At 33.4% G+C, this 72,089-nt stretch overlaps 4 protein-coding genes and 1 pseudogene across 9 annotated transcripts; 3 read left to right on the top strand and 2 right to left on the bottom strand.

Moving 5' to 3' along the window:
* Window positions 1-867: 867 nt before the first annotated feature.
* On the bottom strand, window positions 868-15,560 carry LOC148617893 (uncharacterized). Its single transcript, XM_088585546.1, has 11 exons — window positions 15,452-15,560; window positions 15,131-15,197; window positions 13,846-14,151; window positions 13,286-13,419; window positions 12,353-12,572; window positions 5,191-5,331; window positions 4,534-4,659; window positions 3,876-3,986; window positions 3,288-3,309; window positions 2,894-2,965; window positions 868-2,305 (listed from the first exon to the last, which is right to left on the bottom strand). Exons 2-11 carry the CDS (start codon window positions 15,192-15,194, stop codon window positions 1,438-1,440), a joined length of 2,064 nt encoding a protein of 687 aa, XP_088441672.1. The 5' UTR covers window positions 15,195-15,197; window positions 15,452-15,560; the 3' UTR covers window positions 868-1,437.
* LOC148617894 (cell adhesion molecule CEACAM2-like) lies at window positions 9,363-29,060 on the top strand. 2 transcript variants are annotated; one of them, XM_088585548.1, is made up of 11 exons: window positions 9,363-9,485; window positions 19,978-20,331; window positions 21,534-21,827; window positions 22,084-22,344; window positions 22,730-22,999; window positions 23,245-23,562; window positions 24,341-24,460; window positions 26,613-26,643; window positions 27,202-27,236; window positions 28,167-28,388; window positions 28,580-29,060. In XM_088585548.1, exons 2-11 carry the CDS (start codon window positions 20,061-20,063, stop codon window positions 28,585-28,587), a joined length of 1,830 nt encoding a protein of 609 aa, XP_088441674.1. In that variant the 5' UTR covers window positions 9,363-9,485; window positions 19,978-20,060; the 3' UTR covers window positions 28,588-29,060. The 2 variants fall into 2 exon arrangements, with proteins under 2 accessions (XP_088441674.1, XP_088441673.1); XM_088585547.1 differs by lacking the exon at window positions 9,363-9,485 and adding an exon at window positions 15,547-15,750.
* A 2,136-nt stretch (window positions 29,061-31,196) lies between these two features.
* Window positions 31,197-46,049, top strand: LOC148617895 (uncharacterized). 4 transcript variants are annotated; one of them, XR_015922561.1, is made up of 6 exons: window positions 31,197-31,849; window positions 38,624-38,855; window positions 40,771-40,939; window positions 42,143-42,910; window positions 44,115-44,200; window positions 45,682-46,049. XR_015922561.1 is itself a non-coding variant. In XM_088585550.1 (4 exons), exons 1-4 carry the CDS (start codon window positions 31,290-31,292, stop codon window positions 43,150-43,152), a joined length of 1,971 nt encoding a protein of 656 aa, XP_088441676.1. In that variant the 5' UTR covers window positions 31,197-31,289; the 3' UTR covers window positions 43,153-43,341. The 4 variants fall into 4 exon arrangements, 2 of the variants coding, with proteins under 2 accessions (XP_088441676.1, XP_088441677.1); XR_015922562.1 differs by having other exon boundaries at window positions 45,770-46,049; XM_088585550.1 differs by lacking the exons at window positions 44,115-44,200; window positions 45,682-46,049 and having other exon boundaries at window positions 42,143-43,341.
* Window positions 46,050-46,177: 128 nt separating this feature from the next.
* On the top strand, window positions 46,178-52,717 carry LOC148617896 (uncharacterized). The gene is made up of 2 exons (XM_088585549.1): window positions 46,178-50,236; window positions 50,818-52,717. Exons 1-2 carry the CDS (start codon window positions 48,056-48,058, stop codon window positions 52,465-52,467), a joined length of 3,831 nt encoding a protein of 1,276 aa, XP_088441675.1. The 5' UTR covers window positions 46,178-48,055; the 3' UTR covers window positions 52,468-52,717.
* Window positions 52,718-58,914: 6,197 nt separating this feature from the next.
* On the bottom strand, window positions 58,915-63,704 carry LOC148617897 (uncharacterized; annotated as a pseudogene). Its single transcript, XR_015922563.1, has 3 exons — window positions 63,611-63,704; window positions 60,731-62,767; window positions 58,915-59,733 (listed from the first exon to the last, which is right to left on the bottom strand). The product of XR_015922563.1 is annotated as an uncharacterized LOC148617897 (transcript).
* Window positions 63,705-72,089: the final 8,385 nt, after the last annotated feature.

A 72,089-nucleotide genomic window follows, 5' to 3' on the forward strand; every position in this document is an offset into this window, starting at 1 on the left:
TCGACCCCTACATGCAGCTCTACGTGAAAACGAAGTCAATGTTTTAGTATCGCACTACATCGAATTCAAACCTGTTTATTACATGACGTTACCACTCTAAATCCATTTCACTGAAGTTGAAGTGACCTAATACTTTCAATGCTGGTAATTTTGATGGTCATTATTTAATATGTTCTGAGCTAGATTTCAGTAACTGCAAGCGTTTTTCAATTTGATATATTGTGTTACAGTATTCCATGAAGAAAATTTAATATATGACTGACTGCATGTTTATGGTGTGTTTAATTATTGTTTCAGTTCATTGGGGGATTACATTTGTAGCAGTAACCCCCCCCCCCAAAAAAAAAAAAAAAAAAAAAAAAATTCTTTTTATTCTGTTGTTTCGTTTTTCTGTTTTTATTGTCCCTGTTTCAGTTCCATTTTTGTTGTGTTTCCTTCGTCCAGTTTCTTGAGGTTTTTATATTTTTTTATTCTATAAATAGGAGTGATTTACCAAATAGTACAAGTACAATTAATTTCGGTAATTCACACTGTGAAATAAATTCTGTAATTTCACTCTCGGACATTCTCCCGCCAAAACTTCACAACTTTGGTATCAATCCGCCAATCACAGGATTTAAAATTTATGTTGAGAATATCCATACATTTTGAAGAAAATATTTATAATAAATAGGATAATCCTTTCGGCATCGTGAAAAACCAAAACATGATCACTAGTGCCAAGACGTTTGAGGATTTAACTCGTGCGCGGAACAAGACCCGTACACTCGTTAAATATACCCGTGATCATATGTTCGTTATTTACTCTTTCCAATTAGTTATCCTATTATTACCCTTCATTGCAACTTCAGTTTACGGATCAGCAAAAACAGTTATCATTACTTTTAATTAAATAAATACATACACATGTATACATAGCATTTAGTACATTATCACAGTGTAAAGGTGCACTTCTAAGATTTTAGCATGACTACAGTGTTCATTTGAACGAGGATTTTCTTAAAATATTTTGAGCACTTTCGTTTCATCTGACTTTCTGAACTCACCGGGAAATAATAATAATCTTGCAACGTTAGAAAAAGTGAATGAAATAACGCGCCGTTGTGCGATTGCCAAATAGTGGGTTGTATGAATAATGCTTGAGAATTTCAAAAGACTTATCTCTAAAAGTTATGTCAAATGCAAAACTTAAAGAGCAAGATTGCATATTGTTTTCATTTTCATGAAAGTTATTTCCCTTTATCTTGCACATTACTAATATTTTTTGTCGTTGACGAGCACTCATGGCTATAATAGACAATTTATCTTAATCTCGAAGATCCGGTAACTTTTATAATTGAGCCTGCTTTAAATATTAACTTATAGCTTTTTATTAATTCTAAAATCTGGACGTTCTACTTTCTCTGAGAAAAACATCATCTCATATAGCATATTCTTCTACACAATGATTTTTGACTTTTTTCCCTTTGTTACTTTTTTCTTCTTCTTTTGTTTAATTTCAGTATTATTGGGTTGCTCTGGGGCGATCGCTTGTTTCTTTTTCTTCCAACCTTTCTTTTTAACACGCTTTTTCTTTGAACCTTTCTTCTTTGATATCTTCCCTCCGATATCAAGAACTACGTCATCATCGGTTGACGACCCTGAACTCTCAAGGTCGTCGTGTCCATCACCTGTCGGAACAGATATTATACATGATAGGTTATCCTCTTGAGTTATTTTTACTTTAGATTTGTCATTACTACTAAATTCATTCACGTGACCATTAGTCATTAGCTCTGGACTTAAAGTCCCATCTCTCTGTCTACCTGCACTCCAAATATGGTCCTTCCTGTAAATATCAGGACTAAGACCACCGTCTTTTATTGATTCGTCACTTGATTCAGAAGAGCAATCAGATTCTGCCTCTTGGGGAGTGGGAGTAGATGCACGTGGCGCTTCACTTTGAGATGTTTTATGCAATGAACTATGTGATACCTTATTTCCATCCTGGTTTGTTGAGTTATACCCACTGTCAGGCACTTGTTGTGTTTTGCTATCCTTTGCTCTTAGTTCATGTTTTGCGTCTTGTTTCCCTGGCTTATTGGCAATAAAAGATCGATCTGAAGTAATATCAATGCTCGCCTCAGACTCGCTCAAATGGTTAATCCTTTTGGAGTTACCTCGAGATTTTTCGGAAAACCCCCTATCCGTCTTAAGACTTATACTGGTTTCTGATTGGATGCTTTCAGTACGCGTCTTTTTATGGTCATGATTGAAGTCATTTTGGAAAAAAGCAGGATTTTTAGAATACGATCCTTGAGTTTCACTACAAAAAATTGATGATAATAATCAAAAGACAACAAGAAAAATAAAAAAAACTGGTAACCAGATGAATCAGGATTGATCTTTATGTTTTATGATGTATTGTTGTTCAGACAAAAAGTACCAATCGCCAAAAATTACACCCGGAATCTTCCAACTCCGGTTGTGATGCTTTATTTTAGCCGGAAAACTTTTGAGTATCCGGTAATATAATTTAACTTTGTTGCAATTTTTCCTTTTGTTACATGTACTCGGTGTAAAAAATATTTAAGTTCAATCCTTAGTTTTAATTCTTTTGATTTATTTAACATATATCGCTTTTTTATTACTACTTACAAGTAACCCTAGTTAGTGCCTTTACCCGGAAGTGTTTAGCGATTGCCTCTAGATATTTTTAACATTTTAAACACTATGTCTTCATCGTATTGATCAAGTGGTCCTGTAAAAATGCTATCTTAACAAGCTTTTACACATCGTCACATCGCATGGGTATCAGTGAATTTAATCAGTTGAGTGCATCACGGAGGTCGTGTGTGCTGCATTTAGAATGTTCCACGTAAAAAGGGATTGTATATTTGTAAATGATACGTACACTTCTATTGCTGACGGTGTAATTGTGACTGATCTTCTGTGATGGTGGGACGTGTTATCTGATGTTCTGTCTCTGGAATGGACAAAGTTCGTATTGTTAAATGGAGCGAGCAAATTTGGGTTTTAAATGATAGTTACACAAAAGCATACAGATAGCAACGGGAAGTTTCCATTTGTTGCGATGTTGTCAATAAATAAGTTTTATTCACTAAATTTGAAAAATTAACATGAAAGGCAACGCATTTGAGGTTATGGTGACAATCTAACGCTGATTTGATAACATATACCACGAGATAAATGTAATAATTGTTAATTAACTTCATCATCATCATCATCATCATTATTATTGCGATTTAAACTTTAAAAGTTAAACTTCTTGAATAAACTGTACATACTCTTCCATTTTCTTAACGCCATCTAAAAGAAGAAAACAATGTTAGGAATAAATATTTATATACATGTACATAGTTCAGGTTCACTGTATTATTTATTATTGTTTTTCGTTTATAAATCGAAATAAAAGAAAAAAAACATAAAAAAATAATTTATCAATTTCGTAGAGAGAACAATGTTAAGATAATTTCAAATATGACTATTCAAAGAGGTCGATCTTCTTTATTTCTAACACATGGCCCACTTCGCGGAAGTACATGCTACGCATGCCAGTCAGCTATCACGCAGGTAACAAGAAATGGTCTCGTACTAAATATTTCGTTTACAGTATGAGAGTAAGGGGAAAATAGCAAGTCTTCAAAGAGCATCGCTACAGTCAAGACTGTTATCATAATTCAACACAATTACCTAAATCAGAAAAATCATAGTTTTTTTCTTTATGAAACTTTGTTAGTGTTGACCTATCAATTCCGGCAAATTAGTTCTTTATGTCGATGACCACTGATCTAGAACAATAACATAATTACACCTTCTTTGATGATTACCAAAAACGTTTGACTACCAAGTCTGACATTAGAATAACCTCTTACTTTTATGTCGTGTGCAGCACCTGACGAATATGTAAGCGGAAGCAGCAAGAGCCAGAAGTTGAAAAACAGTTCCTGGTACCATGAAAACTGCTGTCAACCCAATATCCAGATCTGAAAGAAAGAAGTAAATCAGCATTACCATATTTAATGATGAAAGATGAATTACTCCACTAAACATTTACACCAAAGCGCACGATGTATCCGTGTCCCTCATTTTTGGTAAAAACAACCAACAAATTAAAAGAAATAGAAGCTTTTTCCCACAGATAAAAATATAACCAAATATATTTTCCTTTGTTTTTTAATCTCGAAAAGCGAGTGGCAAAAAGGACGGCCGGGCAGACAAAGGTGTACTATCATGCGTCCTTTCAAAAACAGTCAATAAATGATTCGAAAAGCGCAGGACATCTATGAACCTATCTCATTGGATTGGACATGGCAGGATTTGGTTAAAAGATAGATTTCACTGTACGTTATAGATGTATGGGAAATTATGAAATGGTACATGTATGGGAACTTATTAAATGATACTCAGTAACTAAAAACCCAAACAAATGTTTTGTCGAACAGAATGATAATGTTATTTTAATCAAATTAATAAAAATCATGATCTTTTTTATACTTAACACGTACGGAGACCAAACGTAATTGTATTTACTTGAGCATTCTGTTTGACCGCAATCAGCCACAGCTGCAATGGCGGCTATAACTATACACACAAGACAGGCAATAACAGTAGCAATGATACCCAATTTCAATTTCACACTCAGCTCCTCAGTTGCTTCTGAAAGAACAAGATTTTAGCGAATTAACAGTTAGAGCTGCTGCATATGTGCAAGGCTCTCAGGCATACATGATAAAACAGCTTACGAAAACAATAAATCGACCTTTCTTAATGATTTTGAGCAATAAAAAAGGATGTTCTTCAGTCAGCAGAAATTTAACAGTGATGAATCCAGGTGATAAAGAGGAGTAGTTCTGGAGTTGAAACCCCATTTTTGTTGGAAATATTGTTTTATAAATTTTAAGTAATTTGAATGTGTAAAAAAATGAGAAAATAATAGCATGAAGCCCCCTTTTTTCTTAAACCTATTGGATCCGCGCCGTTCAGATGAGTACCATTTATTTGTAAGATTGATTTAACATAGATATAAAAAAAGAAATTTCTTTCCTATTATTTATCGATCACATTGCGATCAATAATTTCTAACTTTACAATTCGATCAATTTCGTCCAGAACATCTGGGATTAAAATGGTTGACAAATCTTACAACACTGACGGGCCGACAGGTAATAAGAGGCCAAGAGTACTAACCTAAAATTGCATACGATAGTTTCCCACTGTGAACCAGAAGTTTGTACACTATTACTGCCAATATTCCACCAATTATCAGCCCAATTAATATAAACAGTACACAGTACCCGAAAGCTACATCAGCCGTCAAACCTTTAGGCTCTGAAATGGACAAGGTACACGTTTTCTCCCAACTAGCAATACATGTACCTATACATTTCATAATGTCAGGGCGCATACTTGAAATTCGTGTTTTGTCACCTTATAGAGCATTTTGTGTTAACTGTTGGATAGTCAATGAGTATGCGTATAGCATGCTCAATAAACATTTACGCAAGGAAAATTATTTTGTTCTACCCAAGCCCTACCTTGCGGGAGAGTATATTGAGCATACTCAACAACTTACCACAAAAGGGTCTATTTTTTTACACATTGCATGGTTGTATTGTTTTCAACATAGTTTGTCTTAAATACAACTTCACTACATGGCTCGTACGAGTTTTGGTTTGCTAGTCTATGACTTGTTAATGACATTTCCCGCACTTTTCTTTTTCCGTTTCTGAATTATTCTTCTTTGCTTTTGCTTTAGTTTGTTTGTGTATTGTTAATCATTTCTATTTGTTAATTAAACGATCATCACTGTAGGTTAGATACTTAGTTTTTTACCTCAATTTCCGAAAACAAACGAAGTGAGTGTATATTAATGAAATGAATAGGACTTAATAAGGGTTTTTCACTATCTTATCAAACTTTAAACTTCGATGTAGGTGTTATTTTTGTAATTTAATGTTATTTGTGGTGTGTATGTTTTCACGCATGGTCTTTATCCTTGAAATAAATTCTTTTGATTTCCGCTCGAATCTTGGTTTCTTTAATTATTCTTTAAAGCAAAAACAACAGAACTGTAGGCCCCATTCGTCATACGCTGTAAAAACATGTTTTTTTATATGACTTAAGGAGGTACGCCTAGGGTAAGGGATATAAGTCTTGAAATCAATGATATGTTTGTATTATATTCAATTTCACCATAGCTTATTAAGCTTTCATTTGAAACATAATGAAATCAGTCCAAGTTACTTTGATGCTTACACGAGATTGATTTAAAATGCCGAATACAAACGTTCGAATGTTTTATAAGAGTTGTGTCCCTTACCCTAGGTCTACCTCATTAAGGGAAATTCCTTGAAAATAACATGATATGTAAACGTACAGAAAATTTATTAAATGTATTTTTTTTACTTAATATCTTTTTGTCTACTCAACTGTTCACCTATCTGTTCCTACTATTAATCTTCAGCAGTCACATATTATTTTTTTTCTTTTGTACTTTTATCGGTCTTTATTGATCCCTTACTGAAGCTGACTTTATAATTTTCAAATTTCAAAAAAAAATTTTCGTTATTGGTCATAGCATTATATCAATATTTCCGGCAAGAATTTGTTTTGAATTATATTTTGAATGACGGTCTTGAATGACTGAAATTGTTTTACAGGTTTTGTCTCTTTGTTGTAGTTACGACTATCTTTGACTTCTCAAAATATGTCTTTGAAAATATTCAGATCTGTATTTTTTTTCTACAGTCGATATTTATTTTAAAACAAATATTTAAAGCTATGATTTTAGGTCTGTGTGGGCTACATTTCGGGAAAGACTTCCACATGAATCATTATAGCCTTTCTGTTTTATAATAGAAATAGCATGTTACATGTTTTTAAAGAAGAGAAGTTGCGTTTTAAAGTAAATAATCATGTTGCACCAAATAAGAATACAAATGCTAAAATATTGCACTTCCGACTATAAAGATTATGTTCTTGTACATTGTATAAATATTGATTCCATATTAATGCAATCGTGGTCGAAGTTATTTACACTTTCACGACAAATATAACTTCATCCCCTGAATCAAATTTTTGACAAAAATCATTTGGTGTTACTTGTTCAATATCGGAAATAGAATATCGGCCACAAGAGTCATATGAGTCAGTGTCGTTGGTAAAATTATTGTCTGTTGGCCTTGAAATGTCCGTCCGAACCGAGTTTTCAGTATGTGGATTATAATTGCTCGATGAAGCACCAATGTCTAGTTCAACAGGAAATGTCGCATTTTCATGCATTTCGTGTTGAGGTTTGTAGAGGACTACTTTGTTAAATTCGATGTCATAGTCATTTCCTGTATAATTCAGGGAAATGATAGATGGCGAAATAGACTCAGAGGTATTTCCGACATGCGGAAAATAGTCAAGTAAATTCTCCTTTCGCTGTCGCTTGTGTATCAAAACGATCACGTAAGCGACAATAACGAGAAAAATGAAGCAGCAAACGGAAATGCCCACAGCTAATTCCACTTCCGATTTAGATGACATCAAAGAACCAGAAACAGGATTTGAAGAAATGTTAATGATTGGTTGGTTTGAGGTGAAGTCAGTTGATTGGTCCCTATGTGGTAAGGTAACTGTGTGGTCAGTTTGTGGTGATGTTATGGAGTCAGACTCTGTGGTTGTTTCATCTGTCGAAAACCAAAAATTATTGCTTTAAAATTCAAGAAATAAAGTTGATCAGCAATCAATTGTAAACATTTAAAATTTTAAGAGGCTTTCAAGAATTGAGGAAAATGTCTTTATTTCTATTTCCTGCTGGCTGGCAGTGGTCTGGGGCGTACGATCGAAGTATGCTGTAGGCCTGTATGTGTTTGCTGCTTCGTTTGACTTCGGTTTCTTGCAAAATGTATGAGCGTCGAGCAAAATTTCCGAGTCTATTACTGTAATGTTAGCAGGTGTAAGTAGGCGCAAGACTATGCTTCGAATAGCATCGGACATTCGGAACTTACTTCATGCAGACGCTGTTATAAAACTCTCTTAGAAACCCTCTTAGAAACTACAAGAATCTTGAAAAAATTGCAGTGTTCGGAAAAGTGAACGGTTTCTTGCGTGTTACCTTTAAATTTGTGATGATAAATATTTCATGGCAGGTTTAAGCGTTATGAACGCTTCACTAAGTGCAGATATAAAATCATTGACGGTATCCCCGGAGTTTTAAGTATGATGAACAATAAAAAATTACAGATTGCAAACCATTTTATGCTAACTAAATAAAACAACATTTTCGGTCAATAAAACACTTTAAATTATACATAGACTAACTATAATACTGTCATAGACGGGCGAGTGGTCCTCCATAAGTTAAGTAGTCAGGGCTCCTCGTTTTTTTTTTTTTTTTTAATAATGATGAGATATGCTGCTTCAATATTATATTAAATGAAGTTCATTTGTATTCATACAAGTACATGTAATTCTGTAAGTCAACAAAGATGACGATGGCCTTTCGGATTCTCCAAATATGTATATATAACTATAGAGTATAAGGCGGGGAGCGTCGGTGTGGTGGGATATCGCATCCTATCAAACTATTTTTATATATAAATGTCAAGAAACAAATTTGACTTAAAAACTTTCTTCTTATTTTACGACTGCTTGATTTTTAGGATCTCAATGTAGAACTTATGAAAATCAAATTGAAAGTAAATAGTCGCCATTGTTGTTTGTATTGTAGAGGTATCTATAAATAGTTACAGTGCCTGGAATATATGTACTGCTTATACGCGACAGTACATAGTTATTATAGCTTGTTTTTTTTATTTTTGAATTGCTTATTTACGACTTTTAGTCAGCTAAAGATCCACTTCCGATCATTATAACGGCTATGTACCTATTTTCTTAAGTTTCTTGTCTTCCGTAAGCTCAGGTCTTAAAAGTTGACAGGTGTACTGACTGATGCGATATGACATGATGCTTCAGCTTCCCGTCTTATATACTCTCGGATACCGGCAGAAATATTTATACCTGGCCGGCATCTCAAAATACTCAAAAAGGAATAAATATATTCTAGCCGGCTCAATACCAAAACTTTTACAACTATAAATGAAACCTTCGTTTAAATTTTCCCAGCATTAAACTTTGAATAAAGATAACTAATTATTTATGAGTGACCTCATCACAATGTCGCTAAGGACGCTAAATACACGAACGCTGATTGTAAACGTAGTTCCTTAAAAAATAGTAAAAGTGAATTGACTACAGATTGAAACTATCAGATAAATAATTGAAGACTTTTAAACTTTAACTGAGATGCGAAACATGTCTGTTTCTTAATAAAATAGCGATAATAAAGATATCCAAAAATGAAAAATTCCGGTTATGCCGGCGTGCTGACAAATTGAAAGTAGTCAATGAAATCTTAACTTTTAAAAGATAGCGGAAAAATTAGCAAAAGTATGACGATTCTACTGAAGCTGCAAATAGCTTGCATCTTTTGAAAGGTAAACATTCATACTTAAAGGCACGAAATTCCTTAATTTCAACAAAAATAGCCCATATTACTCCATCCCATAAATCTCATTACTTTTGTTTTGAACTTTTATCAAATGAAACCTTTCCCAAATTTTAACCTAAATGTAACAACTTTAAGCTTATGATAATGGAAAATGAAAGCAATTTGAGGTTAATCAAATATCAAAAGACATTAAAAGAACAAGGAATGCCTTCCTTGTGGTTATTACAATACTTCATACTGTAGGAACATAAAAAAAGGTTAAGACTACAGGGTACTGAACAACACTTTAAAAAGACAACAGTTTTATGGCCTGTTGTAACATTATTTTCAGATCAATTCAGGAAGAATAAGTTTGAGATGCTTGTCATTGACATTAATATCGTGTAATCTATAGGGGTGATAAATTATTGTGATTTTTTAAAGTTTAGTACACATTTTTTATTTATGTTTAAAATTAATGGTTGCGTCCTCTTCAAAGTTTCAGCTTACAAAGCAAGTTTTTTGATAAAGTAGTCGGTTTCAAGTATTACTGCTTTGCCCATGTAGACCTACTTCAAATATGGTAAAACATACCGCAGCTTCAAAAATGGGAAAGTTCAGATAATATCCTAAATGGCCTTAACGCGAATACAGGAACAAAGACGATCAACACACACAATGCAGCGAAAAGGAAAAACATAGAATTAAATATAAAAACTGAAGATAAGAAATTTAGACATCACACTAAAAAAAATTGCAAACTAAAGTAAGCAGAATCTTAATAGGTCTCAACACTAACACTGATGAATAAGGAAGTGTATTTCTTATCCACACAGTAATCATGATAAACATCTAAAACAGTGTTTTCAGGTTAAAAAAAGAAAAAAAAAACTTGGTGATATATTTATAGCTAGTGTGATATCCATCCGTCCATAAAAAAAACAAAAACAAACAAAAACAAACAAAAAAACAATAAAAACAAAAAAAATCAAAAAAACAAAACAAAAACAAAAACAAAAAAAAAACATTTGGTTTGTGCAAATTTTAATATTGTTGGTTTTGATTCACGTATCTGTTTTGTTACATGTGATTATCTTACTATGCCATTGAAATGCAGTGCAAATAAACAATCCACGGGCAGATAAATCTGTCAAAAACTGTGCTTAGGTGCTAATATTAAACATTTTGTAGCTTAATGGTTGAACATTGAAATCTAGTCATCTTTTCAAGCTGTTCTATACACGAATATGACTTAAAATAGTATTTTGGGGCTTAAAACAAATCTTTTTTCATATGTACCTTAAAACCCTTTCATGATTATGATCCATATAGGAATAAAATCGTTTCGAAAGACTTTTATTATTTCATTTAAGTGTCAGTCTCTGTAAGAATCAGGCAGTGAGTGAAATGTGAAAAAAACACCATTTTGAGTTTTATTTGACTATTTGCACCATCAGAATCAAGGAAGACAGATTCCCCGTATCATTTTGGTAAACTGAGTTATAATTTCATTGAAATGCACTGAAAACAAACATTTCGAGGGAAGATCACTTTGTTAAAATTCTCATTTTTCTAACATTCTATTGGAAATTGTCTGAGCAAATCCAGTGATGCAGAGATCAAATAATGCACTGTTCAAATAAAGAAAGTATCCTTGAGTGATACTGTGAGATCGTAGGGTTTTTGACATGCATACCTTTTCACAATTTGCCTGATTCTTACAAAAAACTAACACTAAATGTTCATACATGTACAATGTATATTCGAGCACCTGGTGACTTCGTTTGAACGTATATAAGATAAAAATGCTCGTTTCTCTATTTTGTTGGAATGCGTGCGTCTCTTTTGTAAAATCCACAAACTATTTATCTATTTGCTCTAAGATTGCGAAATATCTAATAACTGAGAAAAAATCGATTCAAAAACTTAACTGATATCCTAAACTTGGAAATTCAAACAAAACCTTAACGATTATAGATATTTTTCAAAGTTTTTCTTAATATATTGAATGTATTTGGTCAAATGGAGAAATTTCTGACAAGGAAAATAATTTTCATTCGTGCTGGGTTTGATCTAAAACATCAAACTTATTAGTGTGCAGTAAATCCTGATTTAAATATTTGATGTTTATACCCCTCTTCAACTGTGAGCATAAATTTTCTCACACTTGACCATACAGCTATTCTGAGGAGCTAGTTAAATACCAAGTCGTAAACTGCATAGATATCGAACATTCTAGAATTTTACAGTCGTCTTAAAAGTTTATCGCCGTAGAACAAGCTACTTTTGGTAAATAACAAGTTTCAAGTGGAACTTTGATTTTAGTGTTTACATTAGCGAACCCATGTTATTTCATTGATATGCGACAATACATAATTACTGGGGATTTATTTACGTTTTCTATATCAACACTTGAATTAACGGTACAATTATACATGAAGAAGATACAATAAATACTCAACAATGTTAAAACACTCCCCAACCATTTTGTCAAAATCAAAAATTAGGACTTGATTCAGAGGCCAACAAATATTTGTTTCAATCACTTCTTTTAATATTCTAATAAGCTTGCCAGTCCATAAAAGCTTTTTGTCTTTTTCAAATATATTTTGAGTTTTGTTTCATGGTGAATAGAATCGTCTTTTATGCCAAATAAAAATTTGGGCATAAAAGATGATGTAAATTTGACAAAATGTGTGTTCATTCTTCTATCTCTAGTAAAACTGTGGCAAAGTATTGAGATCTTCAAGCAAATGTATTGAGCTCTCAATTCAACCCTTGTTTAGATGTACTCAGGAAGAGTTTCATTTGCATGCCTTGAAGTCTTTAGAGAATTAACAGTAATAGCACATTCTCATCTTAAATCTTACATACCTGTACATTTAGGAAACTGGAGGTAGTTGGTTGCTGTCCATTCAGATGAAGAATACTCTGGTGGAAGGCCCATGGGACGGACAGACACAATCGGGCGTAGGGTTACACTGCATAGTGTTTCACCGGATATGACAAATTCTCTTATATAATTTGCTTCTGGTGATTGGCAAATTGTATTCGATTCATTACTCATGCTTGTGGAAAGACTTGTTTTAATATCCTAAAACATATAAGGAAATGAAAAGGTTTTCTTGTACTGATTTGAAAATTAAAGCCTGCGTTTATTTTTAATCTTTACTGTACTAAAGAGTTGCATGACCCTTATATACGTAAGGATACATTTCAATACAAGGTTAACCTGAATGCAATATTTCAAGAGGAATCTGAGAAGGACCCAATACAAAATGTCATGTACAGTTCTATGAACAAAATTTACGCAAAAACAATTGTTTAATTTTAGAGGGATGTACGCCGGATCCGTCACGTGTTAATCCGCTGCTGTCATAAATCTTACAATTAGTTATTATTGCTATGACACTTTTTATTAACAATGCAAGTTTTTGTATACCCTTTTACGGCCCAGCTATCCAGTTATATAGAACAGGTCTACAAAAAGTCCTAGATTTGTCCGGTATTTATCCAAATTTCACACGAAATTAACAAAGCCAATGAACCCCTTTCCCCTGGATCTGTCACTGTCATAATGGTATCCTAAATATTAATGTTTTTTTTAAGGATTTCCAAGCTGTATAGAGATTCATTAACTAAGATACAAACATTGCCCCTTAAAACTGTAGATTATACGAGTACATCGCCGTCATATCAAATTCTTTTTCGAAAGGTTTCAGTCAATAATTGAAAGCTGAAATTAAAACTATAAGCATGTAATCGTGGTACTATAAATTGTCTCATTACATTTCTTTCTTAACTCACATCTTTCATGTATGAAATTTCTACTTCCGGTTCCGGATTCATGCATGCTGTGTTCACTGTCAAAATAAAGTCTTCATCATCTGCTAGTGTTTTGTTTTGTTCCAATCCAACCACGGTGATGCTAGTAGGTATTACTATAACAAGAAAGTAAAGAATATGTTTTCCTTTTTAACGATGTCAACTTATCTTCCAACAGCAATGAAGGACATCGATTCTTTTACGCAAAAGAAGCGCTGAAATGAAATTTTGATCTTCATTTTTCTTCCTAATTTTTGCCCTTATATTCCTCCTAATAATGTGGTTTTGGCCTGATCTCATTATCCGTAAAATACATGTAAAAGTTGAAAGTTACCAGAACGTTGCACTAAGTATAACAAACAAATACATTCATGTTATGCAGCCTAAGTTCCGATTTTATCTTGTGCAAGTTATACGGTTTCTAAACCTTCCTTTTTCATAAAAAGCACAGGATGCAGGATGGACATAAGCTTAGTATTGTAGCATCAACAAGCCAGACGAAAACAAAACAAAACAAACACCAAATTGATATTTGAACTTACCAAAAACATTAGCATACTCAATTGTGTATGTATCTGTAGGTCCACCACCCAGTGTACCACACGTCCATGGTTGCTCTTCAATTCTTGTTATATTACTGATGGAAACGGAAATACCCGTGGCATTTCTTGCAAATTGGTACCCATTATCAGAATCAGGACTATCTATACAAGTTGAGGGTGGTGGGCAAAGCGTTGTCGAAGAGCCGTTTCTTGTCCATACGCCTGTGACTGCAGACGGCAAGTTTGTACAAAGTAAAACCGCTGGTTGGCCGTGTATCAAAGGTCTAGTAATAATTCTAGGCTGACCTGAAAAGAGCTATCCATAATGAGCTTTCATATCACATTCCAAAGATCTGTGGGTAAAAACACGGGGACTTGGGGTATGCATTTTTGTTGGTGTCATATTTACGCGTACACTTCTGTATACACTTAAGTTTTTTGGCTTTGGTTTTTTAATTGACATAAAAAATGTTTTATGTACAAAAAGAACTTTTGAATCACTAAAAATTTCGGAATGAGTTTTTTTCTATATACGTCCATGTAAAAATGTTCAACGTCTTTGAATTGGAACACATTTAGCGGCGCAACTTGATACTAGAGAAAACAATTTCAGTTAGGAACAAAACTCAAGCATATTATGATGTTTCTGTGTATATACAAAACCTGTTTTTTTTTTTTTAAAGAAAAGAAAGTCATGTTTAAATGAAACTTTTGAAGTCTTGTATTTTTGTATTTAAGTAGCACTCCAGCTAAGAATCATGCAAAATGTGATACATGGTTGGAAAGACTACATATTTTTATTTTTGATATTTTGTTTAAAATGCTTTAGTAAACAAAAACTAACATTCAGTTTTTCATTTGATCCGTGTTCTTAAGAGATAAAAATTATATAGAATACACTGTAGATTTCAAAATTAAGGGAGATAACTCTGTTGATGACACTCAAATACAATAGAATCTATTGGATTTTCAATGTTGATTATCTCCTATGAGCAGGCAGATTTCAATTAATAATTACACATTTCATTATATAGACCCATAAAACAAGTTAATTAAAAAAATAAAAATATGTAGCCTGTTTTTGGGTGTATCACATTTTTCAGATTTTGCATGATTCTTACAAAGGCAGCTACTTAATAACTTATATGTCTTGGAATGTTAGCTAAAAAGACCCTAGATATTTTTTTTAAATTTTTCTGTTTAAAAGGATATGATATAATTCAGATGATATTGTTTTGCCTCTGGCCGGGTTCTTCTTCATGATAATTTGAGAAATATTACTTACACGTTACTAATTCTAGCTTCAATATACACAGCAGAGCCAATATACACAGAAACTGATAAACCATTATCTATAAAAGAAAATCAAAACAGCATACATGGAAAGAGCATTCTAAAATTGTCTACATAAGTTTTTTCATTTCATGCACTTAAATAGTGTGGAACTGAGCCAAATCAACAGCCTATCCGTATTTGTGCACGTCTTGAAACATTTAAAATTGTGAAAACTATGACACATAAACACTGTTAGGATTTGGAATTAGAAACGTTTATTTTTAGATTTCTTTAAAGTGTAACTTTTACAAAAAAATTCGCCAGAACTTACCGCCACATAAGAATCCTACAACAACACTGTGTCATTATAGGAAATCACCACCATCTTTGTGACATTGTCTTAACAACGAACCTCTTAAGATTTTAAAGGGTTATAAACCCTCCCAACTTTTGTCAATATTCAATGTCAATATCATAGAGAGTTTTATTACTTTGTTGGAGATAGCCGTAATTTGTTTTGTAAGAAATTACCCATATTCCTTGGCTTTATGATAAAATTTTATCGAAAAATGGAAAGATCCTGTTGGAAAATGTCTTCACTTTTGTGTATATTTCTTTCTTTTCAAATAGGTATGTAATTTTTTGTATATTAATTGAAATAGGTAAATACATGACTTGACGTGTTTTTTTTCTCGTTTTTGAATGAATCTGAGAATAAAATTATGATTGTTGCATTAGATCGAGTTTTCGTCTACCTTAGAACCCCTTATGACGTGCATGTACATGTTCATTTTCACTAAAACCGAATGAATCAAACCATATTTAGTCTTGTGAAGTCGCAGATTGTATTTAACTGTATTTAAAATGCTGATTTTTGTATAAAAATGATATATGTTTTATTAGATATGATGATGTGTGGTTTAAGAACATGTTCACGTATCAAAACAGCACGTTACAGACCACAAACAAAACTCTTTTGGGAAAGAAAAACTTTTTCAAGACAACTATTTCATTGTGTTTTTAACAAAGTACGTTGCAATTATTGTTTACTACACTTATGGGGTAGACGTACGGTAAGGGACACAACTCTTACAAATCAATGGGACGTTTATGTTCAGCAATTGACATTTATCTCATGTAAGCATCAAAGTATTCTTGAATTGATTTCATTCTGTGTCAAATGAAAGCTTTATGGGCTTTGGTGAAATTGAGTATGATACAGACATATCACTGATTTCATATATATATATATATCTTTATGCCTATTAACCTTAACATAGGTACAGAGAAATATGACAAAACAAAATAAAATGTACAATTATACAATAATTATCAAATGAACAGAAACATAGGAGGTACACAGATATCAACAATTTACCCAGGAGATTCTAACTTTTTATTAATAATATTAATAAATTTGCATAGCTTAACTAGCTCAAGAGTAACGTCCCTTACCCTAGGTCTACCTCCTTAAGTAAACCAAGAGGGGCAGTATAACATGCTGTAGAATTAGTTGAAAAATATGCGTGTATATAGTATATTCTAATGTGTTGTTCTAGGTATGTGTTACACGGTTAATTCAGCAAATATTTTGTGTGTAAATGAAAAAGGACTGACATATATCCGTGGTGCGGTATAAGTGTAAAAATACAAGTAGTTGTGCTTAGCTTTAAATACAATTATACCTAACCAGGATTTATATGCCTAGCCTTAACTAAAACAACCAACATTATGATAAGTCCTCATTTATTTTGTTCACAATCTTCTACTCTACTACACTCCCTTTACAAAACAAGTCTTGACACTCCTGTTTCTGACCCCACCTCATCATTATTCAGACTTGTTGCCATCAGTTTGGATATTGGTTTCCACAGACTCTTTAAATCAGTTCGTGTGAAAAGTCAAGATGAAGAAAAACGATCATTTCTTCCACTACCGTTTGTCAACAAAGGTATAAATGCAATTAATTTGGCTAACATCCTCCATCACAAAAACGTTACCAACAAAATTCCCCCATATTTCAAAGACAAATCCACACCAATTATTTCATATTCCTATACTTCAACCATTGCATCCAATATTTTCAATTATAAAAGGCTATTGCAGAACCTCGAGATTGAGGACTTCATGGCTAAACCACCTGACTGTTCTTGCAAAAACTCTCCATTCAAATATGGTCCTTTTGGTCACGTCGTTACGGGAGATTTAACCATCATTGAAAACGAATCTCTGCGTAATATCCTTTCTAAAGGTTCCAAGTACCGTGAACCAGTGATAAAACCTATACTGCTATCACACTCTCCAAAGAAGAGATTGTGGAAAACCATAAATCTGTGCTATCCTCTTTTGGTCTCTGTACCAAGGACGATGATTGTGATTTACTGTCTATGTACTGGATTCCTAAACTCCACAAGAATCCACACAAACAACGTTTCATAGCTGGATCTGCAAAATATACCAACAAACCTCTTTCAAAACTTTCAACTTCTATACTCACAACTGTCAAAGAGGGTCTGCAGTTCTACCACAACACTTGTTACTCCTGTAGTAGTATTAATTCAATGTGGATCCTAAAAAAGCCGAAAGATCTTTTGGAGACAATCATTTTGAGACTATTATCTGAATATAATAGCATTAAAACCTATGATTTTTCAACATTGTATACTTCTATTCCCAATACTCAGTTAAAATCCCGACTTAAAAACATTATACATCGTTGTTTTCTCCAAAAAGATGGTACACCTAGATACAAATATATAGTTCTTGGTAGAGATTCCTCATATTTTGTAAGAAATAATCCCAAATCATCTTCCAAATATACAGAAGAAAATGTTTACAAAATACTGGAATTTTTAATCGACAACATATTTGTCCAGTATGGTGGACGTGTTTTCAACAAACGGTCGGCATTCCAATGGGAACAAACTGTGCTCCTTTACTTGCTGACCTATTCCTTCACTCTTATGAGGCTGACCTTATAGCTGATCAGAAAGAAAGAATATCTTTTGGCTAGATCCTTTAATCTCAGTTTCCGCTATATAAATGACGTATTATCTTTAAACAATCCTTATTTCGGGGATTTGATACATCGCATCTACCCCAAAGAACTTGAGATAAAGGATACTACAGACACTGTAAAGTCAGCCTCATATCTTGACCTACACTTAGAAATCGATGTTAAAGGAAAACTATTGACCAAACTTTACGACAAACGTGATGACTTTTCATTCAGAATTGTCAACTTTCCTTTCATCTGTGGCAACATCCCTTCAGCACCTGCATATGGAGTGTTCATATCACAATTCATACGTTATGCCAGAGCTTGCCGAAGCTACGCAGACTTTTTGCATCGCGCTAGAACTCTAACAAATAGGCTTCTGGGACAGGGTTATGTTGCTACAAGATTGAAGTCATCACTACAAAAGTTTTATGGTCGTCATCATGAACTCGTGGATCAATATGGTGTATCCATCTGTACCATGAAAACGGATTTATTCAACGGGTCATAGTTTTCCTGTCTTCGTTTGTCTACCCCGGACTTGACTTTTTATAAGCGGGTGTTTCTAGAAATGCTGCGGACGCATACCCTATCGGTGCACCTGGTCCATGCTCCCAGTTTTTAATGGAGTCCGAGTTGCTCATTTGCTTTTGTTACTTTGTATGTATGATTTTAGTTACTTTATGTTCTTTGTTGTGTATGTCTGTTTTCCATGTCTGATCTTTGTCCCTGGATTACATTCTTTTAATTACATCTATAACCTTGGTTCGCTTGATTACTCTTTCAAATAGTTCTGGATAGATTTAATTAGTTATGATTAGCCTGAAGTACTTTAGTCTAGGCATACAATAGATTAACCGAACAATCAAATCCTATTACAGTTCTTTGAATAACTGGTTGCAACCTTTTGTTACAAGTCATTGTTGTATGACTCATTTTGCGTATGCATAACTATTCCAAATTGGGCATAATACGAAGTCGGACTAGGTTTAATTATTTTATCTACATATACATGTATGCATGATTTTTTTCAAGTTAGGCATAATTTAGTGTTAAGGCTGCGTAGGGTCTGTAAGTCTCGTTCTAGTTTCATTTTCCTTACAGGAAATTTTGATGTAGAATGTATTGAAATCCGAAGACCGGTCTGCATTTTATTGTTTACTTTCGGGATCTTGAAACGCTGTATTACAAAGCAAAATCTTCTGTTTTACGCTTTTCTTAACACTGTTATAATGTGGAAATAGATCATTGTCATTTTTTCTTGGTATTTTTACACGAAAATATGTTTTACTTTTATATGCTAAATCCAACGCTTTGAAAATGTCAAATCTCTAAGCATTTCAATTCTACGACCCATTCTCGTGAAACCACGTAGTCACATGACGAGAAACCCAAATACCGCGTCATATCTATAACATGAACGGTTACTTGTTTCCAGAATAAAATTATATCATTTTCATTCTCTCATCAAGTACGGATACTTTGATAAATTCTCTGAATTTCTATTCATTGACGAGTTCTATACTAAGACCCCATTTTTTTGCAACATAAACGGAATTCTGCATTCTAATTTAGAAAACTAATTTGTGAAGCCGATTTCCAACATAAACACAGTATACCTCTACAGCTGTAAGTGTATACATGCAATGTTTAGATAAGCTGGAGAGAGACATCTTATAACTTATTGAACTTTTGTAAATTGACATTGTAGACTACGGGAAAAAAATTGCAGATCTGAAAAAAAAACGTATATAAATGTATTCGAACTTTGGTTTATTAGTGTCCAAAATATAGTGTGGCATTAATGACAGAACGATCAAATAAAAGTACATGTATTAAGCTGATATTTGTATTTGCAGGTGCACTGTCACAAACAGTTAATATCGAAACAGACAAACAATTGCCTATAGAACGAGCGGATAACATTACTATCATATGCAGTATGTCTGGAGATCCAACTTTGTTGATATTCCACCTTATAGATATAGACCAAGCGCTGTTATCATATGCATTTGAGGACAAAAAATGTGTTTTCCTACCTGCAAGGAATATTAGCATGGTAGAATTAAGTTGGGAATGTGACTATACCTCTAAAACGGTCAGAGTGACTATACATGATGTACCAGAAATCTTGCATAACGCGCCTGTACAATGTCAAGTGAGCTTTCCTGGTATAAATAATATCTTCAAATCACTTAATTTGAAAATCAATGGTGAGCCTTATTCTTCTTCAACACTTTGTTACGGGTTTATGAAATTGATGTAGATAGTGTTAATGGTTTTCAGTACATATACATGCATATGAATATACCAGGTAACATTTGTTAATTTTTTCCCGACGCAGTCGGTATAGTTTCGCTTTTTACCCTTTGACCCTAAAGACGCTCTTCTATGACAACGCAAGTCAGCTGGTCGCAATCCGGTTTCCCGATTGGCCAAATACTGATGACTTAATGGCGTTCGAAAAACTATCGAAAATTGTATGCCAGGTGTTATATTTCCTGAATGAAATGCAGAAAATTATAAGAAAAATATAGGGAAAATTACTGCGTCGGCTATCTTTCTTTAAAGATAGAACTTGTTTAAATTACTATCAAAAAATGTCTTTGCTTCCTCCTTCTTGATAGTATTATTTGTTTGGTGGACAAGTACAATGTAGAATATGCATTCTGTAATGGTACATATTTGATTGCAAATAATTTGTTTCATTTACATGTTTATATTAAAGTAAATTTGTGTACATTGTTTTTTTTTTTTTTTTGTGTTTGGACATATTTGGGGTATTATTTACCTTAATTTAACGAATTTATGAAACTATATTAATTTGCAAGTTTGCAATCATTACAAAATGCAGGGCATGTAACACCAGTAGCCATCACAGGTTTACATGAAGTGTGATGATAATATACAGACTCCTGACATTTTGATAACCAGAGATTATTCTATGTTATGATCATGATGTATTACTTGAATCCTTTAGCAAAATTCTTCTCTTGACAATGTCCTTTCCGAGCTAATTTATATCAAACAGATGTTCAAGCATCAATATTGTTTTTACAGCGAAAAAGTTCATGCTAAAACAATCTAATTTTTACATTGCATTTATGTTTTATTTAATATAAATAGTCAATTGGCGTTTTTGTCTATTTTTTTTTAATGAACAGAATGATTTTAAAACAATTTAAACTAATAAGAATAGACTTTTGAAAGTATCTGATTTTTTCGGTTTATTCTGAGATCGTTTTAGACATGTTACTATATAATTTGGTGTTGATATTTGATATCTTTCGGGCTTCAGCTTTTTCAATTAGGCATGTGTACAATTTCGCACTAGATGTCACTTAAAAAAACATAAATTAACTATTATTGTTGGTTTTACTGGAAGGAATACATTACAATAATGTTATAATTTCAGTTCCACTGATTGACACGGAAATGAGTTTGACACAAAATTTAACAATGGAAGAAAATGAAGAACGCAACATATCATGCACTGCTAGGAGTCGTCCATTACCAACATTCCGTTGGTTCATTTCCGGTGAAGAAATCCTCCATAACCAGACAATACAGACAGAGGACATTAACAGAACCAGTACAATTCTATATACAGGGAACAGGACACATAATAACGGAAGATTGTACTGTGTTGCTACTAGACCTACAGATACTATTGGAACAGAATCTATTGATGTATTTCTAAACATTATCTGTAAGTTAAACTGATTTAGCCCATCCCCATTCAAAGGCACATACTTTACTATTTGAAGTTAAACTTTAATAGATATTAGAAGTTGCATAATAATGCATTTACGGATATTATTTATTGGGAAGCAAAAACCAAATCTATTTTATTTTTCCTTTGTCATTAAGTCATCAAATTCTAAAGCTCGATCAAATGCAGTTTCAAACCTATACTCTTATTTGAATTAAATATTTTATCATATAGAAACAGTGTTGTTTTACAGATCAACCTGATATTGCTGTCATCCCAGAAGGCCTTCCGATTGAGACCGTCAGTTCCTATAATATATCATGTACTGTACTAGATAGTAACCCATTTCCGTCGTCATTTAATTGGTCAGTGGGGGGTAACGTGAAACCAGAATTCAAAAGCAGTTTACTTACTATTGATATTCTGAACAGGACAGATAGCAACGACTATACGTGTTGGGTTAGCAATGACGTCGGCAACATTACTATGGATACTGTATATTTGGATGTCTTGTGTAAGTAGATGCCAGTGTTTGAATACGTAAGGAATCAAGAATTAAATTGAACAAATAACACGAACAAAGAGGTCTCAAAAGTAAGCGATAAGACTTAAAAACAGTCGGACATCAAGACATGTTAAAAATTTTCATAAAAAACACGCGGCAAAAATAAACAGTATGCATGCACAGAACAGTTTAAACCTTGACTCTCAGAAAAGTTTTGTATGAACTTCATAATGCACAATAATGCAAACTAAAGTTACCGAACCTTCATAGAACCGTAAATTGTAACATATTTTGAAGGTATAGACAAAATGTGTCTACAAACGTAAAGGCCACAAAGATTTCGAATTGTATCTAAACCGAAACTGCGAATTTTGTTTGATACCCCTTTTTTCAGATAAAGGCACCATTCTTAACCTTTCCCTTAGTAACTCAAGTCTAATGGAAGGAAGTGCTTTCACAGCGTCAGTGGATGTCGAAGGGAAGCCATTGCCAAATATCACGTGGTATTATGAGAGAACAAATGCCGTCTTACGAGCTGAAAGTGGCGTCCAGTCTAGCAGTGTCAACGTTTCCATGTATTGTGAAGATACTGGGAACTATTCACTTAAAGTGGACAATGGACTCTTGGAAGCAGACAAAAGAACATTCAGGGTGGAGGTGCCATGTAAGTCCTACACAGTCAAGCCCGAGCATGCACAATATAAATTATGCACGAAATAATGTTGTATTTATCAAACCAATATAAGCAATTGACAGGAATATTAAAATGACCACGTGGCAATCTAGCATAACATCAGCTGTGAACTTAATCCTTGAATGTTAATTTTTATATCCACTTCTATAATAAACTAATGCTCCTGGTCTTTTCTACTATATAGCATACTATTCGTTCTTTTTTTCATGTTTCAGGTGTTCCACGAATAGACCTTGGTTCTGGTATCAGTAATAACGTTAACATAAAAGGCGGACAATTATTAACACTAGAAGCGTCTTTTATAGCCTTCCCTACACCATATATTAAATGGTATTTCAGAGCAAACAATTCAAAAGAAAACACTACCATTACTCAGAATGAAAATTTGGCAATATCCCACACTAGCATTGAAGCAGTGCATATGTCATCTATGTCTATCAAGCAGGCAAATTCTTCTCACACGGGGCATTATTTTGTCGTCGTTGAGAATGAGATGGGAAAGGATGCGCGACTATTTACTGTTGTTGTTACAGGTATGAGTTAAATAAGTGAACTTTTAGAAAATGAGCTCAATTAAATATTTCCTATACCTGCCGCTTTTCGTCGGGTTTATTTACGTCAGCTTTCGGGTACAGACCCAAAGATTTCATGAAAAGGAGGTTCCAGAAAAAGGAGGGGTAGCAGGTTTAAACAAAAATGTCCAATGTTGCACGAAATTAACTCTATTTTTAAAAAAAGGATGGGTTCCAACCCCAGGAAACTCCCTGGTTCTGCCAGTGACTTTCAATATACTAAATGTAAGTCTTGAACCACTATTAAATAGTGCATTTTTAAACAAGTGGAACAGTGTAGAAAAACTCAGCATCAACATAGCGGATCGAAATCACAGTGACTTATTTAATTAACTTCTTCGTACTTAGTAAATTACCAATCCGTATAAAATTCATACACTGGTTATGGTTTATGTGATTCACCAAACTTATGATTCTTTTTCAATCCACATACACAAAATATTTGATGGTCCTTTCTGATCTATAAAAGACTTTATATTGGAGAAAACCATACATACATCTTCCACTTATTAAGTCAACCAAATTAAGAACGGTAACTCTTGCATAGTGCCAACTTCATGTAATCATATAATATAATCAAAAGTGCAACAACCGAATGAATATTTAAGACTTATTTGAGGTCTATAACTCTTTCTGTATATGAAATAAAATTGAAATTGTTTTTTTATACATTCATGAATCGCCTCCTAACAGATTTTTTAAATAAATTGATACTTGAATAGATTTGAAATTTTAATAGACACCACGACAAAGAATGGAGTTGCTGTCGAGGCTATTGTTGCTGGCGTTCTTTGTGCTGTGGTATTCATTATTATGGCTGGATGTGTTGTTAACTGTTATAGAAAGAAAAAACGGAAGGGTAAAAAGTATTTTTTTTGTATGTTCCTACATCTTGTACTTCTAGACTTAGTTTTTTTTCCATTTCATAAAATATTATATTTGTTAAAGCTGAAAATGTATTCTGCTTTGTCAGAATTTGTGCTCAAGAAAAATGCAGCGTATGTTTTCCATGTTTTTAATGATATAATACAAGTCATATGTACTTTTGTGCATATGATAACACAATTTGAAAGAGATGATTTCTAAAATCATATGAAAAAAAAAAGGTTTTCTATGTAATTGTGAAGTATTCTGGAAAATATATATGCATACAGATTGTTATAATTTGTTTTCTTTTGCATTACGATATGCATGCATGTAGAGGGTGATAAGCGGAAGTAACACATAAGGTCGATATGTCACCCGAGACGTAATCGATCGAGGGTGATATATTTTCTTAAAGTGCTACTCGGTGTATCTCCCCATGTGTTTTACGTGCGTTTGTTTGCTGCTCTGAGAACCCGAAGTTTACAAGACAAAATGATCTGTTAATATTGACCATTACCCTGTTTCCGATTCAGACACAGGGGCTCGTTACAATTGACTATATTGGTCATACTGATTATCAGGGCCCCGATATATATACAAGTAACCATTGGCAGTTGTATAATTTGGTTCCTAATCTGGTTCCCTGGTCAATATCATAAGCGACCCAAAGATCGCTAAAAAATTGAAAGAAACTTGTGTAACGAAAACATTACCCGCACTTCCTGTTAACTAGTTGCTTTGATTAAAGAAACGTTCGGGTCATCACGATTACAAAAGATTACGCTATCATATCAAGGGAATCAAGATTCTAGCGGAAGTCACCTGATATTAGAGCATATGGCATTCGCGCCATTTCGGATGATAGCAAGTCAAAATCAGTGGCATAGAATATTTGACGATTCGCGACTTTGAAGACTTCAGTCTCTGATTTACCACGGCATGTTAGAAATCGTAACTACCAATCATTTTAGGGGCGCAGCTAGAAATGAATAACCAAAATAGCTCATAACGCTTATCCGATAGAAATCTGTGATTTTTGTATGACGTATAGTAAATGAATATGTAGTACTATCGAAGATAAAAACGAGTGGAGACCCGTGGACAAGACTTACTGGGAATACAAATATAGACGACCAAAACAAGCACCTACCTTAGCCTGCGGGCGAGAAGGATTTACAGATCTTCTCGATCTGGCTTTTCATTCCCTATGGTTAAGAAGCTCTATAGAGATTATCACAATGAGCTAATAGAGAGCAGTTCCTGCTTCTGGCAGGATACTTGATGTGCTGCTTGTAATAAAGATATCACCCAGTTGATTCGCATGATGAATTTTCTCAATAATTCATTCATTCATTCATTCATTCGTTACTTCTATCATATTGACGAATTCGACGGGAGAGTATGAAGAAACGGACTGTACTTTATGGACGGACTATATGCTCTCGCGCGCGTAACTACATTTAACTACGCGAGCATCAGCACTTCACTGGTATTTAAATCAAATCGGACAATATTCGTTGTCTAGTAGTTCGTAGGGCGGAGGAGTAACATCGCCGTCTTTCAGGTAGTTATATAAAAATTCATTTTGGTTTATAAATTTATGAATTAGAGAGGTAATTTATAGATTGGGGTTTAGTATTTATTGGGACTAGAACGTCGACATTCTTAATAAAAAGCTCTAAACTTTGGAAATTGAATTTGACACTGTGATTCGAACATTTGCATAATTCATAATTACCAAATTAATTTACTTTGCGTGATATACTTCATATAGATTATGATGTTACGCGCATTGCATGTTATTGAATATCTCAGATTACGAATTGCTACCATCATCTATTATGTTTGAGAGTTTATTAACTTTGCTCGAATTTATTTGCATTTCAGTATTGCAAATGTGGTACCATAATATGTATTTTCAGAATAAAATGATCCTTGGACGGCTTAATATTATTTTTTAGCAGTTGTCACATTTATACATTACTGGACCCAAAACCATCATTTTCCCACTGCGACAAAAACAAATGGCATACGTACAGAAAAAGAGCATAAACCAGGAAAAAAGGGGGAAAGGGGTTTTCATACAGTACTATACTTACATTGTGTATCTGTATCGTAATTTCTTAGTTTGTTTTCGTTTTTAGAGAAACGGAGAGAAGTTGCGTGGATGACTAAGTAAGTAGAGATTAATATACATGAGAACATTAGTTGTTCGCTGCTTGGCTTTTGGTGGTTGACTATCTGATATGCAATCATACATCTTCTATTTTAATATGATACATGTACATAAGTTTATGTAATACGAAAAAAGTGATATAAAGAGCTGTACGGTATAATTTGAATAGATTGGGAATCAGAGTCATATCAACTTTAAGCAATATAGAAACTTTGAACGTAACAGTGGCCATAAAAAGAATATTGTAATAAAAGTTGTTGAACTCAAAAGGCTCTATAAAGGCATCTTATGTGACATAAAAATGATATTACTCCACGGCAATTTAGTCATACACTTGCGTGATTCTTCTGTTTGTCTGGATTCACATGTCTTGTGAGAAGAGTATTTTCGCTCAAAACTGGTAAGAATGTCGACCATCATTCTTTTAGGGGAGATAATACAACCAAAGGCAGTTTTTTAAAAGTTTTTATTTGTCGGATATACATTTAAATATATGTATTTCTAAAATATTAAATGACGATAGTGAAGTCCTTAGCTTAATATTTATTTCATTTCAGTAATAAGGACATTGATGACATTATTAAAGAAAATCGTAAGTACCTCTTTCCAGTCGGAACTACCGGACATTTCCGCTGCACTAAAAAATAACCTCGGATGCTGGAATAGTCTTGCGCGAATCAAAGTAGTTCTATCCACCAGGTGACGCTAAAAAAATTGGAAGCGAGGAACTAAGAGAAAAAAGTAATGGTAAAAAATCAACCAGTTAAACTTTACTTTACTTTCAGACTCGGATCGTTCAAATTCCGGACAGATCCATCCGCCTGGTTTTTCTTTTGTGTGACTAGAAAGTCTGAGGTGTTCCGATTGTATCTCTTTCCTTGCAAAAGTGCTTTTTGCCATACCATGGAAACTACCTGTACGCTGAAATTATAAGCTAAACTTGTAGACTTTAGATAAGAATTGAGCGCTCTGTTAGAGCTGCTTAATGTAGCTAAAAACCCGGATGAAAGAATAAAACTTATAAAGACGGGTTCGAGAACGGAAACTGATATCTACAAGTTAGCATTTAGTTCTCGTTACTCTGTATGTCACAGATCTATATCATACGTAAGTTGATCTTACAGCCAACGTTACGATGATCTAGTTCAATCCAGCAAAAACGAGGACACAGATGATATAGAACTAATAAATATCCAAGTGTGCCATGACACTTGTTCCTCTGAATGACAGGTATAATTAAATTATATAAGAGAAAGTCATGGTCGTTACAGGCATGGAAACTAATCACCAAAGCAAGCCTAAGAAACATAGAAACTTCATAATTGTTTTAGAACGATAAAGGAAACACATACAGCATATTTCATGTAAGAGCATTTCCAACAAGTATAGCTAAATGAAGAACTTAGTATGATTATTATCTTATATTTCTATTTACTGCTAGCTTTTGAAGGGTTTTAAAGTGTACATACGTGTATATATATAGTTATCATGTCTTGCTTGCAACTAACTCATTTGTTTCCAGCAATAGAAGATGTCGAACATATCGACCCAACCTACGTCAGCAATCCGACATTCTACAGGTCAAAACCATCAACGGAAAAGACTGCTCTTTCCGAGAAGAAATCTACAGAAGATACATCTATCACTACAGAGACCAGTAATAATATTTATGCCAAAGTAGAAAAACAGAAACAATCAGTGCAATTCAGTAGTGTCGTCGTTTCTGACCAAGATGCAAATACAAGTGAGTTAATTGCTTTTTAAATGATTACATATTGTACGCTCGCTTGAGAACCTAATTTTGGGTTTTCTAAGATTAAGAACATCACGAAAAATAATTTCTGTCACTGCGTTCCTGTAATAACTCGTAAGATTGAGCTGAGCTTTTTTCTGTTTTACATTGCACTGCACTAAATATTCTTTTTTATATTTCAGAATTATAAAAACAGATGTTACCGAAATCAAAGGCGACTGGGGTTTTGATGGTGCCGATCCCCTCCTTTTTTTTCACGAGAGCACCTTGAAGAGTCGAATTTTTCATTGGATAGCAGTACGTGTATTATACATTTCCTTTTGATGTTTTCAATGAATGGACACAGACATCGGCAAAAATACGATGCATAATCAGATTAATAAATCAAACAGAAATAATGGTTCTCGAGAAAAGAAAAGGGGTGGTCGGAGCCATCCTGCCTGGCCCCAACACTGGTGTATACGAAGTATCTAGATACCTCCCATGACCAACGTTCTCTCTCTGATTTATAACATTATTTAGGGAACATTAGTGATATTAAACTATTTATACTATTTCATTTTTATTCGTTATTAGTTATCAATGTCATACTTGCCGATTTATTAAACATTCAAGTTTATTTATATTAAAGATATGATTAAAAAATGGTATACTAGATGTATTTTGCCAATTAAAATTTAGTTGAAAAAGATCTTCATATTCAACTCTTGCAGAATGTTTAATACACTTATATATGTGTAATGGTGTGTACTTTTAATACACAGAATAGAGATTGGTAGTTTTGAACGATGTTAAATAGCTCTGGACGATCCATGTTTTGTGTATAGTGTCGGGCCAAGAAAGATGACCTGTCAAACTCTTGACGACATTACATTATGAGTCAGTCGCATGTAAAAAGATCATGAATTCAATACAAAAAATCTCACAATATACATGTACATTACTTAACATTTTATTGTATCATATAATTGAATCGAAACAATTATTATTGCTGTTAGTATCAGTAAAGAATAAACCCGCAACCGTTTGGGAAGATCAGGAATGAGTTGCGTCCTTCTGTCCGTCAGCATGGGAGTTTGGACTTATTTAAAGAACTTTAAATTTCACCAACAGTGATGGTCATTTTAAAAAGTGTACATCATACCTCAGTCGTACATCTATTTGATATTTGCGTAGTAGATCCACAGAAAAGAGGGGACATGCACGTTCGTGGGATGGAATCACCCTTTTTGAGATATTTTATACATTTTGTGTCCTTTTTGTCTGATATGAATATAGCACTTATTTATACCTCATTTTCTCTGGAACCCCCTCTCTGAATTCACTATTATGTTGACCACGGAATACTTTTATATGCATCATGTCTTGTAGTATTATGGGATTAAATGTTTAGAGGATTAAAGTATACTAATGATTGCTAAAAAACATTTTATGAAAATTTGTTTTCGTTTTTTAGTCCGAGAAGAATTCACTACACATTGTGCTTGGCCTATAATTAGTCCCATTCCGTCCTCTTAAAGAGTTCAACATATGAATATAACGAGAATGGCAATGGCAATGGTGAATAAGTCAAAGAGTCAACACCCCTCCGGGATGAAAAGTTCAATGATCGACGAGGAAATTCTCACACCTTAGGGCAGGCTGTAGCTGGTCCCAAAATAAAACACAGGTACTCCAAAATAGTTGCTACATATACTCCAGCAACATAAAAGTAAACTGAAAGTGAAAACAAAACGATACATGCAGATATTCATGACTTGGGATAGGCGCAAAATAAATGCGGCGGGGTTAAAGTACCTCATAACCCTCCCTTTTAAATTTAGCCACTACGGAAAAATATTACACAATTTTACACACCTAAAAATCAGTTCAAAGAGGTCTGAGTCATTTGTTTAAACAGAAATAAAGAAACTGATTATACGTTACACAAATGAACAATAAAAGGCTACTACATGTAGCAGTTAACGGACATTTAAACCTACATAAAGTTATTTCCTCATCATAAATGTATGTAAGATCAATCCCAATTCTTCCCATGCGGGTTGAGAACCACGGTACATAATAAGTCCTACAATAATGACACAACTCTATCATTAACTTAGTCAACTTTTCGAGTTACATGTAGGATAGCGATTTTTCATATTCCCGACTTTGACTTTTTTAATAAGATCTTGAGCAAGGGAATTAACCTTCAAACCCGACAGACTAGTTTACACTGTCCGATTGGAGCAATGGACAGCCGTAGACTTCAAATTCAATATTTGACTTATTGTAGCTTGCTTTCGTAAATATGAAAAACGACCATTGAGCTTTCCGTGCTTAATATGATTCTTTTTATAAGTTGAGGCCAAAAAATAAAATAATAATAATGAAAAAAAAATTTTAAAATGATAAAAATAAAAAATAATAGGTATAAAAAATAAAATGTCTTTTTCCGGCTACCTTCCCAACCCCTTTTTGTGCTAATTTTAAACATGACTTTTATTATATTTGGCTCAAGCACCGTTAAAGTCTTGATTGTTTCCACAATCCTTCAATGTAACATGCCTTTGAAAAAAAAGTCTGAGAAAAACAAGGGTATGTATCAAAGATGTTAAAACTACTTAAAAATTGGTTAGACATGCGTAGTAAGGCTTTTTATAGGTTCAATAAATAAAAAAAACTACGTAATTTCCTTCTAAAGAAGTAAAAAAAAACACTATCCTGCCCACGAGTGAATGTTGTGATGAAGAATGTGATGGTACCTTTACGGTTATAGCTTGACCAAACATGTTGTGACGTCATAATTACAAATGACGTAATGCTTGACGGAGAGTGACACATCTACTTCCGGTTTTTATTTTTTTGTTTACGTTTTTTTTTTTTTACATTTTTTTCCTTCATCAGTCAAAGATGTGCAACTTTGATGTATCGGAGGGCGGAAGGGAAGATATCGCTGTAGTTATGATGATCGGCAGTACCATTCAAGTGTTGTTCGGGTTAGTCTTTATTTGTTTCGGTGCAGTTATAAAAGTTAATTTGGACGATAAATTGCATTTGATGGAAGAATACGACGCCGATTTTCTACCGGCATTTTTGTTAACCGTTGGCTTTGGAACGTTGCTAACCAATATCCTTTTGGCAAAAGTATCCTTTGACTGTCGTGATACTGAAACTCAATATAGATGGCAGAACTATCTAAACCTGTTAGTCGCATATCTTTTTATTGCAATTTGGTTCATATTTGCCGCATCAATGTTGTGTTTTTCTCATCGAATTGAAATAGAAGAAGGCATGGAAACTGGTATAACTGGTTTGATGAGAAATTATCATGAATATAAAGAATCAAAGACAGTAATGGACACGGTGCAACTTAGGTTTCAATGCTGTGGAAATAAAGGATACAATGACTGGACAAAAATCCATTGGATTTCTACTGATCACATAAACATGACACATCCGGAAATTATAAGGTTAGTTTAGTTTTCTTTGACATTATGTTGCTTAGGGCAGTATGTCCCAATTAATTTTTCTTCATTTGATTTAGTTATGATTACGCAAACAAGTTTTGCATGGGGGAGGGTGTCGGAGTAGTTCAGGCGCTTGACTTGAAAAATAAAAAAAAATCTCGAGGTCGACACCGCTGTGGGTTCGAGTCCAACATCAGTCCAGGTTTCCAGGTATCTACCTTAGTCCAGGGGTTTCATCGATTTTCCAGTTTGGAATACCGGGCTTTCCTTCTCACAATCCTTGTGACAAAGCGAGAAACTCACATTAGCCACTGAAAAATCGAAAATCTCGTCGTCAATTAAAATGGTCGGACAGGTATTATTTGAATTGTGAAAGAGAAATATATAAAGAATAAAACATTTATCAAAGTTTGAAGTTTGTATTGCCATGTTCCCAAATACCAGTGATTGAATAAAAAGTAAAATTGTCGAACCGCAATTTACCTATTTTCTCTATCTAGTTCACTTTATTATTATTTCAAAGTAATTTTATATAAAAAAAAATATGTAGCCAAAACAGACATACTATTATAAACTTCTGTTTTTATTTCTCTGTTGAGCAAACTTTTTTTCAAGATTGACGACAAAGAATACTTCACAATATATTTTGAAAAAAAAATATGTACAGTATATAGACTTTGAGGGGAATATTAAAAATGAGACTAACTTTTGGTACGATGATGTTTGTCCAAACCTGTTTTCATTAATTGCTCCTGCGTATGGAGTGTTCATATCACAACTCATACGTTATGCCAGAGCTTGCCGAAACTACGCAGATTTTTTGTATCGCTCTAGAACTCTAACAAATAGGCTTCTGGAACAGAGTTTTGTTGCTACAAGATTGACGTCATCACTCCAGAAGTTTTACGGTCGTCATTATGAACTCGTGGATCGTTATGGTGTATCCATCAGCACCATGAAAACTGATTTATTCAACGGGTCATAGTTTTCCTTTCCTCGTTTGTCTACCCCGGACTTGACTTTTTATGAGCAACTCGGTGGGTGTTTCTAGAAAAGCATAGTACGCTTACCCTACCGGTGCACCTGGTCCTTGCTCCCAGTTTTTAATGGAGTCCGAGTTGCTCATTTACTTTTGTTACTTTGTATGTATAATTTTAGTTACTTTTTGTTCTTTGTTGTGTATGTCTGTTTTCCATGTCTGGTCTTTGTCCTTGGATTACATTCTTTTGATTACCGCTATAACCTTGGTTCCCTTGATTACTCTTTTACAAGGACGTGACTATAGTATTTGGGTCACTTGTGTATTTTACCATTTTGCTATGCAATATCACGTTTTTTTTGTTTTTTTTAAAGCTATTTGTGAGTTATAATAATATTTCAAAATCAATTAAACGAAAATATCTGAAATAATGCTGTTTATTTTGAAAAGAAAATTCGCATTGAAAATGGATTAACATTTAGCAAGTTGAAAAAAGTTGATAACGTTACATGTTCTCACGATTTTCAACTAGATTTGTGACACTCAATTTTTTTCTGTACTAAACTCATTGACCCTTCTGGAAAGGATACTGTAAAACATCATCGAAATAAAATAAATTAATTTCAACATTAGTCTTTTTAACAGATTAAAAATCATTCAGAAGTATTCCATTGAAATTTAGTATAATTTTACATATAACGCACATGTAATGAGGCAATTACTTTTGGCACGTCTCTTTATACCGTCTTGTTTTCCTCTTTCTAAATTTGGATGGGCGCTTTTTTTGTGTTAAGCTGACATTTTAGAAGGGCTTCTTAATAATTTCAGTTTCTGGGATATTCAAATCAGAGAAACAACCCATTTTAAACGATCATTTCTCGATTTTGAGATACAAGGCGACACTTAGTAATTTTAAAAGAATAATGAATAAGTGAAAAATGGCCACGGTTAAAAGGTGAAAAGGAACTAAATACTAATACGATACAAAACAAAACAAAACAATAATTACTCATTGTTTTAGAAGAAACTGAGTATTTTTCAACAAAAAAGAATTTTGTAAGAGACCTTTTAAGACACATTTCCTCATTACCCCTGATTCAGGAATCTTACGCAGATATTTAAGGCGTTCAAGAAAATCGGAATAATTAGTACTTGCTCTAGCTTAGCGAATCAATTATGAATTATAAACACCATATGCAGGAGATGAAGGCATATTGCTGCGCAGGTAAGGGAAATTTATGATATTATAATATTATGGATATATTGACGGTAACCATTTACCTAAAGAAAGGGTTGTTGATGGACAATACATCATCGATATATACATATATTGATAGTAATCAGCTATAATCTTAGGCATGCATAGACTGACTGGAAATAAAAATTATGTTGTGTTGAAAAATTTTTAAGTTGTCTATAAATTGAAATGATTTGCCAGTAGTGAAACAAGAGGTATTCCATTTTTTGCTTTGTTTTTTTTTTTTTTTTTATGGTACAAATATTTGGCATAAATTAGCTTAATTGTTGCAGAAGTCAAACTACAAATTTAACAAGGGAATAAGTTTTAAGTACCATTCCGTGTAAGAATCAGGCAATTGGATAGCACACCATTTTCCTCATTTTTTTTTCATTTTTGCCTAAAATATATTCAGTACATCTAGAAAAAAAACCCAAAAGCTATTTAAGTTTATCCTGAAGCGTCTGTGACGTAGATATGTTTTGATTGCTTATACAGGGAAAGAAAGTAGTCTGTAGTGCATTTGTCCTATCAATATCTTAAAAAGGCAAATTTTACAAGCACTTAGATGGTTATTTCTGGTGGTCATTAGGTATAATTAATTGGTTAATGTAATACAATCTCTGCGTTTTGTTTTCTTTCATGTGCCACATTTTATATATATTTTGCCCGATTCTTAAACGGAGAAGTAATTAATTAATCATGTTTCCTTTTCCTTTTTTGCTTGTTTTTGTTTTTTGGTGTTATCTGTTAAAAGCTATGGGTCGGTCAAATTTGTATTGGTTTCAGTGGATTCTAGGCTACTGTAAGTTAAAATGTAGAACTCCTTTCCCGGTGAAATTCGCTATCAAATACTAAATAGGGATTTTTTTTTCAATTTTAATTACCAGTGAAGTTATGAATCATGCAGTCACTAACAATATTACGTCTAATATGAAAGAAGAGATGATCGCAAAGTTAGATTTATATTCTTAGGTATCTTAAGTTTATAAGCAGCTATACTCATTTAATATATTAAAATACAGTGGGTTTTTTTTTGTATTATGACCCATTTTACAATTACATGTACCTGAAAGGACAAGAATATCCGTGACCCCTGCTACCCAACATGTAAGTACCCTGTTTTTTTTTTTTTTTTTTTTTTTTTTTTTGTGTGTGTGTGCCTTATTCATTGTATGGCCATTTTGGCCCTTAAAGCACAATTAACTCAATATTAAATGTTAGTGCAAAACAAAATAATTTTCTCATCTATGTACCCTTGTTGGCAGCAGGAAACAAGGCTATTGTTTTTGTTACCCAAATTATATTTTAACACAAGATTGTAGAATTCATGTATTTCCCAAAAAAGTAAGTGTCAGTCTGTAAGATTCAAGTAGCGGTTGAAACATATTGCGAAAAAAACCCTACCATTTTGAAAAAAAAACCCAAACCAAATCAAAGTTAGAACACTAAAACAGAATTTAAAGAGACAATGCAGATATTTCAAAGATCGGACGCACTTATACTTCAAAAATTTTAAACTAAGATTAAATTATTCAGTACGTCAAAAACAAGGTATAACATTAACTGATTGCACATGGATAATCAACAAGGAGAATATTTATTTTATCGTAACAACATTACTGTCGTCACTGAATCCAATCTTCTTAACACATAAATAATGAAGCATACAACGGAGAGAGCGTAACAATAAAAAAAAAACACTTACAAAAAGTTGCGACAAAGAGCATAATTATAACACAACGTCTTTAAAACTAGTATATTTGATTGAAGCAATACGTCGACAAAGAATTAGACACCCGCGGTTATGATTTAATCGTTCTCTAGATTGATAACGAGGCTCCGTCGACTTATTAAACTATTACATCTTACCCAAGGGTGTCTGAGATTTGTTTTTATTTTTTTTCTCACTTGAGTCCAGTTTTCGGTTTAAATGACCTGCATTTAACAGCTGATCGCGACGTATCTGACCAGTGATACGTCACGTTAAGGTGTAAAATTTAGGTCACTTCAAAACAGTATGAACAAAATGCAAGAAATAATCAATCACCGATTATTCTCGATAAAATTATTATTTTATAAAAAATTTTCAAATACAGTTTCGTTATTGGTAGGATCGTTCATTAACTCATTATTCTTTTTACGGGAAAGCGCATATGTTCTGTGTCAACCCATAGGTAGGATAAGGAAATCGCGCACAGCTAAAAATAAGATATTTCCTGTCTCTTCGGTGAGAATAAAAGTATCACGAAAAAAAGTTAAAAAAATTTCATAACAAGAAAATATACATGTAAGCTTAACCGTTCCATAAAATGTACACAACTATTACGTGTACGCAGATGGTTTATTCGCTAATTAAGTACCAATCCACATAAAATTCAGACACTGCCAATGGTAAAGTGATTCATGGTCAAGAAAAACTCACCAAACAAACGATGCATTTTTAGTCTACATATGCTATACATTCACATAACAACAAACTTTTCTGCATTTAGTTCTGCACATTTGAAAAATCATACATTTATTTCCCACTAAAATCAACCAAAATGAAGCCAAATCAAGAACAATAACTCTTGCAAAGTGCAAATTTCATGTACAATCTATATATATATATATTTTATCTTAAAAGCGCAATAACCAAATGAAAAACTAAGACTGAATATCATTATGTTATCAGTTTCTGTCTGTGAACAAGAAATAAAACTGAATTCGATGGGTTTTTGACATGCATTAATCACCTTCAGACTGATTTTTAGAAAGGCTGTCACTGGAATTAGAATATTCGAGACTTCAAGTGAATTTGTGAAGGATCTTTAGTAGACTTGTTGCAAGTCCATCTCTTTATGTTAAAGAATATAAATCATCGTATTATTGCGGGAGAAATTTGTGGAGGCGTTATTAGAGAGTAATTACATAGATTTTCTGACGCATATATATTACATATAATAAAAAGGGATTCAGTTATTTTATTAAATAAGTAAATTATAATAATAATATGCTGATTATATACGTATACAGCACACGTCAATCTGTTAGTTTAAACATTTAGTTTATTTTATTTATTCAACATAACGTGACATGGCAGCAGACAAAGCATAATTAAGTAAATCCTCTTCCGATTACAAAGGTGTACAATATATTCACACTTAAGGAGGTAGACCTAGGGTAAGGGACACAACTCTTACAAATCATTGGAACGTTTGTGTTCAGCATCTTTACATCCAACGATTGAATAACAATTATGCCGGGGGAAGTAACACTGATTATTTCTGTATTATCAGTCTCATGTAACTTGGACTGGTTTCATTCTGTTTCAAATTAAAGCTTAATAGGCTTTGGTGAAATTGAATATGATACAAACGTATCACTGATTTCAAGTGTTATGTCCCTTACCTTAAGTCTACCTCCTTAAATGATAAGCATAATAGATTACTTCGTCTTGTGTATTAGATGAAAAAGTCAAGCAAATTCGAGTGCAATAGTCTCGCCTTCACAAGAAAATTTGAAAAAAAAAGCATAAAATGTCAAAGGAATTGAATTGAAGGTCGGTCGGTCTGTTATTGATAATTATATGCGATTGTAGTTTTTATCTATATATTCATTCCACTTTTTGTATTTTTGTGCTCTTTTATTGTTCTTTTCAGTTTCGTCATTGATTTCTTTGTTGCTGATATTGTGCGATTATTTTTATGTATTTTTGTTCTGTTTTTTATGTTGCGCGATTGTAGTTTTCAGTTTCATATTTTGTCTTTTCTTCTCTTTTAAAGAGTAATCAAGGGAACAAGGTTATAGCGGTAATCAAAAGAATGCAATCCAGGGACAAAGACCAGATGTGGAAAACAGACATACACAACAAAGAATATAAAGTAACTAAAATCATACATACAAAGTAACAAAAGCAAATGAGCAACTCGGACTCCAGAAAAAATGGGAGCATGGACCAGGTGCACCGGTAGGGTAAGCGTCCTATGCTTTTCTAGAAACACCAGCCGAGTTGCTCATAAAAGTCAAGTCCGGGGTAAACAAACGAGGAAATGAAAACTATGATCCGTTGAATAAATCAGTTTTCATGGTGCAGATGGATAAACCATAACGATCCACGAGTTCATGATGACGACCATAAAACTTCCGTAGTGATGACTTCAATCTTGTAGCAACATAACCCTGTTCCAGAAGCCTATTTGTTAGAGTTCTAGCGCGATACAAAAAATCTGCGTAGTTTCGGCAAGCCCTGGCATAACGTATGAGTTGTGATATGAACACTCCATACGCAGGTGCTTAAGGGATATTGCCATAGATGAAAGGAAAGTTGACAATTCTGAATGAAAAGTCATCACGTTTGTCGTAAAGTTTGGTCAATAGTTTTTAAAGTTGATTTTGATTTTATTGTCTTTTTCTTGAAGTTGTGCGATTGTATTGTTTACTATTATTTTTGTAGGGGTTTTAACACTTTTACATGTAGTGTAGAGTTACCATTGTACTTTTACATGTAGTGTAGAGTTACCATTGTATCTTTAAAAAAACTTCACCAACACTAATGGTCTTAATTTCTCCGTTTTAGACAACTTAAGGATGGGAATCCAATAATTGATGATGTTCCATTCAGTTGCTGCAGCCCATTTTCCAAACGACCGTGCGTTCACCATGCTATACATAACAAGAGTAGACATATCAATTTCGACAAAGAAGTAACGCTATCAAAAGCAGGATGTACTGGCAAATTGATGATTTATTTTGAAGATGTTTTGCTTAATCCTGCGGGCTTCACTATACTTGCAAGCTTTTTCCTACAGGTAAATCAAAGGTTTCTTAGGCTAAGAGGCATAACTCTTGAGATCAATGATATGTTTGTATCATTTTCGTTTTCATTATAGCCTTTAAAGGACTCATTTGAAATGAAATGAAATAAAGACCAACACTTTATGTTCAGTGTACTTCTCTGTCTAAGAATCAAGCAAAATGTGTATAAGGTTTGTCACTTGAAGAATAAAACCCAGAGAATTTATGGAATTGTCCAAGTATTTATACCTCATACCATCCTCATAACCACCAAAGTGTTTTAAACCTTGCCTTTTAAAGAAATTGATAGGTCAGTTGAAATGCACGGTGGAAAAATTTCCCCGTACTTTTTTCCTATATAATCAGTCAAAATATATCTATGTCACAGATGCTTCAGGATAAATTTAAAGAACTTTTCGGTTGTTTTTCTAGATGTATTGAAAATATAATCTTGGTTCCCTTGACTACTCTTTAGTCATAAAAGACCATATTGAGACAAATGATGTGCCATCCATTGCCTGATTCTTACACTGAATGACACTTAAGTGTCAGTCCCTGTAAGAATCAGGCACACTGTGAAACATAATATAAAAAACTCATCATTTTAATAGAGTAATTCGAGTATTTGCACCATCAGAATCATGGAAAACAAACAAGATTTTCTATATAATGCAGGACCATTGAATTACAGTTTCATTGGAATGCACTGAAAATGAACATTAAATTAATTTTCAAGGGAAGGAAATTCTGTCAAAACCTCATTTTTCTCAGATTCTATTGAAAAATTTCTGCGCAAAGCCAGTGATGCAGAGATCAAATACATGTAATGGTATTTTTAAATAGAGAATGTATCCTTGAGTGATATTACATTGTCAGGTTGGTGGGGTTTTGACATTCATGTTTCTGATTTTTCCCATTTTGCCTGATTCTTACAAATACTTACACTTAAGGGTACTAGCACATTTCATTCTATGAAAGTTTCATTGTACGTATGTTACTACGTAAATCATTAATACAAAATTTCATTAATTTCATGGTTGTCATATTTCTTCATTTTAAATCCAACATTATAAATTTTAAAATTAGAAAATATACACCGAATGAAACCTTACTAGAGTAAGGTGGTGGACATTTAAAGAAAGACTATTACATTTTTTCGGTCTATGAAGAAATAACCCCGAACAGGTAGTGCGTATTATATAACCTGCTTACATGTAACAGGTTATTTTCAAATGTGTACCAGGGGCGTTGAAGTTAATATTTCAAATAGAGCGAAAAAGAATAAGATCTAAGAATACACATAATTTGCATCTATATATACATGAACAGTGTAACATACACTCAACTTGCAACAAATATACATTTAAATGTATTTAGGTTACAGACCACCAATTCAACCAATGAGCATTTGGAACGTACGCAAAAATAGTCCTAGGCAGAAATTACCCCTGTTACTCATAGTGCTGTGAAAAAAGTTCTCATCTTATTTAAAAATTTGAAACAGTTTCTGAAAGGAAAAACATTTCTGTACATTTTATAGGTGCATTTTGCTTCTTGTGATGTGAAGCCTAATCTCCATAATGGTTTCTAAATATACCCCTATCTTGTGAAAACACTGGGATGTCCCATGCTATTTATAGACCCTTCACTTCCGGTGACCAGTACTGCACTGCAAGTCTGCTAACCCCACATGCCATTCTGAGGATTGTGAGCTGACATATGTAGAATCATGCTGATATATAGTCCTCTGCAGGTTAAAGTTAAGGTAAAGTCCAGAGAAGCCATTGAATATTGTGAAATTAGCATAGAAGCCTATGGGAAGTGGAATTAGTAGTTTCTAGCCTTAAAACTGTCCTTGTACTTGTAAAAAATCTTTGAATCATACCATGTCTATCACTTGCGTTTTAAAATGGATTTTTGATGTTATAGGTCACTGTGTTGATACTTTTGAGATTACTGCAGACATCTATTAGTAGTGCCTGTGAACTTGGTGACCCCTTTGGTGATGGTGTCGCATACGTATGCCCAAACTGTCCTGTAATTTTATGCGGCGGAGGTGATCCGGTTCAACGAGTGAACCAGTCGGCAAAGCACAAACGTAAGTAGACGGGTTTAAAGTAAATAAGGAATCAGTGGCGGTTCCCGCCGCCCTCCTCTTAGAAAAAAAATGTTGAAAAATTGTGTGTGATAAATGGTGAAAAACACTCACCTCGTGATCCTCACTGGTGATCCTGTCAAGAATTCTTTTTTGGAGCCCCCTTACCTAAAACTCTGGATCTGCCACTGGGAATGCTTTTGGGTGCTTAATAATCTTGATGCTGGAAATTTTAATATTTTTTGGTTAAACTGACCTGACTGCAATGAAGCTAATCAGAAGAAACAACAACAAAAAATAGAAAAAAGTACCTATAGCAATCAATAACTGAATACAAAATTGAAAGTATCTATTTTTGTAACCTGCTTTAAAAACTTAGAATATTGTATAGAAAAATTGTATCATGTTTATACCGAAAAAATGCTACATGTTGGTAAGCGAAATTTCAAGCATAAAACTGCAGTAAAATCAAATAAAGTAAAACCTCTCTCAAATCAAGGGCGGATCCAGGATTTGAGTTGGGGCGGGGGGGGGGGCGTTAATTGAATTAAATGCCGTGCAAAGCAATGCAAAACATATGGGGTGAAACTTGTGGTGAAAATTTTTTTTCTTACCGATTTAGGGGTGGGGTGCGTACGCCCGGTACGCCAGTCCCTGGATCCGCGCCTGTAAATGAAGTGATAATTCAATAATTGTCTTTTTCAAGTTAGGCTATTGCTGAATACACTGTCAGGAGGTAATTACTAAAGTCCCGTTTTCATGATCAAATTTGGACATGATATGTACATTGTATATTCACACACGAGTGCAAATATTCGTCCATGTGAACGCCCATGGTCTACATTTACTCTGGTGTCAGTCATGTGTAATTTTGCAGACGGATTTTACAGTATATCTTAGGCGCAGAGATACATTGTGTCCAGCACAAAATGTAATGCACTGATTTTAATTATATATTGTTGATAAATGTTTTGGGAGTTATTGTCAAATAATTTTAGGAAGGAAAAGACATCGTTCATCTCGTGGAGGCGGTTCCAATGAAAGCAGCGACGACTCCGACGACAGCAGCACTTGATGATGCCACAGACACGCACCCTAAAAATAATTCTTTGTTGACCAGCACAAAATATAATTGCACATTGATTTCAATTATTGTTGACTAATAATTTTAGGGAGAAATTAATTATTATTGAAAAATAATTTTAGGGAGGAAAAGACATCGTTCATCTCATGGCGATGATTCCAAAGATAGCAGTGACGACTCCGACGATAGCAGTGACGATTCTGATGATACTGATTCCGATAGTGATTCTGATACCAATTCCGACGACGACACTATAAGTAACGTTAATTACAACGATGATGTTAATGAACCCCCTGACCTGAGTGGGCTTCAAGACGCCCTTGGTGATGTCGGTGGTGGTGGCGGCGGTGGCGGTGGCGGAGGTGAAAGTGATGGTGGTGGTGGCGGCAGTGACGGTGGGGGTGGTGGAAGTGACGGAGGAAGGGGCGGCGGGAGTGACGATCATAAAAAGAAGGATAAAAAGAAAAAAGATAAGGACAAGGATAAGGATAAAAAGAAGAAAAAGGAAAAGGACAAAAAGAAGAAAAAGGAAAAGGACAAAAAGAAAAAAGACAAAGATAAGGAAAAAAAGAAAAAGAAAAAGAAAGACAGAGATAAATCAAAAGACAGATTGGATAAGGAAAAATCAAAAAAGAAGAAAACTAAAAAGAAAAAAACGGAAAAAGATAAACAATCTAAAAAGTCAAAGAAATCTAAAAAGACCAAAAAATTAAAATCCAAAAAGACCAAAGGTAAAAAATCTCCAAAAAGTAAAAAGTCACCGAAAAGCAAAAAGTCTCCAAAAAGCAAAAAATCTCCGAAAAGTAGAAAGTCACCAAAAGGTAGAAAATCTCCTAAAACGAAGAGGTCAATGAAGAAATCGCCAAGGGGAAGGATGAAATCACCTAGAGGTAAATTGAAATCGCCTAAAAATAAGTTAAAGTCGAGGGGAAAGTTAAAATCACCCAGGGGGAAAATGGGGAAAATGAGATCGCCTAAAATGGGTAAGATGAGATCTCCAAAAATGAGGAAGATGAGATCTCCAAAAATGGGGAGGATGAAAATGGGAAAGATGAGATCTCCTAAAATGGGGAGGATGAAATCACCTAAAATGAGATCTCCAAGGCCTAAAATGAGAATGAGAAGACATTAGAGGTGATAATTATACAGATAATTTGTGAATGTTAATAATTTTTATAGGAATGATAAACGATGCCTGGTAGAATTATGTGAATAATATGTTGATCAATGTTTCTATTCTTTGTCATGGATGCTTAGTTTCTTGTTATTCTATTATGTTTCTACTACTTTATAGTTTGTTGAAAAAGAAAAAAAAACCCAACTAGTGATTGTTTTTATAGGGCTTCCGTAAGTTGCATCTTTTCTCTCTGTGAATTTTCGAGAATTCCCATTCAAAAGCACAAAAACTTGTTGTTTATAGAGTATTTATTTAACATATACTTCTTATGGCTAAGGACGATGATAAAACTAGTCAGACGCTCAATTATTCCTACGATTTATTAAGTTTAGTCATAACTATGATCAGTATGCATCATAATGATGTAACCCGGAAGTATCAAACTAAACAGATACCGATCTCTGGTTGTGAATTTAAATTCCAGATTAAAATTAAATCGAGAAATAGACTCGCGAGCCATGCAGGTGCCGACAACAGCTTACTGTTTAGTTTGAATGGTACTATTGTGTTTAGGGCTTGACGGTCTGGCACTTATACATGTGTATATATATTGTTTTGGTTTTTATATGCAAATATCATTCCGTTTTAAAAGATTAATCAATAAAAAATTATCGATTTTGTCATGATGGATACAGGGGAAACTAGTATAAGCTGTACTGAAAACTGGTTACATTTAATAATTTCTTTGATGTTAACTTTTCATTTAAAAGATTAATTTTCATAATAAATTTGCTATAACGTTAGGACGATCCTTTACACGACATTGCATGGTTCCGGTAAAACAGACTGTTCAACAACCCCCGGGCAACTATCTCAATGTTTACACTTATATCGAAATATTTAATTTACAAAGTTAGCATTAAGGATATATGTCTTGGGATATTAGATATATATATATTTTTTCATTCCGGACGCAGGACATTTTCCGTTCGAACCATGATTCAACCTGAAAACAGTATTGAATACGATTGCGAATTTTCGCGGCAAACATTATAGAAGCAACGTAAGTACAAGTTTACTTCTTGATACAAAATAGGAGATCATGTAGGCTTGCCAATGAGACAGTCATCCACCAAAAGCCAAACAACAAACAATTGAACTTCTGCAGATCATCGATACAGAATACTAACAACATACTGTATCTACCTCGAAATAGTACTCACTTATTCTGTCAGAGAAATCAAGGGAACCAAGGTTATAGCGGTAATCAAAAGAATGTAATCCAGGGACAAAGACCAGACATGGAAAACTGACATACACAACGAAGAACATAAAGTAACTAAAATCATACATACAAAATAACAAAAGCAAATGAGCAACTCGGACTCCAGAAAAACTGGGAGCATGGACCAGGTGCACCGGTAGGGTAAGCGTCCTCTGCTCTTCTAGAAACACCCGCCGAGCTGCTCATAAAAAGTCAGTAAGTTAGTTCAAAATTCGAAAGCAACTTTTAAGCACACTTTGTTTACTCAAACAAATATACCAATAAAACACGTCAAACAGAATTCAGTGAAAATATAATACAATAAAGTTTACGGTTCATAGTTCTTCCCTCTTCAGTTCTAATATATATGTGACATCAACAGCATATTAGAAAAAAGAATGTTCTACCCAGGGAGGTTATTCCTTTAAAAGTGGCAGTATCTGTAAGAATCAGGAGTTGGTGAAAAATTACTTGTACAATTTGACATTCAAGGATCAGATTTTCCAAATTTGCCTGATTTTTACAAAGACTTGCACTTTTTGTGTATTTGCTAAGTAGATATCTTAGCAAAATAAATGTTCTTTTTGCGATAATTTGGTGAATTTTCAGCTGGAATAGATAATAGAATAATATTAAACATTGCGAAAGTCATACGAGATGTTTCGTGAATTTGAGACCAATACATAAAATTCAGATATGGGTCGACAAAAATTATACAAGTATAAAGAGTTCAGGTTAATCGCTGGTGCATTTGTTACCTGTCACCATATCCGTCCTTTATTCCATTGTGCGAGGCTTATAGGGTAGAGAGTAAATGCGACTACTATTTTCAGCTATATTTTTAACAATACTCTAATATTTTATACCCCGCTCGGTAAGATAGAAGTATACAGTTTTACCATTGACGTCATTCCAGAACACATTTGTGTTCCGTAACAGGTTTCCCAGCTTCAATTGGAGGGAATTCCATGCTTAGATATTTGGTTTATTGCATTTGCATGAAAACTTGCACCGTGTCTCCTCTGATGGGATTCCTCTTTCATCTATTCCCTGTTTATCGATCGATTAAGTAATTTTGGATGGTGCAAAATGGAAATTTTCAGCTTCTATGTGAAGGAATGATTATATATTTTGCATGATGAGTTGCATCGTGCCTCCTGTTTTCAGGTTCCTTTTCCCTTTTCACCTACTCCCTGTTTACCGATCAAATTTGTATTGTTTTATATATATTTTTTTTTCAAATTTTTGAGCTTTTGTAAATCACAGGCTGTTGATTTTAGCTCACCTGACCCGAAGAACTAGAAAGCTTTGTCTGTTTCATCCGAATCGTAGAATGGCATTTTGTATTCTCATGACATCTACTTCCAGTTCGCTGATAAAGCACGGTATCACTAGTGAGCCGACTTTCATAACTTTGTTTTTTTATCCTGACATGGGAAACGATAAAGAAGAAGAATCATAATGGGTCTTATAGGCCTAAATATAGCTAGTTTTCTTCATTCAATCTGCAATCGTTGAAGTGTTATTTGTGAATTCGGAGAGTGGAATTCCTAATAAATTAGAAAACACAAGGACGCCTGGAAATTCTTGCTTGGAAGGACTTTGCATTTGTTTGTACAGCGTAGTATAATAAAATTAAGAAATTCTGTTTTTTTTTCACTTTTTTTCGGATCAATTTGTAGTCATATTTTTGACAAAGAGAAATCTAGGGAACCAATATTCTAGCGGAAATCAAAAGAATGTAAACCAGGGACAAGGACAGGACATGGAAAATAGACAAACACAACCACGAACATAAAATAACCAAAATAATGCATCATACAAAGTAACAAAGGATAATAACTAATCGGACTCAACTAAAAACGGAGCATGGACCAAGTGCAAGGGTAGGTATGTATCCTCTGCTTTTCTCAAGTAGTACTGTCCTCACCGAGGAAACAACTCCATATTAAGTGATTACAAACATTAACACACACAACAGAATTTACCACAGTTTTCACCATATTGACGTCAGTACAATGAACATATATAATGTTTTTGAACAATTTTTTATATCATAAGAACTGGGTTATTTTTTGGTCATCTTGCAAATTCATGTAAAAATATGTTTTAATGAGCGAAATGTGTTTAATATGATGTAAATAATTTTCTTTATATCACTGTAAAAGAATGTTTTACAAAAAGTATATATGGTACAATTACAAATATTCATTAAAAAAACAGTCGCATTCAAGGGAGATAAATTATTACTTGATGTCATTAAGTTTTCTAATATGACGTGCTTCAAAGCTCTTTCGACCACAGCCATGGTTAAAAAGTGACAAACATATGACCATCATTTCGTGCACTTATTCGACATTCATTTGATATTCATTTGACATTCGTTTGACATTCATTTGATATTTGTTTGACGTTCGATTAACATTTATTCTATTTTCAAGAATGTCCAAATTGGATATTAAAAGAAATTTTATAGTTGAAATAAGAATTATAAAAGATTGCAGATCGATACTCGGAAATCGCTCATCGGGGCTCAAAAGTTGGCGGTCGGGGCCGTTTTTACAAAAAAAAACAAAAAAAACTACTTTTGCCCCCCCCTTTTTTTTTCGAAAAGTGTATCAAACAGCCACTATATAGGGGTTGTAGTACTTGAATGGGACAACATTAGACAGCCAATCGATACTTAACTATATATTTTCATTGCTTTACATATTGATTGCACTAAATTCTAAGGACAAATGACGTTTTTACATAAGATAAAACAGAACTACGAATATACCATTATTACGATGATCGAGAATGAAAATTATGCTATTTTCTGAAAGAAATTTGGTCTCCCTACATATTTGTTCTAGATGGAAGCCAATTCCTGTGGCAAAGTTTGCAGGTAAATGTAAATAGAAGGGATGCATATTAATTACTTTCAAGGAGTGTTTAATAATCCCGCATGCATATTTATAAATCAGTATTAATTTCCCTGTCGGAAGCAGTTAAAAATGTGTACTGTTTAACATGCATTAGAAAGAGTTCATTTGGCAAACATCCTCTAAGATTGACGCAGTGGAATTTATGCCATGGTGACATTTACATAAATTGCTTATAATTAATGGAGGCGAGTAAATACGGTGTTTATAATTTATCACAATTGTCTTCACCGTAGGGAGATCAACTCGATTAGGACTCCGTGGTAGAAAGGATTACTTTTTGTAGTCACGTTGTCTGCTATAGAACAAACACACATTGATGATAATTGCTAAAGTTTTTTTGTAAATTGATATTGGTTCTGATATACAGTCACCTGGTGGGAGAACTTGTAATGAGACAAAACTAGTTATTTCACATAATTTATATAACTGAATCAATTTCGAGCATAACAAATATTGGCTCTAAATTACAAAAAAGTATTAGGTTTGATAATTATTAATGAAATTTTGTGCAATATTTTTGTCGTATATAAAAGGAAACTCAACGGTTTGGATACGATGGTTTAACTAGATCCTACTAACCCAGTCTACGATAAAACAACGTGTTGGAAATCATTATTTTATAGGACTAGTTGCACTTGATTCAACTGGTTCTATAGAATGGAACATATAAACTTACTAATTATTGAGTGAATACAAATAGAGGAATAATTCTTTTAGACGCATAACAATGAATACCTATGTAGTTCTGAGCATTCTGTTAGTGATGACTTGTATTGCTTCGTGTATGAATGTTACATATCTGATAGATATTTACACATCTGTTTGTGGTGCTATGCTGTGTATCCCGAAGTCTTCGTCATCACTTCCGGTCGATATATTTACAAATGAAAAGTTTTGTCCCACATGTAGCTGTGACGATTCTTGTATATGGACAAGAAACTGCTGTCCGGATAAGTTCTTTGAATGGAAATGGTCTTGTGTAGACAACACAATAATAAGATATAGCAATCACCTTATGGCAGGAAGATCTTTTTCTATTGTAACACAGTGCCCCGAGAATACCGATCAAAAAACAAAACGGAGTTGTGAAAACATAGCTGACGATTTTGAAGGAAAACTAACCAATGTCCCTGTTTACTCGTTAACGTCAGGGGTGTCTTACCGAAATATTTACTGTGCAAGGTGTTATCATGAAAAGGAAGATACCATTTTGTCGTGGAGGATCGACACAAATTGTCTAGAATTTGCAGATTTTAATTTCTTATCTTCGTATGAAGCGATTGCGGAACAGGCATTGAAAAAGAAATGTATTTTCTCTTATTCCATTCCGAAGCATGACAAATGTTGGAACAACATCTGTCGAGAAAAAGCAATTTGTGATAAAAATGAAAACCTAATAACAGAATGCAACATCACCGGAACTTGGGAAACATACGAACCGGATATTGATTTAGCGTGTCGAACGTATGATAATAAATTTAACCGCATGTTCAAAAACATATTTTGTTACGTATGTAACCCTCCTCGAAGCACAGGAAGAGTAATGGACCGTTGTAACGAAACTGGATTATGGGAAACGTATGATGTGAAAATAGAACAGGAATGCAATTTGACCCAGAAAACAACACTGACTTTCCCATTCAAGAATTTTTACTGTTATTTATGTAATATTAAACGGAGTGAAATTAACAATGCAATAGAACTAAAAGCGCAAGAACTAAATGCCCTTTTTTCATACCACTTAAAGGAAGTAAGCAAGTTTTCGCAATTTAAAACTAACATTTACATTACGCATTTTAATTTCAATGAAATAATACAGAAAGGGAAACAAGTTTTAAATGAAGTTAAAAAGAATGGAACTTTCTCTGTACACATAAACCACCAAGACGTAATGTTACCAGATATTATGGCGAAATACTACGCATTTACTGGGAAAGCACAGTTTTCTTCCAATTATTCGTTTGTCGATGAATTCGGTTATTCGTCATGCGAAAGATCTGATACCTGTTATTTCTTAGGAATTTGTTGTATTGAGAAATATTTCAAGCGTTCAACAGGATGTACTGACCCGATATATTCAGATTTAGGAGTTAGTTACCTGGTTTTTAATAACTGCCCAAACTCAGATTCAGCCTTGCTCAGTGATTTGTGCTTTTTAAATTCTGCTGATGATTTTTTCAACTTCATGCCAGTAGAAATAGTTTTAGACGATTCATACGCAACATATCTACATTATAAGAACCTATATTGTGCACTTTGTGACTGGGAGAACAGTCTTAACAAAAGCCAATCCATGACAAAATTCTGGAATTTAAAAATCGCTTGTTCTGTATTCATTCCACATTATTACTTTGTTTCTATGGATACCTACTTTAAATATCTGATAGAAAATAAGTGCAAGGTAATATATAGCCCAACTGAACATTACAGTGCTGAATGTGTTCCTGGAAACACACGTTGCAATGAGACAGGCTATTGGACAGCGTATGATAAGAATATAGACATTGCTTGTGAAAATATATTGTTTCCATCAAATAGGATTAATCCATTTTGTGAAATGTGCAACCCGGCTGAAGTGATAGAGATGAAATACCGAACTTGCAATGAAAGCGGTGGTTGGTCGTCGTATAATGACGTCATAAATGACAATTGCCTGCAGCTTCCATTAATTGAAGCTTTGGCACCATACAAGAACTTCTTCTGCAGAACTTGTAATGAAAAGACTGATCGGACTTTAATAATTACGCAAACTTTCCCCCCAATAACAATTGATACAGGACGAAACCCGAAACCATCATATTCTCCTCCGATCATGCCCGGTTATAGAGCAATTTTTGCATTTTCTAACTACAAACCAAGGGAAGCTGGAGTCCTTCTGCGATGTAATTCTAGTCAGACATTATTTCAGGTTAGTTTGTTAAATGAATATGTGATAAACATTTGACCTTATGAACCTTTCATGTTCATTGGTAGTTCGTATCCGATAATGTTGAACCATGTACGTTACTATGAATAGTAATTTATTTGTATGTTGATGTGTGTAATGATTAATTGAAAGTAAATGATTTTAAAGAAACTATTGCCGACAATACAGCAGCTGTCTCAACTATAACTGAGGAAAAAACGTATATATATTTCTTTATATCTATGCACATTGTCCCCACAATCACCACACACACAGCATTTACATTCGTCTTAGGAATTCACTTATGTCATTTTTCTGACTTTATTCTTTTTTTCTCAGTAATGATATTTCATGTGTTTTTGTTAAGCTGCCTTCGTAAAAACCTCCGTATTAGTTGATATACAGTGAAACCTGCCTTAATCGAACCATGATTAAACCGAACACATATCAAAACAGATTAACTCTCAAACCGCACGCATTCTACAGTCCATTATGGGGTTAATGTAAGACAGGTATATATATTTCAAATGATGTCTCTACTATAACTTTTGAAAAGCTCATAAGCCTTTTTTTGATAATTTCAGAATAAATGTCTTGATATTGTGTGTTATCCGGGTAAACTATTGGTGGATACTGGGTGTCAGCCATTGCTTCAATTTACATCAAATCTAGGATACATAATGTTTGCAAGTATAAAAATAAAAATAAATAGTCAGATAAACAGCACATTTAGATTCCATGATGTTATTGATACCAAATTCAAAGATCATGTGATTCGCGATATGAATTTAAAATCTTGGGAGTCCCCTTTTGATTCTACGTACCTGATTTCAGACCAGAATTGTAATCAAAACATTAAAGATGGAGAGGAAGTCAGTATCAGTGTGTATTACGAGTTGTTTTTCGACATGGATGTTAATCGATCATTTGTGGAGGAAGCCTTAGTTCAATCCATTTCATCAATATTCAAAATTACATTTGAGGATGTCACTCATGCTGTCGAAGTTACTCCAGACCCAATTGCTTTAAATACGCCTAATATATTAGCTAAATCTGAGTTTACTCATAAATGTCATAAAAAAGTACAGAAATCTAACGATGATTATCGCGTAAAGAAAGACCAGTACACTTATTCTCACGTAAGTGATTTATTATTATGTGAGCAGGTTGAAATGTCGTTTAAACTTTTTGAAATTGATAAGAGTTCTCTTATATTGAAATTTCTGGGCACAGGAATAGAGCTTTCTCCAGAAAAGTATATTTTTGTAGCACCTGAAAATGTACGATTTTGTTTGAAGTATCTGAAGTTTAATGCATTACCTATGCCTAGCAATACTTTTGGTTTCTGGAGTATTTTAACGCATATATGCATTATTCTCTCGCTACTATGTTTATTTATTTCGTTTGTTACATATTGCTTCTTCATAAGCTTGAGAACATTGCCAGGGAAAAACAACATGTGTTTAATATTTGCAATGTTTTGTTCCAATTTAATGTTTCTTTCGATAACTCAGGGTATCGAATCCGATATCGGGTGTAAAGCAGTTGGTATTCTAATGCATTACTTTTGGTTGACAACGTTTTTGTGTCTTGGTGTCTGTTCTTTTCATATGTACCGCGTTTTCTCTAGCAAAACAGTAACTCGTTTTTCGGAAAGATCAAACTTGATTTGTTATATTGCTTTTTCGTTTGGCACACCAGCTGTCGTTGTTATCTTAAACATAATAATTACTCTTACAGTAACGGGCACTATAATTGGCTATGGTGGTAACACGTGCTTTCTTACTGAACCAATGGCATTTATTTTTTCTTTGATAGTACCAATGGGACTTATTTGCTGCTCCAATATTTATTTCTTTATTTATACATCACTTACAATAGCAAGGAGGCCAAAGCTAAAAAATGATTCCAAGATGAAGGCAAACCAAGTACATTTTGTAATTTATGTCAAATTGTTTGCCATTACGGGCATCACATGGTTATTTCAAATTGTAGACGCGTTTGTTCCTCAGTCTGCGTTTTCTACAATTGTTGCACTTCTAAATGCTCTTCAAGGTTTTTTCATTTTCTTGTCCTATATTTGTAACCAACGGGTGTTGAGTCTTTATCGGAATACTCATAAAACCTTTCGGTCCACTTTCAGTGGATCAGGATTGAAAAGTTCCCACAAAACTTTAACAACAAACGTTCCAGGATCAGAGTCCCCGAAGCCAATGATTGATACTAAAATCTGATACTAATGTTGCGGACTGAATATATAAGATACATGTACTTTATAAATTTATTTACCGCACAGATATTTCTTTGTGGACGTTCATTTCATAGTTTGTTATGACTCCCTTAGTGCGTGAATTATTTATTGGTTTCATTATGGATCTTTTGTCAACTTCAAAGACAATTTAACATTTGGTGATTCGAAATCCTGATTTGTCCGAATCACAAATACGATAAAACAGGATTACCACAAAATACAAAAAACAAAAACCAAACCCAAACATCCAAACAAACAAAAAAAAGTTATGATGACTTTTCTTACAATATTTGTTTGCCGATAATGTTATTTATTTTACTTTTTATTGATATTGATTGATGAGTATAAATAACAATACAGCATAATGTCTTAATCAATTTTCTTTTTTTTTTGTTTGAAAGCAAACCATTTTATGTTAGTGAAATAAGTTTTTACATTTGACTCTGTTTAATGAAGCAAACTTTTGACTTTAATCGCTATCGAATTACGACAGAAGAAATAAAGAGACTGTTCATTTAACCAGGCAGTTCCTATGACATGGATGACACATGGTTTATTTTATCTCACGGAATGTTTAATTTTTGTTCCAATGTAATGTTTACATCATATTAATGTCCAATGTTATAATGATTTTTTAATCGACTATTGATGGCTAAAACAAAAATTACAGTTCCCAAAGAAAGCAACCAAATTTTGTACAAAATTAAAGAGTTATTTCCTTTTCCAAAGCATTTCAATCCTTCTATGTAATATATTTCTTCTGAAATTTGCAGTTAATCACAAACCAACATCTAACTTTGAGAAAGGATGCCTTTGCGATATAAAAAGTGGGAAATTTTATTTTGAAAACAAAATCTGTCATGTGCCTCGTTAAAGTAGACGAGCTTGCAGGGAATTGGGGAATGTTTTCGGGTTTTTAAGATTCTAGATATTTAATGAAATTTTCAACCGATCTTGTTGTCGACAAAATGAATGTTGAGTATAAGTTAAGACTAAAAGCCACTATTAAATCAGAGTTCAGATTTATATTCACACTTTCGGAGAGCTCCCTTCCACATCATAAAGATCTATATATATGAAAAAAAAACAACATTTTATCTGAACTCCTGAGCTAGCTTGGTCTCATTTCACGGATAAAATAGGTCATAAGGGCTCGGAAAAGATATGTACTTTTATATCTATCGGTATCTTTTGTGGTATAAGGCACATAACAAGAAAGTCAACCATTGTGATACTTGAAATATCTAATGTTTGGTTAAAAAATGAATCCAATTAAAGAAAGCACCAATCTCGAAAACTTCCAGAAAACAAATGATTCGCTGCACAACATGAAATATTTGTTTGTATTTCATGAAAATTTAATATACCAAGAGTTCAATTTAAACCACCCACTTGAACAATGAATGATTTAAGTACTTCTCCGTCTAAGAATCGGGCAAGACGCAGACATTTTTTGCATCAAGCAAGTAATTATACCTGATAACCTTCATGAAATAACCATCAAAGTGTTTGTAAAATTTGTCTTTTTAAGATATTGATAGGTCAGATTTAGTTGAAATGCAATACAGGAAAAATGGCAGGAAAATTTTCCCACAATCTTTCCCGATATAAACAGACAAATTAAAGGATAAACTTAAATGGGTTTTTGGTTGTTTTCTAGATGTACTAAATATATTTTAAGCAAAAACGACTAAATTGGGGAAAATGATGTGCCACCATTGCCTGATTTTTACACAGAATGGTACTTAATTGTTATTATTCTGTGGTATTGCTTAAGAGTATGGTTCTATGGTTAGACTTCTAAATCTCAATTCAATGGCGACTTCAGTGTGTGTTGTCTATTACAGATTAGGAATTGACACCGCTGGAATCGATCATTCTTGTATTTGATGACGCAATAATAACATAAAAATTGTATACCAAATCAAAAGAATGTACGCTTTGTATATAGGTAATCTTTAGATGCTAGTTTGAAACGAACAGTCCGTCCACCATAGAAACTGATTTAGAAAACATTTGAAAGCTTATGCACAAATATTTACCGCATTTTGCTCTTTAATCGACTTTCTTTTTATAAAATAAATTGGTTAAAATACTAATTTTTATTTCAAAGTAGTCTGTTGGTGCCATTTATTGTACCTTTGACTCGTAATCTCTGCGTATATAATTCCGAGAAGGGGAGCGACATAGGATATGCGATATAGGTCTAGGAGTGTAATGTAAGGTTTGCAATATAGGGTGAACGATATGGGTCTTAAACAATCACTTATAATGCATATACAAAAAAAAACGTATATTTCAATATATAAATAAATGTTGCTTTTGTTTAGTATATCTTTTATCGTATTAAAATTTCGTATCTATTTACGGAATAAATTTAATTTATACATTTTTAGATTATTTTACTATGCTTGTTATCAATTTCATATTTATCTAAATTTTAATGAATTATTTTGTAAACAATGCATCTTATACCTAAGCTTGTACTTTTTATATAATAAAGTATTATTAATGGTATTATGAATGAACTAATTTATTTTTTTATATCATTTAATGTATAGAATTATTTTAATGAAATTTGATAACCTAAATGTTGTTTGGAACTCCAAAAAGACATTTCAGCTAATACAAGTTCGTTTCTCGCATTGTGCAAATGAACTGTCAATTATAAATCAATCATAAGCAAATAAAGGACAGTAAAAAAATTATCAAACTGATTAACTTAAGGCACTATTCAAATGTAATATGGACGGATTGCCAACGACGTCCGTCTTGTATATGTAGAATGTAAGACCAGGACTATGAATGATTAATCAAGGAAAGCAAGGTTAGACCGGTAATCAAAAGAATGTAATCCGAGGACAAAGACCAGACATGGAAAACAGACATACACAACAAAGAACATAAAGTAACTAAATCATACATACAGAGTAACAAAAGCAAATGACTCGGTCTCCACTAAACACTGGGAGCATGGACCAGGTGCATCGGTAGGGTAAGCGTCCTCTGAAAATATTCTGACGGAAGTCAAAATTTGTCGATGCGGAAGTAGACAATTGCGCATGTGCAGAGGCGCTTTTTTGTCTTTTTAATGAGTCGATCGATACGGTTTTATACTTATTACCTTAAAAAATAAATGGAAATTATTGGCTGTGTAGAAATGTATTAAGATTTCCCAGAAGTTCTCCTCACCAAATGAGACTTCGCCCATAGCAACACGCGTTGGGTAGAAATTAAGACTAGAAGTGAGAAAGGGAAACCTGCACGTTTTAATTTTGTTTTTGTTTCTTGGTCTTTATTGCTACCCATCCTACCAACATGGCAGTGCTCCGTAAACAAAGAATGAACTCCATTCATCATTGGCATAGCCTAAAACCATATTAGTCAAACATTCATATTACAAAACCGGAAAGTTTGAAAAACCCGTAACGGTCCTTACTTTGCACAGACATATTTGATGAAAATGGTGGGTTAACAAAGTTTTATAGTGCCCTGGACCTCTCGTTTCCATAACGGTTGATTGTTTCCTTTTATTACAATAAAAACAGGCAACATGAAATTGTCACAGGTTAAATTGTACTGAATTTTGTAGGTTGAATTGCTAAATGACAAAACCGGGCTCTGTTTTCAAAAGAAAATTCAATCAAAATAGTCAGTGCATTTAACTTATTTTGTTTTTAAACTATAACAAGTAATGCATGAGTAATCAAGGGAACCAAGGTTATAGCGGTAATCAAAAGAATATAATACAGGAACAAAGACCAGACATGGAAAACAGACATACACAACAAAGAACATAAAGTAACTAAAATCATATATACAAAGTAACAAAAGTAAATGAGCAACACGGACTCCACTAAAAACTGGGACATGTACCAGGTGCACCGTTAGGGTAAGCGTCCTCTGCTTGTCTAGAAACAGCCGCCGAGTTGCTCATAAAAAGTCAAGTCAGGGGTAGAAAAACGAGGAAAGGAAAACTATGATCCGTTGAATAGATCGGTTTTCATGGTGCAGATGAATACACCATAACGATCCACGAGTTCATGATGACGACCATAAAACTTCTGTAGTGATGACTTCAATTGTAGCAACATAATCCTATTCCAGAAGCCTATTTGTTAGAGTTCTAGCGCGATACAAAAAGTCGGCGTAGTTTCGGCAAGTTCTGGCATAACGTATGAGTTGTGATATGAACACTCCATACGCAGGTGCTGAAGGGATGTTGCCACAGATGAAAGGAAAGTTGACAATTTTGAATGAAAAATCATCACCTTTGTCGTAAAGTTTGGTCAATAGTTTTCCTTTACCATCGATTTCTAAGTGTAGGTCAAGATATGAGGCCGACTTCACAGTGTCTGTAGTATCCTTTATCTCAAGTTCTTTTGGGTAGATGCGATGTATCAAATCCCCGAAATTAGGATTCTTTTAAGATAATACGTCATTTATATATGGTAAACTGAGATTAAAGGATCTAGCTTAACGATATTCTTTCTTTCGGATCAGATCAGCTATAAAGTCAGCCTCATAAGAGTGAAGGAAAAGGTCAACAAGTAAAGGAGCACAATTTTTCCCATTGGAATGCCGACCGTTTGGTAGTTCTTCTTATTGATTACAAGATTATTCCGAATGATCTTGCCGAGAGATTAAATTTAAATTTAGCATTCATTACTGATACTGATCAAAACAGTTCGTGAAGGGCAGAACATATATCAGGGGAATAGATTATTAAAAGACATAATATATTATGCAGAAATGGAAAATAAAGGGGCAATTATATTTTTAGACCAACAACGTAAAAAGGGTCTTTAATAGAGTAGAATGGATATTTATTGATTTATGTTTAGATTTTAACAATTTGGATTGGGACCAATGTTTCGAAATTGGATATACATGCTAATCACATTTTCAGATTAGCTTGCAAACAATATGTTCGTTGAGGATACTCAATTGATTAATAAAACCGAAGAACTAATTGAAGAAACTTTTAAGGTATAAAATATTTACGAGAAAGCAACGGGCAAAATAATGAATATGAATAAAACAGTCGGGATGTATTTAGGTAAATGGCATAATAAAAACCCAAAATTTGACAGCATTAAATGGACCAAGTAGCCTGTAAAAGCCCAAGGGGTTTTACATGGGCATTAGGTAGATTGAGATGCTATTTGGTTTGAAAATATACCAGAAAATACCATAGGATAGTATTAATCAAAATATATCATTTACTCACACAAACAAGAAAATCAGTTAAGCAGTGGATCATGTAACTAAGTATCAGACTTTGTAAGAATCATGCAAATTATGTAAAATGTGATACACCCCTAATATGGTTCTACATTGTTATTTTTGTTATTAAGTTGCTTTTTGGTCTACATGATAAACTGTATAATTATACATTCCAATCTGTATGTTCTTAGTAGAGAATCCAAATTGAAAATCCAACAGTTTCTATTGTATTTTAATGTCATTTACAGAGTTATATCCCTTAATTTTGAATTCAATACATTCTATATAATGTTTAAGAGCACGGGTTACATGAAAAGCCACATGTTTATATCTGTTTACCGTAACATTTTATACAAAATATCAAAAAATAGAAAATATGTAGGCTTTTTAACTATGTATCGCATTTTGCATGATTCTTTGGTAGAGTGCTACTTATATTTTCAACATCCTGTCACATACTTGCCATATTTTATTGTCATAACATTATTATGTTTTTTTCTATCCTAGTAGAATCGAAGCTTGATGTGTACATGTATAATTATTAATATTTATTTGTTGTTTTGTGTATTTTGGCATAACAAACACGTTTCAAACTTGAAATTTACAAATATCTATTCTCAAATATCCGAAAGTAAGCTTGTGTTATGTAGTGTGATGGCAACCGTACAACTTGTCCTTAAATTACACGATATTTGAGTTTCTAACTCTGTGATAGAAGGAATGTCCTGTTGTTGTATGTTGTTTATATATTTATATTTATATTATTTTAATGTTAATACTTTTATAGCACTAAATTGTTAGTGGGTGAGCTTTTCACATGTTCCTTATAATCTATGTATGAAATTTATGTATCTCCAAAAAAAAATAAACTACATCTTCAAATTAAAGTTTCATTATAACTATTAATGAAGAACTAGTTTGAAGAGAAATGTTTCTATACTATATAGAGTTCACAATATTTTTAACTTTTCTATTTACTCAGTCATATATATATATATATATATATATATATATATATATATATATATATATATATATATATATATATATATATATATATATATATATATATATATATATATATATATATATATATATCTAACTGACATTTGACATTACAGAAAATGACAGACATTGGATAGGTTTGGTTAAGACAAGGAATGTTACTCTAATTCTAATTAGCATGTGGAAAAATAAATCGTCAAAAGTATAAAGATTTATTTGGAAGTGTATACGTTTACACACTCAAGCAAATACTAGCACAGACACAAGTTGTTTCGTCAGACAGGAAGGTTTTCAACTAATTTAACACTTTGGAAAAAGAATTGTCTTTACTTTTAAAACATGGTCTGGAAACATACTTACGGTACAAATTATCAATTGGTTAAAAATACATGCATGTTCTCACGTATTTTTACAAATATTACTGTTGCATAAAAAAACACATTTCAAAACCCAAGCAATTTACCAAACATCTCCTCTAATTTGTTGAAATACGTATTTGACAAACAAGTCAATTGCTGACATTTGTGTAAGTTTTAAAACGATAAATTAAGTCGTTGTAATCGTGAAACCAAGATTATGACATTAATCATTAACTTAGCATTATGAATGGTATGACTTTAATTCTTAAGTTAAGATATGCTACCATTGATACTATTCATATTCCATTTTTTGTATTCATTACAGTTGGCACAATAAAGGAAAAAGTAGGAATGAATAATAAACGAACACAATAATTATAAACAAATCTAACATTGACTATGTATAACTGTCTACTATAAGCTATTTCTATAATGTAAAATATCGATTTTGATAAATACATGTTTTGTCCATTGACTCTTACATTGACAAAATATAATTTTGAATGATAGTAGATATGGCAGACATATAACTGTTTTCTAGGCTGATTATACCAATTGGGGTAATGTACCAATTAAGTTAGTAGTCATGACAATGCTTTGAATAAGCAACCAAAATGACGACGAGATTCTTGACACCGATGAAGAAATTTTTGGAACACCTGCAAATTAATAAACTAATCAATAAGTATTTAAAAGAGAGCGAAGACGGATAGACCATTTATCGCTGAATCATTTCATTTTGTGTCCTGAATAATAATAATAAGAGTTTGAGCTTCAGAATATTGAAGTATGAAAGACGACGGCGTTGATTTTCCAATTGTAAATCGTCCTTTTTGTTCAATAATATATGTCAAGAAATATTGCAGATTTTGTCTTACAAACGCATACGCTATTGTAGAAATTGCGACTATAACGGCGATTTCATGGAAAGAACTAAGCGACTGACACATAAACAATAAGTACTGGAATATGCGGCCCATAAATTATTGCCATCAAGTAAGCACTATTGTTGCCATGAACATGTGGATATGGTGTTGCCGTATCCAGTATTACAGCGACTGATTTATTGAAATAGAAATTTAGAAAATCATATGGGAACCAGAACCGTTAGTTTCTTTTTATGTTTTTAATTTTATTTATTTATTTATTTTTTGGCAAGTTTAAGATTGACTTGTAATAGATAATCTATGCTTACTCGATTTATTTCAATACATTTTTATTAATAGTCTCACATGACACAGTGACTTAGCCTTTTGAATTTCATCAAAATATAATAACTCTTATGATAGTGAAAATTGTCTTCGTAGTTTTGGTTCAAGCACGTTAATGTAAGTAATCATGACCTCGATTCCGTCTACTGAATTAATCATTTAATCTGGTATAGCTTTATAAAGTGTGGTTTTGGAAGTTTTATCCAAACATGTTGTTTTATGTGTTAATTTACTTTAAACGTAAATTTGATTTTAACGAGAAAAAAAATGTTCAAAATGTTGAAGGATTCTGTATTGGAGGCTGGCAGATCTTTTAAATAATTAGCTTAGCCGGGAAAAAATTATCATAAATATTCCGGTCACTAGTCTAGAGTCTGAAATTCATTAACACCAAAATACTTAAGTTATTTGGTTGGAAACAAAAATAAAATAGCCTTCCCCTTACCTGCTTCTTGGTAACTCTTGCAAGTAGGAAAACCCCTTGGAGCAGGTTTATGAGAATTTGGCGCCTCATTTATCATCATCCCCATACCATTCGTGTTATGTAAGTCAATATGACAATGGAAGAACCAAAGACCTGGGTTGTCAGCCTTGAAGCGGATGACGACATATCCCCCTGTAGGTACGATAATGGTATCCTTCTGTGCGGGATTGTTCCAGTTTAGATATGGGTGATTACCATATCTCCACTACACATCTCGCCATTGTGCTGCATTACAAAAGTTTTTACCGTCGTTGCAGACAATATCTTGTTGGTCTTGACCCAAATTTGGTAGAAGTTTTCCGGACTCAGAATTATATGACGAGAACTCCATCCTCATAACGTAGAAAGAGTGGCCGTGTAGATGTATTGGGTGAGACCAACCAGCACCGTTTCCTATGTTTGTTAAAACAAATTGGTAAACCTTGTCCTTTTCTATTGTTTCGTAATATGTGCATTGACATATACTTTTATCTGAACACTTTCCACAGTTTTGCTCCATTTTGTCCCATTCGGCATAGGCTGCGACTGTGGGAGGAAGAAACTCCCGACCATTTACAGATCCGGGGGTGTACGGGGGATCCCCTGGAAAAGCGAAGTTAAAAAACTTCTCAATTGCCTGTCCTCTCACTTCAACTATATTAGAATTTGGATCTATGGTCGTTACATTATTCCAGGTCAAGCAGATTCTGTTAAGATTCTTCGGATAATATAAGTACGGACAATTAAAAACTCTACATGGTTTATCTAAGCTGCATTCGTTAGGTAAAGCTTTTCTTAAAGTGTAGGTAATGGGATTTTTTTTCGGAAACATAATGTATTATTGCTTCTGCTGCATGATATTGATCACGTGATGTAGGCTCAATCTTAATTGTTTCGGCAACCAATAAGTAATCTTAGCTGTCTGATTTGTTGTCAAAAGGAAGTCAATACGTTCACCTGGATGAATGATAAAGGATTCTACGTTCATCGACTTAACCTCGAACCCGTCTGAAGCAACTACATTGATTTGTTTGTGACCAACGAATACGCGGAAAGGGTAAAGAGTTGCAGCGCTAATAACTCTAAAGCGGTAGACAGAGTTTTGAGTTACATCGTACCTTGTTAGAGGTGCCAAATTATGTTTAGTTCCTGTAGAGTAAAATCGACCTCTGCCATTTATAATTCCAGAGTGGCAATGGAATCGGCTAAATTTGGCTCCAGATATGTCAGAAGTTGTATTAATAACTTGATTGCGTTCAAGATCAAATATTCCATGAACCATTCGTTGATAAAGTGTTTCTGGGTCATCGAAATGATTCCAATCTTGAATCATGACAATATGAACTTTTTCAGTATTGTCGTCTTGGGGCTGAGATATAGGAGCAGATGTTCTAGGTATGACAATTAATGGACCGTAAAGTCCTGCACTTCTCTGATCACCGATGTGGGCATGGTAAAAACTTGTTCCAAAAGGCTTAACTTTGAACCTTACCGTGTATATCTGCCCAGGAAGTATTGGACACTGCGAAACAAATGCGACACCATCTGCCCATGGGGAATCTTTTTGATGCATTCCATGGAGGTGTATTGTGGTACTGTCTGTGTGCATTTTATTCCACAAATGAAGTATAATTTCCTGATTTTCATATTCAACGATGAGGGTCCAGGAAACATTCGATTAACTGCAATTACCATTCTCGATCCATTTCCATCTGCAGAAATAGTCTTTCTCTTCATCTTCTGAATAATATTTTTTTAAAATCGTTGTATGGAGAAAAGCGTCCACTGTTTGGTCGAAGGAGCATTTGTGTTGATTCATCCATCATTGTCAGTCGATGCTCTATTGTCAAATAACATTCGCATGTTGAATCTGTTTTTCTACATGTAGACGATGTACAAGCCTTTCCTTTGGTAGTCAAATCGTCCCAGTTAGGACCGTCCGGAGATTGGCAGTATGTAGGAGAAATAGATATCAATGAACACATCAGCATCAGCCATGTTACAGGATGATACATAGTTCTGAAAATATATATACAATATAGGTACATTGTCGAAAATCATTGAAGATATGTGATGAGGCGATGGAACGGGTAGGGAATGCGAGGCTCCGCGGAGCTATTTCCCCCGTTCCAAGCCGAATACACATATCTTCATATATATATATATATATATATATATATATATCAATTTTATATAGCCTAGCTGGCCGAGTGGTCTATGGCGCTGGACTTAGTGCAGGCGGTGTTGCCATAGATGTCACAGCGGTACAAGATCGAGTCCCGCGGAGGGAACGACCAAAAATTTGCATCGCAAATTTGACAGCTCTAACATCGTTGGGAATTTTTCAGACCTTTCTATATATAAGTCTAAAGGATTGTACAACGATACCGATAAAGATATTCACACACTATAATAAAATATATAATGGGCAAAATTTTCAGTCAACAAATGATTTTCTTCAGTGCCATAAATAAACTGAGTGTGTATGAAAGTAAATGGTCTGTGAACACAACTCACTACCTAATCAGGTGAATACCTGTAACGTATAAAATTTTTTACCGACAGTAACAAAGATCTTGAACATTGTGCTATAGACACACGTTGTGTGTTGATCTTTTGAATACTGAACTATAAAAATAAAATTATTTACAAACACTGTTATAAGAAACTATACAAAATAGGAAGAACTTAATAGGAGAGCTCTCCACGGACCTATACTCAAAACCAACTGACACACATCAATCTTATGCCTAAAAGCTGTCATCCATCTCACCTGACTAAGTGAGGCTTTAGTTACCAACACAAACGGTAGAAACGGTGATGAATTTTATCTTATATTTACTATCGAGCCAATCGCCTTACCTGATGAAACATGCCAAAATCATTGAACCTGTGTCCAAGTAACAATAAAACGAAAATTCACAAGTCAACACTTGTTATGGAAAGGAGGAAGAAGAATTGTACTTTTAAATCACCAAATTATTATGTATTAATTTGTCGTCATGTTTACATGTACATTGGGACTGACTCACACTAAGAACAGTATTTACACAAAGTAAAATACATTTTTCAAAATCTAAAGTGTACATCTATATTTAATTAAATACTTTGTCTGTCAAAATCAAACGTAACCTCTGACCGATATTTAAATATTTAAAACACAAATTAAACCTAAAAGTAAATATCTTACTTATCTAAGATCTTGCGAAATGTTATCCATACTCCATTCTCACTAAGTGTGGTAAGAACTGGCCGAGTCTCATAAAACAAACATGTTTTCCAATGAGAATTCTATGGATTCTTTGAATGACCACACCCATCAAAGAACTATCCAAGTTCCATAAATTAGGAACAATTTTTATAAACAATTCTATCGGTTTTTTTTAAACCAATGGATTAGTTATTTCAATGGGGATAAACTTTGAAACCTAGCCATTCAAAATCAAATACGCATCTGGGTGAATTATGCAAACGAACCCAAAGAGATTCGTTTATAGAGGAAGAGTTGATACATGATCTCTGTCGAATTTGTTAGTATTTTTAAAGTTCATGAGCAATAAATTAAGGGTACATGGGCATGGAAACTGGCGTATATTTTCTCACGGTCCTAATCCTTATTTTAATTAACTTCACGAAAATTATCTAAAAACATGTACCATGCTCCAATTGGGAGCATTTCTGATAATAATATGCAAGAATATTATTTTGGTAAAGAGAGTTATGATGTCATTGAAATGCACTGAATATAAATATTTCAGGGGCATAATTCTCTAAAAAAAAACAAAAAAACAACCTTGTCCTGACATGCAGTAAAAACATTTCTGACCAAATCAAATGATGCAGAAATCAAACAGTGGTCAAATAAAAAATCAGCTTGAAATAATATGTCAAAATTTCGAAATTTAGCACAAATTATTGAAAAATAAATCATTTGAATCTTGAATCACAATGAATCATTGCATGTAATTAATGGTGTCATTTAAGAATGAAATCTGAGGCAATATTTCATATTTACTACTTATCACTTTATTCCACAAGTGAAACCAAATATTGTGACGACTAACTTTCAAACTGTCATCTCAAATCGACGAGTGTAACCGTTTTTTTTTTTTTTTTTTTTTTTTTGGTGAGCTATGCTTTGCATCATTTTAAAACAATATTGCTTTCTTTTGTTGTTCTGTTTTGTTTTCGTTCAGTGTTGTATGATATTCAATGAAACATAACAGAATATGAAAATAGCAATCTAAAATAACTATTGCCAATTCCGACATGCATTACACGTGTATCAAAGGGAAACATATTATCAGCAATACCAAAATAAAAAAAATTACAGGAATCTCAAAAGAAAAAAAAAAAAAAAAAAAAAAAAAAAAAACACGTAAGATACAAAGTTTACAAACTTTTGCACAATTAGTCTACACTATTAGAGAAAATCAGTACAAAAATCCCTCACCTCCCGCCTTCAATTTCTGTTTTTCCTAACAAAGGCTATCAAATGTGTTTGACCTTAATTTCTGAATAACGAAGGAACGGTTACTGATAGAAGACATTTATGTTTTCGAAAATAATTGGTCAGCGATTTATTGAGATTTCTCAAGTACGTCAAGATAAAGTGTGAAGATTATTCATTTATGTGTATTTGACATGTTTATATATTGCCCACACCCTGCATTGCTTAACTTCTGTACTTAATTCTTAAACCAAATAACGTCAAGAATGATTATATGCAAAACGCTCATTTCTGTGAGAATAAAAAATAACATAAAAATGAATAAAATACAGCATAAATATCTATTATATGTACGTGTATTATACCTGCAAAGACATCGAAAATGACGAATTCAAAAAAGCCTCTTTCTGTAACCATGGAATTTATTACTTATCGGGCCTTTCAGAGCTTAGTGGAAGGTGTGTTTACGATTACTGCAGACCTTTTGGTGATTTCGGAAAGTAATTACTATTATTTAACAAACTATACGACAAACATGATGACTTTTCATTCCATATTGTCTACTTGCCTTTCATCTGTAGCCTCGTCCCTTCACCTGCGTATGGAATTTTCATACCTTATACCCATGTTTGTCGTAACTACGCAGTCTCTTTGTATGGCGCTAAACTTCTTACAATTAGGCTTCTAGAACAACGTTAATAGCATAATATGTTGCTACAAGATTGAAGTCATCATACAAGAATAATCAAGGGAAACCAAGGTTATAGCGGTAATCAAAAGAATGTTATCCAGGGACAAAGGCCAGACATGGAAAACAGTCATACACAAGAAAGTGCATAAAGTAACTAAAATAATACATACAAAGTAACAAAATCAAACTCGGACTCGGACTCCACTAAAAACTGGGAGAATGGAACAGGTGCACCGGTAGGGTAAGCGTCCTCTGCTTTTCTAGAAACAACCGCCGAGTTGCTCATAAAAATTCAAGTCCGGGGTAGACGAAATAGGAAAGGAAAACTATGACACATTGAACAAATCAGTTTTTCATGGCGCAGATGGATACCCCGTAACAATCCACAAGTTCATGATGACGACCATGAAACTTCTGTAGTGATGACTTTAATCTTGTAGCAACATAACCCTGTTTCAGAAGCCTATTTGTTAGAAGCTGGCAAAACGCATGAGTTGTGTTATGAACACTCCATACGCAGGTGCTAAAGGGATGTTGCCATAGATGAAAGGAAAGTTGACAATTCTGAATGAAAAGTCATCACGTCGGTCGTAAAGTTTGGTCAATAGTTTTCCTTTACCATAGATTTCTTAGTGTATGTGGATGATTTCACAGTGTCTGTAGTATCCTTTATCGCAAGTTTTGGAACTCGTGGATTGTTACAGTGTGTCCGTCTGCACCATAAAAACTTTTTTTTCAACGTGTCATGGTTTCCCCCTCCTTTTTCGTCTACCATAGACTTAATTATTTTTTTAGAAACTCGGTGTCTGTTTCTAGAAGCGGAGGACACTCACCCTACCGATTCACCTGTTCTGTGCTCCCAGTTTTTGTGTGGAGGCCGAGTAACTCATTTAACTTTGTAACTTTGTATGTGTTATTTTAGTTATTTAATTTTTTATTCTGTGTGTCTGTATTCTCTGGTTGTTGTCCATGGATTTCATTTTTTTTACTTCCGCTAGAACCTTGGTTCCCTGGATTACTCTTGTAGGTTATACACTGCTTCATGTGTTATGTTTCACCATATCAGTGCTTATTATTACATGAAACCATGTGTTTGTGATTCTGATTCATCAATATTTTTACTATACTCCAGTTCAGAATTTTTTTCAAAATAAATATCAGAATCGACCATAAATAAGTAAAATGTCATTGAAAAAAAATACGGTGAAGGCATTTGAAAAAAAAACTTTTAACTTCTATACTCACAACTGTCAAAGAGAGTCTACAGTCCTACCACAACACTTTTTACTCCTGTAGTGGTATTAATTCAATGTGGATCCTAAAAAATTCGAATGATCTCTTGGAGACAATCAATTCAAGACTTTTATCTGAATATAATAGCGTTAAAACCTATGATTTTTTTCAACACTGTATACTTCTATTCTCCATACTCAGTTGAAATCCCGACTTAAAAACATTATACATCGTTGTTTTTCCAAAAAAAAAGATGGTGCACCTAGATACAAATATATAGTTCATGGTAGAGATTCCTCATACTTTGTAAGAAATAATTCCAAACCATCTTTCAAATGTACAGAGGAAGTGTTTACAAAATGTTGGAACTTTCAATCGACAACATATTTGACCAGTGTGGTGGACGTGTTTTTCAACAAACGGTCGGTATTTCAATGAGGACAAATTGTGCTCCTCTACATGCTGATCTATTCAGAACTTGAGATAAAGGATACTACAGACACTGTGAAGTCTGCCACATATCTTGACTTACTCTTAGAAATGGCTATAACTTTGGTTACCTTGATTATTCTTTTAAGAGTTGTGTCTCTTATTTTAGGTCAACCTCCACAAATCGTCAATCGACAACATATTTGACCAGTGTGGTGGACGTGTTTTTCAACAAACGGTCAATATTCCAATGAGGACAAATTGTGCTCCTCTACTTGCTGATCTATTCCTTCACTCTTATGAGGCTGACTTTACAGCTGATCTGATCAGAAAGAAGGAATATCGTTTAGCTTGATCCTTTAATTTCAGTTTCCCCTATATAGATGACGTATTATCTTTAAACAATCCTAATTTTGGGGATTTGATACATCGCATCTACCCCAAAGAACTTGAGATAAAGGATACTACAGACACTGGGAAGTCTGCCACATATCTTGACTTACTCTTAGAAATGGCTATAACTTTGGTTACCTTGATTATTCTTTTAAGAGTTGTGTCTCTTATTCTAGGTCAACCTCCACAAATCGTTTATCGAATGATACCAAATAACATTATAGTCGAATTTATAGGACTTTTAATAAAAATTCGAAGACAAACAGATTCTTGTAGACATTTATGTTAAATTTTGACAATGCAAAGTGTCAAAAGTCATCAAAGGAAATCAGAAGTATCAATTAAAATGGTAAAAAATGAAATAAGAGTTGATACAGTACCTGAACCGATCCGTACAATAAAACTTGCGATCGGTCATCGGTCACCAATCAGTTTCCGGTTAATCGGCGATCTGTCAAACCGATCCATTAAATGGTTGATCGCATCACGTGACCACAGAGCGGTCACTGTAATTAACGGTTTTTATTGTTTACTTTGTCCATTTTACACATATTTAATAATGAAATAGATTTAAACATCAAATTATACTTTTATTTTACATTTCTTTTATTTCAAACAGATCTTACACCATTTTACATAACAAAAACTCCGATCTGAGCGGTCACAGATCCGTCAGCGATCAATCAGTCAACGGTCATCGATCCGTCAAAGTTTTGCGCGGATCGGTTCAAGGACTGTACATTATGCTATATGATTACACCTTTAGATATAAAGTTTATTCATAACTGATGTCTTAAAGATGAATCAGACTTTTGGCACGAAAAATTATCAAAGTTATTATTCCTTAGATTAAACAGTTTCTTTATCGAAAGTACTTAGATTTATAATAAAAGAGACTACTTTAACTTTAATATAAAAATTTTCCTTATCTGGGCAGGAATATACCATTACCTCCTGCATATGGTGTTATATTTCACAATTGATTTACTACGCTAGAACAAGTACTAACTACTTTGATTTCCTTGAACGCCATTAATGACTGCATAACAGACTCCCGAATCACAGGTCCTTGTATGAGGAAATTAAATGCGTCTCAAAAGGTCTCTTACCAAATTTGTTTTCAGATATCAGTCATTGGTTGAAAAATACACAGTTTCTCCTAAAATAATAATTGTAATTGGTTTTGTTTTTGTAAATTACTCTTTGTGGTGATTTACCGATTATTCTAAATTATAATCATCACCTGTATGTTTACACCGCAATGGAAGAGTTGGGTATAGCTCGCGGTAAAACCTAGATTTAACCAACCATTTCGTTTGAAATGCCTGTACCAAGTCGGGACCATCACAGTACTAGCTGTTCCGGTGGTGTAATATCTATTTTGCCATTTTGTTTTGGACTTGACTCGATTATGGATTGATATTCGGTAATTTTATTAGACTCTCGAACAATGAAATCAGAAAAAAAAACTTGACCGAGTGGTGAACAAAGATAGGCTTATCTGGAATAAGATAATTTTCTTTGGCGGCAAATTGATTCGTAAATAGGAGGTGATGAAAAGGAGCCTGAAAATCATCAAGTGGGGGTAATTATCTCGACACGGAGAATTACCTTTTGATCTCAAAAACAAAAACGGTTTGTTACATTTTTTTTTTTTTTTTTTTTTGGGGGGGGGTATTTTGGGGGCTTTTTTTAAATTTATTTTTTTTTTGTTTTTTGTTTTGTTTTGTTTTTGTTGTTGTGTGTTTTTGATTTTTGATTTTTTTTTGTTAAGGCTAGCCTTTGCTAGTACCACACTGATCACCAAAAAGACACTTGTCCAAACTTTGCTTATCAATTTGCTTGCCTTTTGATAATAAAACGTTATCAATTCTGATTCGTGTAAAAAAAAACATGTCTTAATATCTTTATCCAAATGACACATGTACATGCATGATCAATGACATAAAATTGGTGTATATTTTATTGATCGTGTATACTTTATAGAACTGAACTGAAGTCGCATATCATTTCGTCGGACCACGAGGTAAAATATTTTTTTAAAGGGTCAAAAGGTGTTGCGATTAAGAGTTCCTTCAAATAATTTTCAGAGATAAGAGTATTTCCTGGTAACGAGAAAATATCGTACAAGCACATTGCATAATGGAAAGTAGTGCAGTATTCCCTTTCTCAGGCGTGTATATAACGACTTTTAATACATGTTCAAAACCTGATACATCGACGCTATTAAAAGTATAATTGCTTTACTAATTTTCATATACAGCTGAGTCGTCAGTTAAAACAGTTAAAATAACCATATCAAATAGTTTTGATAAATCCAGTGAAATATAAAATGCGTAAATTTATCATTCGTAACGGTTGTATAACAGTGTATATATTTACTTGAGATTAGTAAACACACCGATTATAATTTATGACAACTGAGTACACCTCTGGGAGATTAGTATGACTGGTTAAAAGGATACCGACTCATTATCCGTCAAAAACAAACACAAGGTGATTACTTAACTTCTTTACTGAATTGATAATGATTACTTAATACAACAATTTCATGAGAGAACTCTTAATTGAAAACAAAACACACATAAAAAAAAACAAAAAAGTAAGAAAGAACCAGGATATTTTATATACTTGCTGAGACGACTATATAAAAAATTAAAATACTGATTTCATACATCAATTACAAGACTTCATTATTTATGAAATTTTGGGCGATAATTTATCTGTAGTTTTTACACTCACATTAAATGCCATGACTATTGGATATAAAAGGAAACTCTACCATCATTTCATCCAGTTTTGATGCCTTTATCAAAGTAGCTTATAGCATAATGTAGGAGCTATAACAAAGTAGTTGACATTTAACAATTCATAGGAAAACAAGTATATGAAGTAATATAAGTAAATCTGTTTTTTATTGGAACCATTAATAAAGCTACTAAAAAATATTGCTAATGAAATTATGGTTATATGATTGTAACCACCGTGTTTTGCCGAAATTTTAATAATAACAATGAAGTTTTACCAAGTTTTATACAGTATTTTAATTCTAAATCAGTATGCATTGTGTACGAATATTACCTATTTAATAGATATTTACACATCTGTTTGTGGAGCAATGTTGTGTAACCCAGAATATTCGTCATCATTTCCAGTCTTTGGATTTACAAATGATGACTTCTTCCGTGTAGTTTTAACGTAAGCGGATATTGGCTTGTACATAATGACGTCATAAATATTAATTGCCTGCACCTGCCGAAATACAAGCAATGGTACCGTACAAGAATTATTTTTGCAGAGCTTGTAACCAAAATGATTTCAACATTCAATACTATGACTTAGCCAACGAGAAAAACAAAGAACCACTTCCAAACTACCCAGCATTCAAACCAACGGTTGTAGGTTATACGTACAGAACAATTTTTGCATTTTTATAACTATAGACTGACACAAATAAAAGACACTTTACGATGCAATTCAATCCAAATTTTCTTTCGGATCAGTAAAATGAGGAAAAGGACATAGATATTTGCCTTTCAGACACTCTCATAAATAATTTACTCCGTAACTTGTCTTCGATACAATCGAATGATTGCACTAGTATCTTAACGATAACTATCTATAATTTAAATTTCAAATCAGTGTTTTTGCCTCGATAGTCATGAAGATATTCAAATGCCAATTCAAAACTTTGATTTTAATTATTTTTCTTTTTGCAAATAAAAGACGATAGTTGACTTTTAACTTCAAATCATCGTTTGATACATTTTCAGAAAATTGTGATTAAAGCATACTAAGTGATATCTCATTCCATATCCCTGAAACCATTTAATCAAGGTCCTTAAGTGAGCTTGAAGTTCTACATGTAGAAATATTGCTGAATAAAAGAAAGGCAAATGCCATTTGATTGGATTTAAACATAATTCAAAATGTTTACTTCAAAAATGCTACTATGAGTAACCGAAAATGTAATTGAATTATACCGTAAACGAAGAAATCATCGCGTATGCAAATATTTTACGTCGGTTTTAATTTCAAGGTCTTAATTTCTGCCTTGTAAACTGCAGTTTATATCTGTGGATAATTTGTGATTTGAAATATAGTAAATCTTAATCGCATGCATTTTCAATGTTTACAGTATTCTA

Source organism: Perna viridis, chromosome 5 (assembly GCF_037379345.1).
Source record: "Perna viridis isolate PV_CMFRI_1.1 ecotype Kerala chromosome 5, ASM3737934v1, whole genome shotgun sequence".
Taxonomy (NCBI): domain Eukaryota; kingdom Metazoa; phylum Mollusca; class Bivalvia; order Mytilida; family Mytilidae; genus Perna; species Perna viridis.

Excerpts from the sequence above, each read along its gene's own strand:
- LOC148617894 (XM_088585547.1), top strand. The coding sequence starts at position 15,669 with ATGATAAAATTTTATCGAAAAATGGAAAGATCCTGTTGGAAAATGTCT. Across the intron at positions 20,332-21,533 it reads ACTTAATTTGAAAATCAATG|TTCCACTGATTGACACGGAA; the intron begins GTGAGCCTTATT and ends TTATAATTTCAG. Across the intron at positions 24,461-26,612 it reads TAGAAAGAAAAAACGGAAGG|AGAAACGGAGAGAAGTTGCG; the intron begins GTAAAAAGTATT and ends TTTCGTTTTTAG.
- LOC148617896 (XM_088585549.1), top strand. The coding sequence starts at position 48,056 with ATGAATACCTATGTAGTTCTGAGCATTCTGTTAGTGATGACTTGTATT. Across the intron at positions 50,237-50,817 it reads CTAGTCAGACATTATTTCAG|AATAAATGTCTTGATATTGT; the intron begins GTTAGTTTGTTA and ends TGATAATTTCAG.
- LOC148617895 (XM_088585550.1), top strand. The coding sequence starts at position 31,290 with ATGTGCAACTTTGATGTATCGGAGGGCGGAAGGGAAGATATCGCTGTA. Across the intron at positions 31,850-38,623 it reads ACACATCCGGAAATTATAAG|ACAACTTAAGGATGGGAATC; the intron begins GTTAGTTTAGTT and ends TCTCCGTTTTAG. Across the intron at positions 40,940-42,142 it reads CCAGTCGGCAAAGCACAAAC|GGAGGAAAAGACATCGTTCA; the intron begins GTAAGTAGACGG and ends AAATAATTTTAG.
- LOC148617893 (XM_088585546.1), bottom strand. The coding sequence starts at position 15,194 with ATGGTTTATCAGTTTCTGTGTATATTGGCTCTGCTGTGTATATTGAAG. Across the intron at positions 14,152-15,130 it reads GAAGCTAGAATTAGTAACGT|GTCAGCCTAGAATTATTACT; the intron begins GTAAGTAATATT and ends AGCTCTTTTCAG. Across the intron at positions 3,987-4,533 it reads CGGTCAAACAGAATGCTCAA|ATCTGGATATTGGGTTGACA; the intron begins GTAAATACAATT and ends TCTTTCTTTCAG.